Raw genomic sequence first — 72,089 nt, forward strand, 5'->3', positions numbered from 1 at the left:
TCATTTGATGATTGTTGTATGGACTCATTGTATCATATTCTTATATATAAAGACATTTGGTTTTTGGTTATTATGCTTACTTGTATTGGTGCCAAATAAACTAAGTATAATAACGTCCTTGAGTAGAAGGTTCTTACCTATATTAATCGATTGGTTGAATCAATAGTGAGATGATATAGGGAACACTACTCTTAATCATTCCTAGTCGAGTATTAACATTCAGGGACAATGTTAATGCAATAAGACTAGCATGTAGGTCAACTCGATGACTTGATCTCACAAGTCATGGATATAGAGATATCAAGTTGACACATGGGTATGCATTGGAGAATGTATACTGAATGACCCGCCATGAGAAAGTATCATGGATCGTTATATGAGTGTCATATACTTTCTCATGTGGCTATTAGTATGACTACTAGTCCTTGGACCTAAAGTCACCATGGATCCCAACATGAGTTACGTACTTTGGCTTCGTCAAACGTCACCCGTAACTGGGTGGACTATAAAGGCGATTACTAGGTATGTAAGGAATTATGCAGAGGGATGTGAGTGATGTAGATGGGATCTATCCCTCCTATATGACGAGAGCGACATCGATATTCTTGATAGATTGAGACCACGAAGTGCATGGCCATGCCCAAATGAGTCAATATGAGATATTGAGCTCATTTGATTGAGTGAGTCTACTTGGAGTTCAAGATTTAGATTGATTAGAGGATGACATGGTCTATGCCTCACATTGATCAATCTAGATGTCTAGGATAGAAGGACAATGTCATATATTGTGAGGAGTCACAATTAGTAGTCACAAGGTGATGTTGGATCTCAACATTCTTATAACTTGGGTAGTAATGATGTGTTGCTAGATACCGCTCATTACTTATGCTTCTAAATTGGTTTAGGAGCATTGCCAACGTTATAAGAACCTATAGGGTCACACACAAAGGACAATTAGATGGAGATTAGGTTCATATGATGAACCAAGAGGATTAGATTCATGTGATGAATCAAATTGGATTAAGAGTAATCCTAATTGACCTAATTGAGTTGGACTCAATTTGATTCATGTGTTCAATGAGTCTAATTTAGATTATGACTCATTGAATCAATTTAATTAAATGAATTAGATCCATTATATTAAATTGGCTTGAATCAAATTGTTGGATTTGATCAACCATGGGAGTTATAATTGTTGGTTAATCCTAGGAAAACGTACTGGTTTCACTGTACAAAATTTTTGTACAAGTGTCGAACCTTTCCTTAAATAACCTATTGTGTTCTTTAGAAGTTAAATTAGGAATCGCAGACGAAACTTAACATCATTGATTCCAAATTTAACTTATCTGTTCTTAATGGTTTAGATTTGAATCACAAGCGGAACTTAACACTATTGATTCAAATCTACCTAGATTATTAATTCCATAAATATTAATTTCCAAAATTGGCTACCAGGACTGCATGGCGAGGCACATGACCTTCTTGGATATGGGAGCAACCACCACTGCCTAGGCAAAGCCCTTTAAGGAAAGCTAATATTTATTTTCTTAAATAACTCTAGGTTAACCAAAAGGAACAATCGAATCACAAGTTCGAAAAATAAGAAAACACAAACTCGAAAAACTATTTCAAAAAACTAGATCTAATTGCCTCTTGTATTTAGAATTCTTACAAAGAGAAAAACTAGCATGATGCAGAAAATAATTGCTAATTATACCTTCTCTTTGTATGCTAATGACCTCGAGATCTTCTGCTGTATTCCTCGCCTCGCCTTGGATGTCGTGTGGGCGACAATCCTCCAAGATGAACACCACCCAAAAAGCTTCCTCCTTCTTCTTCTAAAATCCGGCCACCACCACCACCAAGGAGAAGAGAGCAAAGGGAGAGGAAGAAGGGAGAGGGCCGGCCACACCAAGAGATCACCCAAGCAAAAGAATAAGAATTGTGTCTCATGAAGCCCCCTCACCCCTTCTTTAATATTACTTGCCCAAGGCAAATAAGGAAAAACCTTTTACAAAAAATAAAATCATCCAAGAGTTTTGTAACGACCCAATTTTCCCTATTTCAAGTTCTAAAAGTCCATAAAAATATTTGGAAATACTTTTAAAATATTCTAGAGATTTTTAAGAATTTTTAGAGTATTTTTACGTGATTTTTGGAGGTCGTTTAGTAGGGTTACAAAAAGAAGGAAGATTTGACCAAAAATGTTGAAGTTGAGATTCGAACCCACGATTCCAAGTATGAGCCAAGCAGTAGCCAACCAACTGAGCTGTAATTTGTTTCGTTAATCATATATGGGGCGGAATTTATTTAAGTAATAGATGGAACCGAAATAATCCAGGTTATTAAAGGAGATAATTTTCTTTTCCCGAAACCTAAAACCAAATCTCTCCTATTCTCCCCACGCACGCGACGTCGTTTTCTTCCCTCGGGCGAAACCGCAGCCAAGGCTAGGGTTCCACCCTTCGGCATCGGCGACGTGCTTTTCCGACCGGTTTTCACCCGTGGGTGACCATTTCGACAAGGAGAACTCGGGAGATACAAGGAACCGGTAGAATCGAAGCTCCACCGAAACCCTAAAGCATTTCCCTTCGGTTGTAAGTCCAAGAACCCGATGTAAGTGCTTCTCACCTGCGGTAGGAGTAGCTCTCGGGATTTTGTTTTGCATTTTTGTTGTGAAATGAACAATAGCAGCGTTCATTCTAGTTTTGGTTTATGAAGAGTGCTTTAATATTGAAAACTTGGAATCTTCTTTGATCCGTATCAACCTTAATGAGCAATGATCAGTTTGTTTTGTTTACTGAGGTGGATACTTCCTTGTTTAACATTTAAGTCATTAATTCCAAGCACGTGTGTGATTTGTATACGGAATAACTCCAAGGGGTCATGCAAAGTCAATAAATATTTGCCTATATTATGAACAAGAGAAGAAGAACATGACTTTCATTTTTTCTTGATTTTGAAACATGTTTTGTTTTACTTCACCAGTAGCTTCCATTGCTATTAGACAAGCATATTTTCTTATTGCGGTTAGACAAGTGGATTTTCTTATTGCTTTGCTTAGTTTTCTGTATATATATGCAATGAAATTGAACAGCATGTGTTCAATATATAGTTTTAGTTTTTATAGATATGCAATGAACATGGATAGCATGTATTTATAGTATTTTAGAATTTTGTTAACAAAGCATGCAGAATTTGTTTAGGATATTATGCAGTTTAGATTTAAGTTTCTTTACTACCTCATTTAGCATGAACAGATCTACTTTTGGATTTAGTTATGATCCTCTACTAAATTACCAAAAGATAAGTAAAAGAAAGTTAAAGAAAATAAAGAAAAAGGCTAAAGCCTTAAGTAAGATTCCGAAGTCAAGACTTTAGGGATTTTGGCACACAAGGTGCTTATTAAAATGCCAAGACATTTTATTATAAGAATTATTTAAAGATAAAAAGTATTTTACTTTTAAAGGGCATGTACCGGACACAAGGTCCAAGGGATGGGCTCCAAGATGCCCCTAGGCACAAGGCCTAGAAGTACCTTAGTAGTTTCGGGATTAGCTACCTCGACTCTTATTAAGGATGCGCGCAAAGTGGTACAATGTCGGGCCCAAGAAGAAGTTTATTATCTATTTTGAAATATATATATATATATATATATATATATATATATAAGCTTTTGGAACAAAAGAAATAAACTTAATTTAAGTTCAGAAATCAGCAAGATAGTTCTTTTTGTTTCAATTTCAGCAAGTTAACTGTCTTAGTTTTATTTCAGCAAGATAGTCATTTCTATCTCTTTAAATTCAGCAAGTTAGTTCTTTTATATTAGCATGCCATTGAGACTTTCTACTGCTATTTATGAGCATGACTAGCTTCACATGTTTAGTATTTCAGTTAGTTATACTTTACTTGCTGTTTTTAGTAAGCATGAGTAGTTCTTATCATGTTTCGAATTTATTTCGTACACATGCTTTTCATATCGAGATTTTGTGAGTTAGATAGCGCTTACTAAGCTTTATGCTTATAGATACTACTTTCCTCCTACTGCAGATAAAGGTAAAGATAAAGGAAAAAACTAAAGTATGAAAGGAAGGCGACAAGGAGCTGATGGAGGTGTGATGTGTGGACTATGGAAGCCTTGGGACTAAGTTTTAGAAATCTATAAAGACTTGTATTTAGACTATTGGAGTTTTTGCCACCATGTGATGATTTGGTTTAACTTCTTAGATGCTTTATGTTTTATATTTATTAGAACTGCGTGGTTGTTTGTTTAATATGATTGTTATATATGTATCCATGATTATAGTCACCGGTACAAGGGAGGTGCTGTCGGAATTTTTGTCTAGCAGAAATCTCTCTCGAGACCTGACAATAGTTTTTTTAAAAAAAAAGTTAGTAGTCAAGTAGGTAGCGTTAACCACGTTAGGGAGTTAGTAGTTAAGTTAGTAACGGTCACCCTTACAGACTAGTAGTAAGAAGGGTGGTCGTTACAGTTGGTATCAGAGCAGTTTCCATTCTCCAGCATCACACACACATTAGCATCATCCTCGCCGTCTCCAAGTAAGAAAGTATTTAAATCTTTTCTTTATTCTGCTTTTCTTATTATTAACTGCAGTATAGAGTACTTATTTGTTTGAGTGCTTAAGTAAGATAAAATATTTAGTTCCCTTTTCTTTATTCATATTTATGTATGATTAGAAGGGTTAAAGTAAGATATCAAGTCTTTACCTTGCATAATTAGATGGCAAGAAGAGGACGCCCCCGTGCTACTCACACTGAGGAACCAGCTCAAGAGAACGAAGTTCCCAGAGCAACTGAGCCCAATCTTTCTGAAGTGGTTGCTTAGCTCCAAAGACAAGTAGCAGAGCAGCAGCAAGTGATTGCCAATCTGATGGCAAACCAGCAAGCAGTTCCTCCCCCTCCTCCAGCTGTCACTGCAGAGAATCCAGTGGTAACTGAGACTCCACCAGCTTCCCTGGGAGCCGTCACAGCACCTCAGAGACCAGAAGCTTACCTTATACAGTGGCTAAAGCTGAAACCAGAGAGCTTCTCAGGCACGACTGAGCCCTGGGATGCCCAGGCTTGGTTTAAAACACTGGAGAGCACTATGGAGCTTCTTGACTGGCCAGAAGTCGAGAAGGTCAAGTGCGCCTCTTTCTGCCTATCTGGAGATGCTCGTATGTGGTGGGAAAGGATAAAGACCAAGAGAGTGGCTGATCAGATGAGTTGGGCTGATTTTCAGTCAGAGTTTTATGAAGAGTTCTTCCACCTGCAGATCACCAACAAGCACTACGAGGAGTTTATAGAGTTCAAGCAAGGTGACTTGTCAGTGGAGGAAGCAGCCAAGAAGTTCAACAGACTAGCTCGTCTCTGCCCAGAGCTAGTAAGTACAGAGAAGGAGCGAGTCAGGCTGATGCTCAGAATGCTGAGACCCCAGATAACACTGAATGTGAGCAGTGGAGCTCATCGGCCCCAGACTGGTGAAGAGTTGATCAGTAGAGCATTAATTGCTGAACACTACCTGAACAACATCAAGGCACAACGAGCGCAACATAAGCCAGTGAAGACAGAGGACAAGACAGCAGGAAGCCAGAAATCACAGTCAAGTAAACAGAACTGGAAGGGCAAAGGTAAAAGGAAGCAGTGGAACACAGGAGGTAGCCAGAAGGGAGGACCAGCAAACAAGCAGACCAAGTTTCCTCCCTGTCCCAAATGTGGGAAAACACATCCAGGAGCCTGTCTTTTGGGTAAGACTGGATGTTACTCCTGTGGTCAGGAAGGACACATGGCTAAAGATTGTCCTAACAAATTCAAAGCACCTCAGCCACAGCCATTGCAATATGGAGGCCAGCCTGCACAGTTGCACCACATGGAAGCAGCATTGGAGGGACCCTATATCAGTCAAGGAAGGTTAGAAGCTCCACCAGTTCCAGCCTTTGATGGTGCCAGAGTATTCTCCCTCACCAAAGAAGAAGCTGCTAGTGCCTCCACGGTCGTAACAGGTCAAGTAGTTATTTTCCAGCACATAGCTACTGTACTATTTGACACTGGGGCGACCCATTCTTTTGTATCGATGCCTTTTGCCAGTAGTTTACAGGTGCCTACAGAGAGTACGAACTCTAAGTTCCTGACGACCCTACCTTCTGGGGAAGTCATGGAATCCAATCAGTGGATCCAAGCCGTACTGGTCAGAATTGCAGACCGAGAGCTATATGTGAATCTGATAGTTCTCGCCATGCAGGATTTCGATATCATTTTTGGTATGGATTTCCTCAGCAAGTATGGTGCTTCGGTGGACTGCCGCAGAAGGAAGGTGATTTTTAGTCCAGAAGGTGAACCAACTTTTGAGTTCACAGGAGTGCCAAGGAAGAAGACCCAGAAACTTCTCTCATCTCTAGCAGCTCACCAGATGTTAGCTAAAGGGTGTGCAGGTTTTCTTGCATACATAGTAAAGGCAGAAGAGAAGAAGGGACTCAAGCAGGAGGAGGTCCGGGTAGTATGCGAGTATCCAGAAGTATTTCCAGAAGAGCTACCTGGATTACCTCCCAACAGAGAGGTGGAGTTTGAGATTGAATTGGTCCCTGGAACCGGTCCAATTTCAAAAACTCCGTATAGCATGTCTCCAGCAGAGCTAAAAGAGTTACAAGAGCAACTTCAGGAGCTACTTGACAAGGGCTTCATTCGCCCTAGTCACTCACCATGGGGAGCTCCTGTGTTGTTTGTTAAGAAGAAGGATGGATCTATGCGGATGTGCATAGATTATAGAGCTCTGAATCAAGTGACCATCAAGAACAAGTATCCACTGCCCAGGATCGATGATTTATTTGATCAATTGAAAGGTGCAACAGTGTTCTCCAAGATAGATCTGCGCTCTGGGTACCATCAGTTGAAAGTTAAGGAGAGTGATATACTCAGAACAGCTTTCAGGACCAGATACGGACACTATGAATTCGTAGTCATGCCTTTTGGTGTGACTAATGCACCTGCAGTCTTCATGGACTTGATGAATAGAGTGTTCAGAGAATACCTTGACAAGTTTGTCATTGTGTTCATCGACGACATTCTAGTCTATTCCAGAACTTCAGAGGAGTATGACACGCACTTGAGAATAGTCCTACAGACCCTTCAGCAAAAGCAGCTCTATGCTAAATTCTCAAAGTGCGAGTTCTGGTTGGAGCAGGTGGCGTTTCTAGGTCACATCGTATCTAAAGAAGGCATTCAAGTGGATTCAGCCAAAGTAGAAGCGGTCAGTAACTGGAAGAGACCCAAGAATGCCAGGGAAATCAGAAGCTTCCTTGGTTTAGCTGGGTACTACAGGAAATTCGTGGAAGACTTTTCCCGAATAGCCTCTCCACTTACAGCCCTCACCAGGAAGAACAAGAAGTTTGAATGGTCAGACAAATGTGAGCAGAGTTTTCAAGAACTCAAGAAGAGACTGACCAGTGCTCCCATTCTGACTGTTCCAGAGAGTGACAGGAGTTTTGACATCTACAGTGATGCTTCCAAGATGGGCTTAGGAGCTGTACTCATGTAGGAAGGAAAAGTTATAGCTTATGCTTCCAGACAACTCAAAGACTACGAGAAGAACTATCTCACTCATGATCTAGAGCTAGCAGCTGTGGTCTTTGCATTGAAACTCTGGCGACACTACTTGTATGGAGTCTAGTGCAGAATCTTCACAGACCATCAAAGTCTTAAGTACTTCTTCACTCAGAAGGACTTAAACATGAGACAGCGTAGGTGGTTAGAGTTGGTCAAAGATTATGACTGTGAAATCCTCTACCATCCAGGTAAAGCTAATAAAGTGACAGATGCACTAAGCAGAAAATCCAGTGCATCCCTGATGTCCTTGTCATCATTAGCCCTGCCACTGCAGAAGGAGTTGTCAGATTTCGGACTTGAGATTATTTATGGCCAACTCTCTGCATTGACTCAAGAGTCAACCCTGCTTGAGGATATACAGAGGAAGCAAATTGAAGATCCAGATATCCAAAAGATTAAGCAAGGGATACAGGAAGAAGAAAATTCCGAATTTCGAGTATCAGACAGTGGAATTCTTTATCAGGGGAGTCGCCTTTGTGTTCCCAATGATGGAGAGCTGAGGAAGAAAATTTTAGAAGAAGCTCACAGTACACCGTACTCCATGCATCCTGGTTCTACCAAGATGTACCAAGACATGAAACATAGGTTCTGGTGGTCTGGACTCAAAAGGGATGTAGCTAAATATGTCAGTACCTGCCTGACATGTCAGAGGGTCAAAGAAGAACACCAGAGACCAGGAGGAGTTCTACAGCCTCTTCCTATACCAGAGTGGAAGTGGGAAGACATCTCTATGGACTTCATAATAGGTCTCCCAAGAACTACGAATGGATATGATGCAATATGGGTAATAGTGGATAGATTGACCAAGTCTGCCCATTTCCTAGCCATCAAGGTGTCCCACTCTATAGAGCAGTTGGCACAGTTATATGTTAAGGAAGTGATCAGACTTCATGGAGTTCCCAAATCTATTGTGTCTGATAGAGATGGGCGCTTCACCTCTCACTTCTGGGAATGTATTCAGACTGCACTAGGCACCAAACTCAAGTTCAGCACAGCTTTCCATCCTCAGACTGATGGACAGACAGAGCAAGTAAACCAGATTCTAGAAGATATGCTCAGAGCTTGTGCACTAGATTTCAAGGGAAGTTAGTGCAAGTACCTGTGCTTAGCTGAATTTGCCTACAACAACAGCTATCAGGCCACCATCAAGATGGCTCCTTACGAGGCGTTGTATGCAGGAAATGCAGATCACCCATTTGCTGGCAAGAAGTAGGTGAAAGGAAAGAAATGGAAGTAGAGCTGGGCATTCAGACAGAGCTGATAGATGAGACTACTCAGGCTATTCAGAAGATCAGACAGAGAATTGAGACTGCCCAGAGTAGACAGAAGAGTTATGCTGACACACGCCGTAGGCCACTGGAATTTTAAGTAGGAGATTCAGTTTTTCTCAAAGTTGCTCCTATGAAGGGAGTGATGAGATTTGGCAAGAAGGGCAAATTAAGTTCTCGCTATGTAGGACCTTACCTGATTACAGATAGGATTGGGAAGGTAGCTTACAAGCTGGAATTACCACAAGACATGTCAGCAATACACAATGTGTTTCATGTCTCCATGTTAAAGAAGTGCCTCCATGACCCTAGCCAAGTGATTGAGCCTCAGTCAGTGCAGATCCAAGAGGATCTTAGTTTTGAGAGTAGACCTACACAGATAGTGGACAGAGCAGTCAAGAGATTAAGAAGCAAAGAAGTACCACTAGTGAAGGTCGTCTGGCAGAACCAGAAGTACGAGGAAGTCACTTGGGAGTGGGAGGACAGTATGAGACAGAAGTATCCAGAGCTATTCTAAGTTCGAGGACGAACTTTTTATAAGGTATGGGGAATTATAACGACCCAATTTTCCCTATTTCAAGTTCTAAAAGTCCATAAAAATATATGGAAATACTTTTAAAATATTCTAGACATTTTTAAGAATTTTTAGAGTATTTTTACGTGATTTTTGGAGGTCGTTTAGTAGGGTTACAAAAAGAAGGAAGATTTGACCAAAAATGTTAAAGTTGAGATTCGAACCCACGATTCCAAGTATGAGCCAAGCAGCAGCCAACCAACTGAGCTGTAATTTGTTTCGTTAATCATATATGGGGCGGAATTTATTTAAGTAATAGATGGAACCGAAATAATCCAGGTTATTAAAGGAGATAATTTTCTTTTCCCGAAACCTAAAACCTAATCTCTCCTATTCTCCCCACGCACGCGACGCCGTTTTCTTCCCTCGGGCGAAACCGCAGCCAAGGCTAGGGTTCCTCCCTCCGGCGTCGGCGACGTGCTTTTCCGGCCGGTTTTCACCCGTGGGTGACCATTCCGACAAGGAGAACTCGGGAGATACAAGGAACCGGTAGAATCGAAGCTCCACCGAAACCCTAAAGCATTTCCCTTCGGTTGTAAGTCCAAGAACCCGATGTAAGTGCTTCTCACCTGCGGTAGGAGTAGCTCTCGGGATTTTGTTTTGCATTTTTGTTGTGAAATGAACAATAGCAGCGTTCATTCTAGTTTTGGTTTATGAAGAGTGCTTTAATATTGAAAACTTGGAATCTTCTTTGATCCGTATCAACCTTAATGAGCAATGATCAGTTTGTTTTGTTTACTGAGGTGGATACTTCCTTGTTTAACATTTAAGTCATTAATTCCAAGCACGTGTGTGATTTGTATACGGAATAAGTCCAAGGGGTCATGCAAAGTCAATCAATATTTGCCTATATTATGAACAAGAGAAGAAGAACATGACTTTCATTTTTGCTTGATTTTGAAACATGTTTTGTTTTACTTCACCAGTAGCTTCCATTGCTATTAGACAAGCATATTTTCTTATTGCGGTTAGACAAGCGGATTTTCTTATTGCTTTGCTTAGTTTTCTGTATATATATGCAATGAACTTGAACAGCATGTGTTCAATATATAGTTTTAGTTTTTATAGATATGCAATGAACATGGATAGCATGTATTTATAGTATTTTAGAATTTTGTTAACAAAGCATGCAGAATTTGTTTAGGATAGTATGCAGTTTAGATTTAAGTTTCTTTACTACCTCATTTAGCATGAACAGATCTACTTTTGGATTTAGTTATGATCCTCTACTAAATTACCAAAAGATAAGTAAAAGAAAGTTAAAGAAAAGAAAGAAAAAGGCTAAAGCCTTAAGTAAGATTCCAAAGTCAAGACTTTAGGGATTTTGGCACACAAGGTGCTTATTAAAATGCCAAGACATTTTATTATAAGAAGTATTTAAAGATAAAAAGTATTTTACTTTTAAAGGGCATGTACCAGACACAAGGTCCAAGGGATGGGCTCCAAGATGCCCCTAGGCACAAGGCCTAGAAGTACCTTAGTAGTTTCGGGATTAGCTACCTCGACTCTTATTAAGGATGCGCGCAAAGTGGTACAATGCCGGACCCAAGAAGAAGTTTATTATATATATTTATATAAATATATATATATAAATATATATATATATATCTATATATATATATATATATATATATATATATATATATATATATAAGCTTTTGGAACAAAAGAAATAAACTTAATTTAAGTTCAGAAATCAGCAAGATAGTTCTTTTTGTTTCAATTTCAGCAAGTTAACTGTCTTAGTTTTATTTCAGCAAGATAGTCATTTCTATCTCTTTAAATTCAGCAAGTTAGTTCTTTTATATTAGCATGCCATTGAGACTTTCTACTGCTATTTATGAGCATGACTAGCTTCACATGTTTAGTATTTCAGTTAGTTATACTTTACTTGCTATTTTTAGTAAGCATGAGTAGTTCTTATCATGTTTCAAATTTATTTCGTACACATGCTTTTCATATCGAGATTTTGTGAGTTAGATAGCGCTTACTAAACTTTATGCTTATAGATACTACTTTCCTCCTACTGCAGATAAAGGTAAAGATAAAGGAAAAGCTAAAGTATGAAAGGAAGGCGACAAGGAGCTGATGGAGGTGTGATGTGTGGACTATGGAAGCCTTGGGACTAAGTTTTAGAAATCTATAAAGACTTGTATTTAGACTATTGGAGTTTTTGCCACCATGTGATGATTTGGTTTAGCTTCTTAGATGTTTTATGTTTTATATTTATTAGAACTGCGTGGTTGTTTGTTTAATATGATTGTTATATATGTATCCATGATTATTGTCACCGGTACAGGGGAGGTGCTGTCGGAATTTTTGTCTAGCAGAAATCTCTCTTGAGGCCTGACAATAGTTTCTTAAAAAAAAAAGTTAGTAGTCAAGTAGGTAGCGTTAACCACGTTAGGGAGTTAGTAGTTAAGTTAGTAACGGTCACCCTTACAGACTAGTAGTAAGAAGGGTGGTCGTTACAAGTTTTTCCTTTTCCCTTTTTATTTTTCCTTTTCTTTCCTCTTGATTGAATTAATCATCAATCAATGGTTGAGATCAATCCTATTTGGTTTAGGATTAAACTTGGCCGGCCCCTTGCTTGGGCACCAAGCAAGGTGGCCGACCACCATGTGAAAGGAATAATAATTTTTTTTTAAAAAAAAATTTACAAGAGAATAACTCTTATAAAATTTTACAAGCTCTCTTTCCTAAAGTAGGAGTTAAAAAAGGAAAGTTTCTAAAAATTAAAACCATGTTTTAAATTAAAAACTTCTTATAAAATTTCCTTTTTTAACATGGTGATAGAAAATTTAAATTTTAAAACTTCTTTTCCTTTTTTTTCTTAAACCATAAGGATGGTCAAAAAAGGAAAGTTTTAAAATCTTTTAAACTCTATTTAAACATGTGGCATAATTCAAATAAGGAAAGTTTTAAAAATTAAAATCTCTCTTTTAAAACTTATAGTTTTCTACAAAGAGAAGATTTTAAAAAATTCAAAACAACCCTCCCCTTTTGAATTATTATGGTCGGCCCCTACAAGCTTGGTCACCAAGCTATAGGGTCGGCCCCTATAAGAGGATGTGGCCGGCCATTGCTTGGTCACCAAGCAATGGTCTGGCCCCCTTCTTGGACACCATGAAGAGCCTTACATTTGGATGGACTTGAGGATATAATGAGGCTACGATAGAGACCTATAGGAGAAATTGGTTTTGGCCTTCCAATGAGCTTGAGTATCCCGTGTTCGCCCCGAACACACAACTCAAGTTCATCGATAATAACTCATTCCACTAGAGAGTTATTACCGCACTACCGCACCAATCCCAAATTACATTATGGGCTCCTTCTTATCATGAGTGTGTTAGTCTCCCTGTGTTTAAGATTACGAATGTCCACTAATTAAGTAAGTTACTGACAACTCACTTAATTAATATCTAGCTCCAAGAGTAGTACCACTCAACTTTATTGTCATGTCGGACTAGGTCCACCTGCAAGGTTTAACATGACAATCCTTATGAGCTAGTCTTGGGGACATTATCAACCTAGATTACTAGGACACAATTTCCTTCTATAATCAACAACACACACTATAAGTAATATCATTTCCCAACTTATCGGGCATATTGATTTATCGAGCTAAACCTCACCCTTTGATAAGTCAAAGAAATAAATATTAAATATATGTACTTGTTATTATATTAGGATTAAGAGCACACACTTCCATAATACCTAAGGTCTAGTTCTTTTATTAAGTCAGTACAAAAATAACTCACCTAAATGATCCTACTCAATACACTTAAAGTGTATCAGTGTAATTTATTAATCAAGATAAACTAATACTTAATTACACTACGACTATTCTGATGGTTTCTTCCTTTCCATTTTAGTCATGAGCAACTGTTTATAATTAATAGAGAACTGACAACATGATCTTCTGAGTGTGACACCACACTCCATGTTATCTACTATATAAATTAATTGAACAATTACATTTAACAAATAAATGCATATATTGACCAATGTGATTCTTTTATTTCAACAAATAAATGTTTACAAAAGCTAGGCTTTTAGTATACACTCTAACAATAATGTCAAGTTTGACTTGACTTGAGAGGAAGATGAAAAGTCAAGTTTGACTTGACTATATGCCACCTCATTTCTGAGTTGGTATTAAGTGGCCTAATTATGATATGTCACATCATCATGTTTAGCACATGTGTGTGCCACCTCATGGAGGTTACAAATCTCCTCTTTAATGGCCACATTAAATGAGAATGGAGGTTACAACCCCAATAGTGGCCGGCCACTTATGGTGTGGATGAAAATTTGATTTTCATTCAAGGCATTCATTCCTCCTTCTTCCTCTCTTCTTGCTCTCCCTCTCCTCCTCCTTGGCCGAACCATCTAAGGTGCTAGCACACCTTTGTTTGGTCTTCTCCACCTAGTTTGTTCGTGTGGATACTTCTAGAGGATCGTACACTTGACGATCTCGAAATCCGGCGAACCGTTGGACGAGCGGGATTGCGAAGGGCATCACATTGAGGGTAAATTCCTTCTCCTTGTAGATCTAGTTTAGAACTAGCATAAGAAACTCGTAGTCGTAATATTTTTGAAAATTTTATCTTCGCACGGATCCGGTGGCTTAGGGTTCGGGGTTTCCGCAACGCAAAAAGACGGTTTTTGCGGCCCGAAATTCCCAACAGTGGTATCAGAGTCACGTGCGAAGTCTTGTACAAGTTTAATTTGTATTTTTAAGAAAAAATATCAGTTCTATAACTTTATGTAATTTTATGATTTTTATGGTTTTTATGGGTATTTTTATCGTAGAAGCGAAGCACAAGTGTTTCAACACTTGTAGGCTTCGACTACCGAGAAGATTTTTCTGAAACGGCAAGGTTTCACCCCAAAACGTTTTGGGGCAGCGGGCTAAGGCACTGTAGGATTGCTAAGGAACACTCGCGATGGTTATATCATGGGTAGGGGTACTACCCCTGGCCTCGCAAGGGGATTCGTTCCGCGATTGCGCCCGAAAACCCGCTAAACGGAACCGTTGGGAATTTTACTCATAAAAATTATAAAAATTGTAGTAAAAATTACAGAAAATTATAGAAAATACATAATTTAGAATTATGTATTATTTTTTGATAGTCATTGCCCAAAAGACCCAAATTGGATTTGAAAAATTGTGTTGTAATTCATATTACGGCCTGTGCGCCGTCATTTGTGTTATGTGTGCTGTATACTTGATACGCGAACTGCGCGTCGTGCCTCTCTTTTTATTCTTGTTGTAAATTAGTTTAGACTCGAATGTAACTCGAGTTTCAAAATTGTAATGTACAAAATTAGAGCGGTGGAAGGTCCACTCGAGACGGAGCTACGAGGAGGGCGCGAGCAACACAAGGTGGTCAAAGGGAGGAGCTTGGAGAAGCTGTTGACCCTAGGTTGACCATCCGATCTTCTCATTGGCTTGAGAAGATCATAGTAGGGTCCTGACTAATCACAAATAGTATAATTAATTGCTTGTGTGTGTGTATTTGATGCATGCTACTAAAGTAGTTAATTAGCGCCTTAATGATTAGATTAGATCTAAATCATGTACAAGATGCACCCTACGATTAGATTAGATCTCAATCGCGTCAACTCTAAAATGCCTACCATGTCGTGATACCTATCACTACCTCGATCACATGTGTTGTTGAATCTGCCAAAGCAGAGCAACACATATTATCTTGGTAGGGTACGGAGGGACAATCTTGGTCCCGCCTATCAACGCATGGGTGAGTACAATTCAATTAGATTGAGTAACTAGTTAACTCGGTTGGATCGAGTAAAACTATAGGCATATTTCCAACGATTGGAATATAGGACATAATCACACTTATATTAATTCTTGGGGGTATTAGCCAAAGCTAACTCAAGTTTTAATATAACTACGGATAATGATTCTATAAACAAGAGTTGCATAGAGATGTAATTGGTAAATCGTTACCTACCGATCATACTAAGTCTTGGGCGATTTAGCCAAAGCTAACTCAAGGGTTAGTATGATGTGGATCTTGTCCCACATGAGTTATAGAATTCAGTGGGAGCATCATTTAATTAAAGGCCTAATTAAATGATAAAAAGAATATGATATTTACTTTCTGCTTTAATTTCTGTTGTAGATAACCATGACGTCAAACACGAACACCTTCTCTCTGCGTTCTGTCCTTGACAAGGACAAGCTCAACGGAGTAAATTTCCTGGACTGGTACAGGAATCTGAGAATAGTTCTCACCCAAGAACGTAAATTGTACGTTCTGGAGCAGCCCATTCCGGAGGCTCCTCCTGCCAATGCCACGCGAGCTGACAAAGATGCTTATAAGAAGCATCAAGATGACGCATTAGATGTGTCATGTCTTATGCTCGCGACCATGAACTCTGAGCTTCAGAAGCAACATGAGTTAATGGGTGCTTATAATATGGTTGAACATCTTCGTCAACTATATCAAGGACAAGCGCGACACGAGAGATTTGAGATCTCAAGGGAACTATTTCAGTGCAAGATATCAGATGGGGCTCCCGTAGGCCCATATGTACTCAAAATGATTGGGTACATAGAAAACCTACCTAGGTTGGGAATCCCGCTTGGCCAAGAGCTGGCCACTAACCTGATCTTGCAATCCTAGCCAGATAGCTATAGTCAATTCGTTCTAAACTACAACATGAACGAAATTGACAAGTCACTGCCCGAGCTGCTTAGCATGTTAAGAACTACTGAGCTCAACCTTAAGAAGGTTAAGCCCAACTCGGTTCTGATGGTTCAGAAACATAAGGGCAAGGGCAAGCCCAAAGGCAAGGAAAAGTACCAAGCCAAGGGCAAAGGCAAGGCACTGAAGCCTAAATGAGGGGTCGCCAAGGATGCTACCTGCTTCCACTGTGGTCAGACCGGGCATTGGAAGAGGAACTACAAGGTGTACCTACAAGATCTTAAGAAGAAGCGAAGTGAGACTTCCACTTCAGGTATATATGTTATAGAAGTCAATCTATCTATTTCTTCATCATGGGTATTAGATACCGAATGTGCTTCTCACATTTGTACTAATGTGCAGGCGCTGAGAAATAGCAGGGCATTGACAAAGGGCGAGGTGGACCTACACGTAGGCAATGGAGCACGGGTTGCTGCTGTTGCTGTAGGGACTTATTTTCTATCTCTGCCCTCTGGGCTTGTACTAGAATTAGATAAATGTTGTTATGTGCCTACTTTAACTAAGAACATGATTTCAGTTTCTTGTTTGGACAAGAAATGTTTCTCTTTTATAATAAAGGACAAATGTTGTTCAGTTTATTTAAAAGATATGTTCTATTGTAGTGCACCTCTGATGAACGGACTCTACATTCTAGACCTTGAAAGCTCTATCTATAACATAAGTACCAAGAGGTTCAAGTCAAATGACATGAACCAAACCTATCTCTGGCACTGTCGCTTAGGTCATATAAATGACAAGCGCTTATCCCAGCTCCATAAAGATGGTTTGCTGGACTCATTTGATTTTGAATCATATGAGACATGCGAGTCATGCCTACTAGGCAAGATGACCAAGACTCCCTTTAGTGGGCACAGTGAAAGAGCGACTGATTTGTTAGGATTTATACATAATGATGTATGTGGCCCTTTCAATGTCGCTGCTAGAGGTGGTTATAGGTACTTCATCACAATTACTGATGACTTCAGTAGATATGGTTATGTGTACTTGATGACACATAAGTCAGAATCCTTTGAAAAGTTCAAAGAATTCAAGAATGAAGTACAAAACCAGCTTGGCAAGAGTATTAAGATACTTCGATCAGATCGAGGTGGAGAATACCTTAGCCATGAGTTTCGTGACTATCTAGCTGAGTGTGGGATTCTATCCCAACTCACTCCTCCTGGAACACCACAGTGGAATGGTGTATCCGAAAGGAGGAATCGTACCCTATTAGATATGGTACAGTCTATGATGAGTCACACAGATCTTCCTACATTTCTTTGGGGCTATGCTCTAGATACGCCAGCTTTTATACTCAACCGAGTTCCATCCAAGGCCGTGATAAAGACACCATATAGGATATGGACTGGGAGAGATGCCCAGGTGTCTTTTATGAGGATTTGGGGTTGTGAGGCTTACGTTCGACGTCAAGTCTCAGACAAATTAGGACTCAAATCTGACAAGTACTACTTTATTGGATATCCTAAGGAAACTAAGGGATATTACTTCTACATTTCCAGTCAGCACAAGGTAGTTGTGGCAAAGACTGGGGTCTTTCTAGAAAGGGACTTTGTTTCTAGAAAGACTAGTGGGAGTACGTTCAATCTTGAAGAAGTTCAAGATGTGGACCATAGCACTGAAGCCTCGATGGAAGTTGAACTGGAACCACAAAGTGTTGTGGATGATGTTGTTCCACAAAGAGTTGAGAAACAACAACCAGTTCAAGTAGACATACCTCTTCGCAGGTCTGATAGGGTACGTCGTCAGCCTGAGAGATACTCATTTCTCTTGTCTGACCATGATGACCTTGTGCTCATAGAGGATGAGCCTACCACCTATCAGGAAGCTGTGATGAGACCAGATTCCGAGAAATGGTTAGAGGCCATGAGATCCGAGATGGAATCCATGTACACCAACCAAGTATGGACTTTGGTTGATCCACCTGAAGGGGTAAAACCCATTGGGTGTAAGTGGGTCTTTAAGAGAAAGACTGACATGGATGGACTTATCTATAAGGGTCGCTTGGTAGCTAAAGATTTCAAGCAAATTCATGGTATTGACTATGATGAAACTTTTTCTCCAGTAGCGATGTTTAAGTCCATTCGAATCATGCTTGCTATTGCAGCATACCACGATTATAAGATCTAGCAGATGGATGTCAAAACCGTGTTTCTGAATAGAAACCTACTCGAGGATGTGTACATGACACAACCTGAGGGTTTTGTAGATCCACAGCATACTGGCAGAGTATGCAAGCTGCATAGGTCCATTTATGGACTAAAGTAAGCTTCTCGAAGCTGTAATCTTCAATTCGATGATGCAATCAAACAGTTTAGTTTTATCAAGAATGAAGATGAGCCTTGTGTCTACAAGAAGGTTGTAGGGAACACAGTTGTCTTCCTTATATTGTATGTGGATGACATACTACTCATTGGGGGTGACATCCCTTTGCTGCAGTCTGTCAAGACTTGGCTAGGGAGTTGTTTCTCAATGAAGGACTTAGGTGAAGCATCTCGCATTCTAGGCATACAGATCTATAGAGATAGATCTAGGAGATTGCTTGGCCTAAGTCAGAGTACATATATTGACAAGGTACTCCTACGGTTTGCCATGCAGAACTCCAAGAAGGGATTTCTGCCGATGTCACATGGCGTGAGTCTTTCGAAGACTCAAGGTCCCTCTTCTAGAGAGGAGAGAGACCGCATGGATCAGATCCCTTATGCCTCAGCCACAGGATCTATCATGTACGCCATGCTATGTACTCATCCTGATGTCTCGTATGCTTTGAGCATGACTAGTAGATACCAGTCAGATCCAGGTGAGAGTCACTGGATAGCAGTCAAGAATATTCTTAAGTACTTGAGAAGGACTAAAGAATATTTCTTGATATATGGAGACGATGACGAGCTAGCTATAAAGGGTTACAATGATGCTAGCTTCCAGACCGACCAGGATGATTATCGATCGTAGTCAGGGTTCGTGTTTTGCATAAATGGTGGTGCTGTGAGCTGGAAGAGTTTAAAGCAGGACACAGTTGCTGATTCTACAACAGAGGTCGAGTACATTGCTACATCAGAGGCAGCAAAGGAGGCAGTTTGGATCCACAAGTTCATCACTGAACTTGGGGTGGTTCCTAGTATCGCCGACCCTATTGAGCTCTATTGTGACAACAATGGAGCTATAGCACAGGCTAAGGAACCTCGCTCACACCAGCGGACCAAACACATACTACGGCGCTTCCATCTCATTCGAGAGATTATCGAGAGAGGAGTTGTGAAGATTTGCAAAGTACCCACAGAGGCTAACATCGCAGATACCTTGACCAAGGCTTTGGCACAGAGGAAGCATGATGGTCACACTAGGTCATTGGGGCTTAGAGCCTACACTGATTGGCACTAGTGCTAGTGGGAGATTGTTAGTTAGAGCCCAAGAGCCAATCATTTGATGATTGTTGTATGGACTCATTGTATCATATTCTTATATATAAAGACATTTGGTTTTTGGTTATTATGCTTACTTGTATTTGTGTCAAATAAACCAAGTATAATAACGTCCTTGAGTAGAAGGTTCTTACCTATATCAATCGATTGGTTGAATCAATAGTGAGATGATATAGGGAACACTACTCTTAATCATTCATAGTCGAGTATTAACATTCTGGGATAATGTTAATGCAATAAGACTAGCATGTAGGTCAACTCGATGACTTGATCTCACAAGTCATGGATATAAAGATATCAAGTTGACACATGGGTATGCATTGGAGAATGTATACTGAATGACCCGCCATGAGAAAGTATCATGGATCGTTATATGAGTGTCATATACTTTCTCATGTGGCTATTAGTATGACTACTAGTCCTTGGACCTAAAGTCACCATGGATCCCAACATTACTTTGGCTTCGTCAAACGTCACCCGTAACTGGGTGGACTATAAAGGCGATTACTAGGTATGTAACGAATTATGCAGAGGGATGTGAGTGATGTAGATGGGATCTATCCCTCCTATATGACGAGAGCGACATCGATATTCTTGATAGATTGAGACCATGAAGTGCATGACCATGCCCAAATGAGTCAATATGAGATAGTGAGCTCATTTGATTGAGTGAGTCTACTTGGAGTTCAAGATTTAGATTGATTAGAGGATGACATGGTCTATGCCTCACATTGATCAATCTAGATGTCTAGGATAGAAGGACAATGTCATATATTGTGAGGAGTCACAATTAGTAGTCACAAGGTGATGTTGGATCTCAACATTCTTATAACTTGGGTAGTAATGATGTGTTGCTAGATACCGCTCATTACTTATGCTTCTAAATTGGTTTAGGAGCATTGTCAACGTTATAAGAACCTATAGGGTCACACACAAAGGACAATTAGATGGAGATTAGGTTCATATGATGAACCAAGAGGATTAGATTCATGTGATGAATCAAATTGGATTAAGTGTAATCCTAATTGAACTAATTGAGTTGGACTCAATTTGATTCATGTGTTCAATGAGTCTAATTTAGATTATGACTCATTGAATCAATTTAATTAAATGATTTAGATTCATTATATTAAATTGGCTTGAATCAAATGGTTGGATTTGATCAACCATGGGAGTTATAATGTCTAGTTTGACTTGACTTGAGGGGAAGATGAAAAGTCAAGTTTGACTTGACTATATGCCACCTCATTTGTGAGTTGGCATTAAGTGGCCTAATGATGATATGCCACATCATCATAGCACATGTGTGTGTCACCTCATGGAGGTTACAAATCTCCTCTTTAATGGCCACATTAAACGAGAATGGAGGTTACAACTCCAATAGTGGCCGGCCACTTATGGTGTGGATGAAAATTTGATTTTCATTCAAGGCATTCATTCCTCCTTCTTCCTCTCTTTCATTCCTCCTTCTTCCTCTCTTCTTGCTCTCCCTCTCCTCCTCCTTGGCCGAACCATCTAAGGTGCTAGCACACCTTTGTTTGGTCTTCTCCACCTAGTTTGTTCGTGTGGATACTTCTAGAGGATCGTACACTTGACGATCTCGAGATCCAGCAAACCGTTAGACGAGCGGGATTGCGAAGGGCATCGCATCGAGGGTAAATTCCTTCTCCTTATAGATCTAGTTTAGAACTAGCATAAGAAACTCGTACTCATAATGTTTTTCAAAAATTTTATCTTCGCACGGATCCGGTGGTTTGGGGTCGCGGTTTCCACAACGCAAAAAGGCGGTTTTTGCGGCCCGAAATTCCCAACACATATTGCACTTTCTTTTCCTACTTGTAGTTTTTCATCGTGTTTATTTTGAAAAAAAATGAAAAAATAGCTTTGAGGCATATTTGAGAGCATCAAATATTCTACTTCTTCTGTTGACTTGTCCGATAGCAAAATGACTAGCATGTGTATTTTCTTAGTTCATGTGATGTAGAGATAGTGTTAGTATGTTTGGTGTATCTCCTTCCTCTATCTATAGTAGCATGAAATAAGCTAAGTATTATACGGAGTTTAGTATAAGTCTTGGTCTAACCTTAAGGATCTTACTTTCACTTCTCTTAAGCTTGAATAGTGGAAATATTTTGAAATAGTTATGATTCATCTAATTTGTTTAGTACTTGGGTTCCCATGGGAATTCCATAGTTACATTTTGGTTACTGGATGAACTCGGATCATGGAAGCTTATTCAAAAAAATCTAAATCCCAACATTTGCATCGTGCATTTGCGATTAGTGCTACACTTCTATGGCGCTTAAAAAAAAAAGTTGAATAAGGGATAAAAAATAGTTGTCGTGAGTGGAATAACAATTTACCCTTTTGAGACCGAGTTAGGTTATTGGGGAAATAAATGTTATGTTTCTTTTGATTCCGAGTAGTATCCTTTGAGACCTTGTGTAATTTAAGGAAAACGAACCAAGTGTGTGGCAAGTAAGTGTCTATTGTTGGTGCAATCGACCTAGGTTTTGATCGGTACTATCATAGTTTTGATGTGTGTGTCAAAGAGTTTAAGTTAGGTTCATCCTTGTATTTGATATGTGTATTTGAGTTGTGCAGGTTCGCAAGATACACATGCGACTCAGGTTGATGGCTTCGGGTCCGGTGAAGGATGAAGCAACCGAGGGACCGTGGACAAGGCAGCGAGGACAAGGGCCGAGGGAAGCAATTTCGAGGCATACGCGAAGGATGACATTGGGGACGAGCCGCAGGCTTGAATGCATCCGAGGGATGAGAGCCAAAGAAATTATGCTTGAAGGTTCTGTTAAAGCTGCAAAGGAAGCGTCAAAAGAGTCGTAAGGGTGAGGGTACGAGTGCACGAGAGATTGTACTCGGAGTAAAAACATAAATTCTAGGGTTTACTGTAGCAGTACTATAGCAGTACTGTAGCAGTCGACTGCATGTTTTAGCTGTCGACTGGTGCCGAGATGAGTTGATATGATGATCAACTCTCTCCTCTTATTTATAGGAAGCTTTGGGGCTTGAAGGAGGTTACTGATTATTGTTGAATCACTCCTTGTCATTGCCCAAAGCTTCCAAGCCTACTCTCTTCCTCCTAAACGTAAGTTCATCATTGTAAAGAGGAAGAAATCCTTTGTGAGAGGTTTGCTCCACCGAGAAGGAGAAAGCTCTAGCCGGAGATTGCCGGGGACTGATCCACCGAAGGATCAAGGGCTCGTTCACCTCAAGGACACGCCGTGGAGTAGGAGCAAGCAATCTCCGAATCACGTAAAAGAATCGTGTTAGCGTTTGTGTTCTTACTCATTGCTTTCTTGTTTTAGTTTTATTTCCGCTTGCGCAAACTAACCGTGTAGAGAAGAAATCGAAGTTGGGGGTGACCTAGCTATCCAAGCCCCCTTCTAGCCGGCCACCGATCCCTTACAAGTGGTATCAGAGCAAGGACGCCCTTCAACGGACTAATCGCCAAGAAGAGCATTTCATCAAAATGGCCGGCTCAAACATTCATCCACCCAAATTCGAAGGGGACTTCTCTTGGTGGAAGAAGAGGATGGAGGTATTCTTCGAAACCGATTTTGATATTATGCTAATCATGGAAAATGGTTTCGAAGTGCCTAGGGATCAAGACAATAAGATACTTGAGAAAACAAGGTGGAGCAAGAAGCAAAGAGAAGAACATTTAGCGAATTCAAAAGTCATCCATCATCTACTAAATGTTCTTCCCCAACAAGAAGTAACAAGGGTGGGAACCTACTCAAGCGCCAAGGAGTTATGGGAAAAGCTAGTGGAGCTTCATGAAGGCACATCGAAGGCTAAGTTGGCAAGAAGAGATCTTCTCCTAACTCAACTCAATAATGTAAAGCTTGAGAAGGGAGATAAGGTATCTACACTTCATGCTAAAATTAAAGAAATTTTAAGTGGACTAACAAGTGTAGGCGAGAAGCTCTCCAACCGAGACATCATAATGAAAGCCATCAATGCCTTCCCAAGAAACTCGACATGGAGCTCCATTGTAGATTCATTCTACATTTCAAAGGATCTAGAGAAGAGCTCTCTAGATGAATTCTTCTCAACAATGGAGCTTCACGAAACAAGGGTTGAAGGATTAGAAGGAGAAGCAAATAGATCAAGAGGAGTAGCCCTTGTGGCAAACAAGGGAAAGGGTAAGAAGAAGAAGTCTTCATCCCCACCATCATCCGACTCCGAAGAATCAAGTGCCTCAATGGATAGTGATCAAGAGGCATATATGGTAAGAAAAATGAGAAAAGCATTTAAATCTTTTTCTTCTAACAAAACACATGCTAGGAGAAGTTCAAGGGGCAAGAGTAGAAGAAGAAAGATCAAATGCTACAATTGTCAAGGAGAGGGACATATGAGAGATGATTGCCCTCTCTTGAAGAAGAAGGAAGGGAAGAAGAAGGAGGAGAAGAAGACAAAAGAAAAGGGGAAGAAGGCTCAAAACCTAAAAGCAACATGGGATGATCCTTCATCATCATCGGAGGAAGAAGAGCACCATGTAGTAAATTTTGCTTTAATGGGAATTGATGATGTAGCCTCCACCTCATCCGAGCAAGAAGAAGGAAGGAGCTCAAGTGAAGATGAAGAGGGGAGCTCAAGTGAAGGGGGAGGTCAAACTTCGGATTCGGACTTCTCGGTAAGTGAGGTACATAATCTTCCTCCCCATATTTTAATTAAAATTATTTCAAGCACAAATGATGATTTGTTTAAGGCAAAAAGAAAGAACAAATCTTTGAGAAATGACATTTGCATGCTTAAAGAAAAATTAGAATCCATGCCTATTAGGGATGATGATTTGCATGCTTCCTCTACAAGTTCAAATGATTCATGTTTAGAAGAGGAAAATAGGAAATTAAGGGAAAATGTAGAATACCTCACCATAGCCCTTAGAAAATTTGAAATTGGCTCAAATACCTTAAACATGATTATTGGGAGCCAAAGGGCAAGTTTTAAGAAAAATGGGCTAGGATACAATGAACCCAATAATGAAAAGACTTATCATTGTCTACTTGCTAGGGGGAAATCAAAGACAAAGACCATAGATAGGAAATGGATCCCTAAGGAGTACTTGGTCAACCCAATTAGAGAGAACTTCTATTGGGTGCCAAAATCAATCCTCAAGGGTTAGAGGATTTTAGGTCAAGTCAACCATAGAAATCATAATTCCAATTTTTTGGTTGACTTGAGACCTTAAGGGGGAGCACTTAGCCTTGATAGAAATTCATGATAAAAAGGGCTAAGTGGAGATTACCTTTATCTCACAATGACTTGCATTATTTTCTAACAATAAATGTGAGATACTAGGATGATACAAATAATTCACATATGCTTATAGCATTTTGATGATTTATGAAATGTATCAATTTTTAGTGATCATAGGTCAACTATGGGGAAAGCAAATGTTTAATTAATAGACATCTTGCCCATAGATCATAGTTGGACATTTCAAATGTTTTGAAAACAATTCTATGTTTTATTTACTGTGGTTTAGCTATTTTGAAACATATGATTGCAAAATAAGGTTTCAAATTGATACAAACTTGATTGATTTTTAAAGTGTTTGAGTTTTTATCAAAACTTCAAAAATATGATGAGTTTTCATGGAAACATATTTTTCCTTGTTAAAGAACATTATAATAAATATGTGATCAAAATTTCATGATTTTTCGAATTTTCTAGAATTTTTTATGCATTTCTGAAGTTGGCTTCAGAATGCTGAAATTTGGTTTTGGTATGTGCCAGTCGACTGCGACAGTTAGCAGTCGACTGGTAGTTGTTTCCCAGCACATTCAAGAGCTGGTTTTTGATATTTTTAAGTCCACATTGATACCATAGTATGTATACATGTTTGGTACAATTTTTGATGGTGTCAAAGGGGGAGAAATGCAAAGGTTTAAGTTAAAAAACCTAACTATGTGCAAAACTTGAAAATTATGGTTGAGAGCATATGTTAAGGGGGAGCTTGGGTATTATGCTTTGCTTCTAATTTTCATGTTGATATTTATGCCTAACTTAAACATATTATCACACATCAAAAAGGGGGAGATTGTTGGTGCAATCGACCTAGGTTTTGATCGGTACGATCATAGTTTTGATGTGTGTGTCAAAGAGTTTAAGTTAGGTTCATCCTTGTATTTGATATGTGTATTTGAGTTGTGCAGGTTCGCAAGATACACATGCGACTCAGGTTGATGGCTTCGGGTCCGGTGAAGGATGAAGCAACCGAGGGACCGTGGACAAGGCAGCGAGGACAAGGGCCGAGGGAAGCAATTTCGAGGCATACGCGAAGGATGGCATTGGTGACGAGCCGCAGGCTTGAATACATCCGAGGGACGAGAGCCAAAGAAAGTATGCTTGAAGGTTCTGTTAAAGCTGCAAAGGAAGCGTCAAAAGAGTCGTAAGGGTGAGGGTACGAGTGCACGAGAGATTGTACTCGGAGTAAAAACATAAATTCTAGGGTTTACTGTAGCAGTACCGTAGCGTTACTGTAGCAGTACTGTAGCAGTCGACTGGGCACGAACAGAATGGTTCTGTTCGTTCGGTCGGTGTAGATCAGTCGACTGCAAGTTTTAGCAGTCGACTGCAAGTTTTAGCAGTCGACTGCACCAGTCGACTGCTAGTTTTAGCAGTCGACTGGTAAATGACCGTTGGTGCTGGAAAGTAGCCGTTGGCTACCTCCAACGGTAACACCAGTCGACTGCATGTTTTAGCAGTCGACTGGTGCCGAGATGAGTTGATATGATGATCAACTCTCTCCTCTTATTTATAGGAAGCTTTGGGGCTTGAAGGAGGTTACTGATTATTGTTGAATCACTCCTTGTCATTGCCCAAAGCTTCCAAGCCTACTCTCTTCCTCCTAAACCTAAGTTCATCATTGTAAAGAGGAAGAGATCCTTTGTGAGAGGTTTGCTCCACCGAGAAGGAGAAAGCTCTAGCCGGAGATTGCCGGGGACTGATCCACCGAAGGATCAAGGGCTCGTCCACCTCAAGGACACGCCGTGGAGTAGGAGCAAGCAATCTCCGAACCACGTAAAAGAATCGTGTTAGCGTTTGTGTTCTTACTCATTGCTTTCTTGTTTTAGTTTTATTTCCGCTTGCGCAAACTAACCGTGTAGAGAAGAAATTGAAGTTGGGGGTGACCTAGCTATCCAACCCCCCTTCTAGCCGGCCACCGATCCCTTACATCTATTACTGGGAACATTAGGAACTTAATTGTATAACGACTTGACTGAGACAGAAAATTGAAACTTGAAGAATTTGAGTCACTTATTGCACCGAGCATAAAGAACTTATTCTTAGGCCATACTTGGGTTACTCTACAATCATGTTTATCAATGAGACTAATTGATAGAGTTAGGCGAATGCACTAGAGATTATGATACACTCTAGGAACTCATGGACATAGATTGTAGCATTTTACTTGAGGACAAGCAAAGGTTCAAGTCTGGGGGTGTGATGTGAGTAGATATTATGATCGTTTATGCATGTTTTAACGTACATTCACTTGCTTAATTTGCATATATTCTTTACACGATCATCTCTCCTATTGTTTATTCTGCATTAATTACTCTTTTATCAGAGATCTGCTCTTTGTTTAGTTTTGTGTTAACAGGGATAACTTTTGGAGCGAATATAGCGATTGTCGACGCATCGGAGCAAAGCAGGGAGCCACTTGACATTGGTCGTGCAACCCTGCACAACCGTGTGGCCATTCCTGAGAGAGAGCAGCACACGGTCGTGCAACCTCGCATGAACGTGCCTCACAACCAGTAGCCAAGAAGCACACGGCCGTGTGAACCTCACGCGTCCGTGCAATGCAGACCCGAGCTGAAGGAAGACACAGCCATGCGGATCTCGCACGGTCGTGCCACTCAACCCGAAGGGAAGAGGAAGTTTGCCATACGGATCTCGCACGGCGGTGCCACTCCACCCAAAGAGAGGGAGGATCTGGCCATGCGGATCTCGCATGGCCGTGGCACGGGTCATGTGGCGCCCATGCCCTAGCCTATAAAAAGGGCATTTAACCCTTCTCCATAGAGGAGGCGAGCCGTTAGAGAGAGATATACCTTGGTGTCGTTCCACGCCGTCCCGGACCTCCGTTCGACGATCCGAGATCACCTCCATCACCGCATTAACTCCAAAAGCAAAGGATTGGATCCGAAGATCACTAGATGACATTGAATAAGCATCTATTTTCCCTCTCTCTTCTTGTTTGAGATTATATGTCTAATTATACTATGTCTTCGGGTTTTTCTCCCGCGTCTATGGAGTAGATTCTTTGTTCTTAGATCAGGGAGTAGTTGTAGATAGGTACTGATGTAAGACTCATGTTTATGCCTTTTTCTCATTGAATGATTTCACTTGTCTTATTTCTATTTGATATGCAAGAAACTTGCCATGTCGTATTAATTGATTGTGTAGGAATTACTAATTTTGTAAAAATAGGATCTTAGATCGTATACCCGAGGGGCCCTAGTGACAGGGGTAACCCATTCACGGACATCTAGGATACTCCCTTGAAAGGAGAGGCAATTCCACACAAGGAAGTAGGAAACCAAACCAAACCCCTATCTCTATCCTTAATAATACCGATCAGATTCACATTCTTGTGATCTACTGAGGCGCCCTAGTGACAGAGGTTAACCGTAATAGGATTTCACAAGAATCTTCTCTATTTAGTGCTTAAGGGTAGTAACTTGAACTTTCGATGAGTACATGTTGATTGACAATGAGGAAAGGATAGAACCTGATACATCAACTACCACCACAACGAAACCGAACTCCTAGAGCTCTTCCCAAGCCAAGTAAAACTCTCTCTCTCTCTCTCTCACTAGTTCTCACATCTACTTCCCAAGTTCTTTTCTTCTTAAGAAATAGTTCACCTACAACCATCGGTAGTTTAGCTAATTCTACATGAATAATCGCTAGTGCTTATAACTAGTCCTCGTGGGATTGATAATCTTTTATTACTGACGACGTATCCGTACACTTGCGGAAGCGTAACAGATCTTCATATCATTAATGCCATTTAATGTTCGGTTAACTAATCACCTTGATCGGTTAACCGATCCTTGAGATTTCCTTCTTCTCTATGATCCAAATCTGCCACCGTGTATACTAAAATAGGTTCGGTCAACTGATCCCTGGGTTCGGTCAATCGATCAACTTGAATTCCATCTTTGCTCTCCGAATCCAAACCTTGCTACATTAGTTGGTTCAATTAACTAAACCTCCTATTTAGTTGATCAATCCCTTTAGTTTCTATAAAATAAAGTTAGTTCCACAGTATAAAAATATCCTTGCAATATAAAGTTAGTACAGTAGTATAATGTTGCATGAGTAAGAAACAAAAGTAAGATCTGTCTTGATCTCAACTTGGAAACCTCCGAGTTTTTTAAGTTGGATTAGCGACCTAGGGTTTATCCCTTCCTAGAACATGACCTCCCCGTCGCTACACTCCAGTTGCTTACTTCAACTTATCTACCAAATATCAGATCCTCCAAACCTATTTGGACTTTGGATTAGCATTGGATCGGCTCACCATGACTTCCCCTCGATATCAGATCCTCCAGACCTATTGAGTCCATCTGCCAAGTGTCATGTCCTCAACCCACCTAGACTTTCCTATCTGGCTTCCATGATATGCTAATACTTCCCTGCCTACCCATGACTAAGTCTTTCCTAGTTGAGTGAATAGTCTGCACACTTAGTCAATTCATCAAATCGCAACAAGACTTAATTTGAACCTTTGACAACATCAAAACTCATATTCGATTCCGGTGCACCTTACACCAACATGTAGCATTTAAGGCTTGGATACGGCACAAGCAACAACTTCTTATTGTATACTTGTTATTTATTTTAATTTCATTATTATTTTTGTATTCCATCACTACTTATAAATACAGGAATATATAATAGGTTTCTCCACCTTCTGAATGTTTCTAAAAATAAAAAAGTATGATAGACCTCGGTGAGACATAGACCATGGAGTAGAGACTTGAAGGTTTCAAACCATGTAAAATTTTGGTGTGTTATTATTTGCTTTTGTTTATTATTTTTTTGTTGTGTACTAATAAGTTGTAGACAAGCACAATTTACAAAACAAAGTTAAATTGTTATTCAACGGTACGATAACTACAATGACCAATTCAAATGCAGCAGAAGATGGAAGCTTCAATTGTAGGATTTAGTTAGATACAATAGTTGATGAACATTCGATTGATGATCTCCACATCAACCAAATGATAGGATTCTAGGAGAAGGTTATAAAAGGCACTCAATGGGTTGCAAGAGGCATAATCTATCTATTGCAAACAATGCCCACACTCTATTTCTTTTTGAGCTATATTGTAAAACTCTATTTCTTGTTTTATAACCTATATTAATAAGCTTCTTCACTTATGGTGCTACCTAGAAGGAGAAAAGATAGAAATTTTTAAGAGTGATTCACTTGACTAAACATTGATGGTAGAGTAAGAAGCTGAGGGTTATCGAACCATTTTAAATATTTGTATCCTCTTATTTGCCATTTCATTTTTTCTTTAATTTTCACTATTTATTTTATCCTATAGAACATAACATTGTAGAAAATGATATTTATCCTCTCTACTAAATCGATCACAACACCAGCATAATCAAACATGACCAAGCTCATAAAAAATTAACATAATACTGCATTAACATTTTAATCAGTGGTTGAGAAAAATTTAACGGTATAATATTAAAATGAATTATAAACATTATGCTCTTGTAAAAATTGTGTTATCTTATTACTCTATGATGGGTTTGGTATTAGACCTAACAACGGGTCGGGGCTAGGGTAGGATATGTAACTAGGTCAATGGAATGGTTACTCGTTGACCCAATTAAATAGGCTAGAATTGGAACTAACTCATCTAGGGTTAGGTGGGTGATGGTTCCAACCTAGACAGTGACATTTCTGGCCCCAATTAACTGTGAAGATTGGTGGTTAATTATTTTTGTTGGATTAAGACGCATATGAGAGATAGGGGGAATCACGTAGTTTTGAAAATCTTGTAATTTTCAATTTTCAAATCAACATACGAACGTAACAGAATAAGAAAATAGACAAACGAAAAAATAGTACGAACACAAGCGGTTTACTTGGTTTAGAACTTTTGATGACTCCTACTCCAAGACATAGATCCTGCAGACCTATCGATGGGTAATTGTAACACCTGAAAATTCTCAAATCAATTTTAGAAATATCTTATTATTTTTCTAGAATTTTAGAATATTTTTATATAATTTTTGGAGTAGCAGAAGTAGTAAAATTAAATAAAAAACGTAAAACAACCTAAGCGGGAATTGAACTCGCAACCTATGGACTCTATGACTTATAGGGTGACTCTAGTAACCAAGGGGCCCCAGCAGGGGTATGCTGAAAGAAAAGGAGAGGAATTATATTTGTGATTGAGTTGGGTCGAATTAATTACTTAATATAAATAGGAAATTTAAGTGGGGAATTCTTATTTTTGATCGACAATTTCTCTATCCCTCAAACCCTCACTGTCGCCCCTCCCTCTTCCTCATCCTCTCGGCGCACAAGCCCAAGGAAAAACCTAGGGTTCCATCCCTTGGGTCGTAGGAGCACCTTTCGGCGATCTCCGATACGAGGACGCTCCTCTCCGCGAGAAGAACACGTGGGCGTAAGAAGATCGTCGAAGAGATCTTCTTCTCCAGAAAACCTACGAACGGATTGTAAGAAAACTTAGCACAGGATGTAAGTAACCCCTCACCTACAGTATAAGTAGTTAATCGTGCGTTTTTATGCTTTTAGTTCAGCCACATGCATGATTAGTAAGTTGAGGAGAGTTTGAGCACACCAAGTGCTCGATAAAATGACTTGTGCAGCTATACGATACAGTAGGCATTTTATAGCTCAGTTGATTGCCATAGAAGCAGTTTAAATAGCAAGCTTGATCTTGATTCAGTTATATGGGACTACGGTCCAATGGGTGGGCTCCCATAGTCGCCTCTAGGTTCAGATAACCTAGCTCTAGGTTCAGATAACCTAGTCAGAAGAAGATAAGATAAATTAGCTTATAAATCAGTATTTTACTTTATTAGTGGCACTGTACTAGAGTCTTAGTTTTCCTTGGGTTGGGCTCCCATAGTCGTCCCTAGGTTTAGATAACCTAGTAAACCCTACTAGATTCGGGACTAACTACCTCGGGTCGAGTTAGGGATGTGCGCATAGCAAGTACAGTTGTCGGGCCCAACAGCAGCATGATTAGTATTTTTATCTATGTATGAAAATAGTTTTCAAACTTCACAAACCAGATATGTGAATACAACTCAGCTTCAGTTTAGTTTTCTTATTGAAATAACAAATAGCTTTATGTTCAGTCTTTGACTGCTATGACTTGTATGTCCATATGCCATGTTTTAGCATTTTCAGCATGATCATCAACATGTATTTCAAATAGTATCCTTTGAAAGCATGATTTCTTCGAATGCATGTTTTGTGAGGTAGATGGTTCTTACTAAGCTCCCAAGCTTATAGTTTCATTTTCCTTATACTGCAGATAAAGGTAAAGGGAAGATGGTTTAGCGGTGGCTTGAGGGCAATGCGACAAGATGTGTATGAGAAGGAACTTGGAATAAAGACCTTGAAGACCAACAAGTTAAAGGATTAGAACTCCTTATAGTTGATTTCCTACACCTTTTGAATGTCTAAATGTTATGAATTGTGAAAGTATACACTAGGTTATGCCTGGACTTCTAGCTACCTTAATGTTAGTCGCTAAGTTATGAATCATGTCATGCTTAGTGATATTACAATGGTCATTGGTTGATACACTCGTGTTATACACGAAGTTACTGAAATACAGCAGAAATCAGAGCTCCAATCGATCAGCCGATCGATTGGGAAGTGATCTGCCGCGTACAGAGAGCTGATGAATCGATCAGCTGATCGATCGGCCATGGATCGATCAGCCGATTGATCGGGAAGTTAATTTCCACGAACAGAGAGCCTCTGAATCGATTATCGGATCGATTGGCCAGGCTAGATCGATCAGCCGATCGATTCAGAATTGACCTCCGTGCACAGTATCACATTGAATCGATCAGTGGATCGATCAAATAACTCCAATCGATCAGCCGATCGATTGAAGAGTCTGACTTCAGCTAGAAGTGTCTGATTTTAGCTTTTTGATTAAATGGAAAGTTTAGGTTCCCTTCTTTAGCATATGTACAACTTCAGAGGTGTATTTTGAATATAGATTACAGATTTTACAGCAAATCACAGAGAGTTTTAATTAGTTTAGCTTTTCCGCACCTTAATATTCAGTGGTATCCCAAGAATAGTTTAGCATAATGTAACATCCGGCCTTACAGCCTAGTCAGTAGAAGGCGTGTCGTTACAGAGTGGTATCAGAGTAAAGTTCCATACTTCCTCCACACACACATCAACATTGAACCTGCAGCTTCCAAGTAAGAATATCTCTCACTTTATTTATGTTTCTTTCTTTCATGTTTATAGATAACTAAAACATGTTCGTATATGATAGAATCTAACAGGGTAATAGTAGTTATGTAAACATGATTGTATTAGTTATGTATATCCTCTGTTTTCCCTAGAAAATGGTACGAGGACGCCCAGCAAAAAGGGCACCAGCTACTGAGCCCCAGCATGAGGCAGACAGCTCAGTGACTCCCCCAGACCCTACAGCAGTAGTGGCTCAGTTACAGAAGCAACTAGCTGAACAGCAACAGGAGATAGCCGCCCTAAGGGCTAATCAGTAGAGCACTCCCACCGTCACTCAAGAACCTAACTTAGCAACCCCAGTAGTGATAGAGGTTCCACCAGTCCAACCTACAGCTCCAGTAGCCCCAGCAGCAAGGGCAAGGAGAGAAGCCTATCTGATTCAGTGGCAGAAAATCAAGCAAGAGAACTTCTCAGGCACCAGTGAACCATGGGATGTCCAAGCCTGGTTCAAAACACTGGAGAGTACGATGGAGCTTCTAGACTGGCCAGAGTATGAAAAGGTGAAATGCTCCTCCTTCTTCTTGACAGGAGACGCACGTATGTGATGGGAGAGGATTAGAGCGAAGCGCCCAATGAACCAGATGACATGAGCTTACTTCGAGAGAGAATTCTTTGAGGAGTTCTTTCACATGCGGGTCACAAACCGCCACTACGATGAGTTCACCGAATTTCATCAGGGCAACCTTTCAGTTGAGGAGGCCGTAAAGAAATTCAACAGACTGACTCGTATATGCCCTGAACTAGTCAGCACTGAAAGAGAATGAGTCTGGTTGATGCTCAAAATGCTTAGGTCGGAAATAGCACTGAACGTGGCCAGCGACGTCCATAGGCCGCAAACCACTGAAAAACTAGTAAGTAGTGCTCTGATCACCGAGCATTACCAGAACAGCATCAAGCAGCAGAAGCAAGCCTTCTCAGAGTCCAAAGGCCAAGGAGGCTCAGGCACTCAGAAACACCAGGGCCACAACTCTAACTGGAAAGGGAACTCCGGTAACAAATGTAAATCAGGGAGTTACCCAAAAGGAGGACCAGCTATTAAGCAGCCTAGTTATCTCAAGTGTTCTACTTGTGGAAAATTCCACCCTGGAGTTTGTCGTAAGGGCACACGAGGATGCTTCGAATGTGGCCAAGAAGGGCATATGGCTAATCAATGCCCGAACAAGACCAGTTTTCCCTCACCACAGCCGATTCAGTACGGAGGCAAGCCAGCACAGTCACACCAGATGCAGGATGCTTTAAATGGTCCACGCATCAGCCAAGGCAGACTAGAAGCCCCCTCAGCCACAACGAACGCGAGGATCTACTCACTCACCAGAGAGGACGTAGCAAATGCCTCGACAGTTGTTACAAGTCATATTAGTATTTTACAGTAAAGTGCAACTGTCTTATTCGATACTGGGGCAACCCATTCTTTTATATCCAGGGCATTCGCCGAAAAGTTAACAATACCTCCAGATGTACTCAGTGGTCAGTTTTTGACAACACTACCTTCAGGAGAAATTATGGCATCCATGCACTGGCTCTGAGCAGTGCCAGTTATTATAGCAGACAGGGAGCTTTTTGGTGATTTGATAGTGCTAGATATGGCCGACTATGATGTCATCTTGGGAATGGACTTTCTGATCAAGTACGGTGCCTCCATAGAGTGTCGTAAACAAAAAGTTGTATTCCAACCCGAAGTAGGAGTGCAGTTTGGGTACATCGGAGAACCAAAGAGAAAGGCCAAGAAGTTTCTCTCGGCTTTGAAAGCACAGAAACTATTGGAGTCAGGATGTACGGGGTTCCTAGCACATGTAGTCAATACCAGTCAGGACAAGGACCAAAAGATAGAAGAGGTTCGAGTTGTATGTGACTACCCAGCAGTCTTCCCTGGAGTTACTAGGCCTAGCACCGGACAGAGAGATTGAATTTGAGATAGAACTCATCCCCGATATGAATCTCATCTCCAAAGCACCCTACCGTATGGCTCCAACAGAACTGAAGGAACTTCAGGAGCAACTATAGGAGCTGCTCGACAAGGGCTTCATACGCCCTAGTCACTCGCCATGGGGAGCGCCTGTATTGTTCGTGAAGAAGAAGGACGGGAGCATGCGCCTGTGTATAGACTACCGGGCACTAAACCAAGTCACGATTAAGAATAGGTATCCTCTTCCCAGGATAGATGACCTATTTGATTAGCTAAAGGGAGCAGCAGTGTTCTCTAAAATAGACCTCAGATCGGGATATCACCAGGTGAAAGTTAAAGAAGGTGACATACCCAAGACAGCTTTCAGGACCAGATACGGGCATATGAGTTCGTAGTCATGTCCTTTAGCGTGATGAATGCTCCAGCTACTTTCATGGACCTCATGAACAGAGTATTCAGAGAATACTTAGATAAGTTTGTTATCGTGTTCATCGACGACATTCTTATCTATTCCAGGACTCAGGAAGAACACGCAGAGCACCTGAACATAGTATTGCAGACCCTTCTGCAGAACCAGCTGTATGCCAAGTTCATGAAATGTGAATTCTGGCTCAATCAGGTATCCTTTCTGGGTCACATCATCTCCAAGGATGGTATCATGGTAGACCCCAATAAGATAGAGGTTGTGAGTAACTGGAAAAGACCTAAGAACGCCAGTGAAATCAGAAGTTTTCTGGGACTAGCAGGCTATTATAGAAAATTTGTAGAGGATTTCTCCAGGATAGTCTCCCCACTGACAGCTCTCACCAGGAAGAACAGAAAATTTCAGTGGACAGAGGATTGTGAGAATAGTTTTATCAAGATAAAAAGAAGATTGACCAGTGCTCCCATTCTGACTCTGCCAGAAAATACAGACAGCTTTGATATTTACAGTGACGCCTCTAAATTAGGACTAGGAGCAATACTGATGCAAAATGGCAGGGTGATCGCCTATGCCTCCGGACAACTCAAGGACTATGAGAGGAACTACCCTACTCATGACCTTGAGCTTGCAGCAGTTGTCTTCGCCCTCAAAATTTAGAGACATTACTTGTACGAAGCTCAGTGCAGAGTGTATACAGATCATCAGAGTCTGAAGTACTTATTCACTCAGAAGGATCTGAATATGCGACAGTGCAGATGGCTCGAGCTAGTCAAAGACTATGACATAGACATCCTCTACCACCCAGGAAAGGCCAATAAGGTGGCAGATGCACTTAGCAGGAAGTCCAGTGCCACCTTACTATCCCTAGCAGCCATGTCACCGCCCCTACAAAAGGAGATTACAGATTTTGGTCTCGAACTTATAGTTGGACAACTCTCTCTATGACATTGGTATCTACCCTGCTTGGTGACATCCAGACAGCTCAGGATCAGGACCCTGAAATTCAGAAAATCAAGCAAGGGTTAGCAGAATCAGGAAGTGGAGAGTTCAAAGTATCTGATAGTGGGGTATTACATTTTGGTGACAGACTATGCATTCCGGATCAGGAGGAACTATGGAGGAAGATCCTAGACGAGGCTCACAGGACTCCTTACGCGATGCATCCTGGTTCCACCAAGATGTATCAAGACCTAAAGAGACGATTTTGGTGGCCTGGGATGAAAAGAGATATCGCTAGACATGTCAGTATCTGTCTGACCTGCAAGAGGGTCAAGGCAGAACACCAGAGACCAGGAGGAGTTCTACAACCTATTCAGATTCTAGAATGGAAGTGGGAGGATATCTCTATGGATTTCATAGTGGGACTACCCAAAATCACAAATAGTTTTGATGTCATCTGGGTAATAGTCGACAAATTGACTAAATCAACCCATTTCTTAGCCATCAGGATTTCCTACTCCATGGAATAGCTAACTCAGTTGTATCTCAATGAGATTGTTAGACTGCATGGAGTTCCTCGAACCATCATTTCAGACAGAGACAGTAGATTCACATCACACATCTGGGAGTGTGTGCAGTCGGCATTGGGCACCAGGTTAAAGTTTAGCACAGCTTTTCATCCTCAGACAGATGGTCAGACGGAGCGAGTAAATTAGGTACTCGAAGATATGCTCCGAGCATGTGCCCTAGACTTCAAGGGAAGTTGGTGCAAATACCTGTGTTTAGCAGAATTTGCATACAACAATAGCTATCAGGCCACCATTAGCATGGCACCCTACGAGGCTCTCTACGGGCGGAGGTGTAGATCTCCAATCTGTTGGTATGAAAATGGTGAACAGAAAGAACTAGAACTTCAGACCGATCTAGTAGCAGATACCACAGCAGTCATACAGTAAATCCGCCAAAGGATAGTGACAGCTCAGAGTCGCCAGAAAAGCTATGCTGATACACGGCGTCGACCCTTAGAGTTTTCAGTTGGGGATACGGTATTCCTCCGAGTGGCTCCCATGAAGGGAGTAATACGTTTTGGGAAGAAGGACAAGTTAAGTCCCAGATATGTGGGACCATACCTTATCACTAGAAGAGTTGGCAAGGTAGCATATGAGCTAGAGCTACCACAGGAGATGTCAGCTATCCATAATGTATTTCACGTCTCAATGCAGAAGAAGCATATCCCAGATGCCACCCAGGTGATTGAGCCTCAGTCGGTACAAGTCCGCGAAGACCTCAGCTATGACAGTCGGCCTATTCAGATAGTAGACCGAGCAGTTAAGAAATTACGGAACAAGGAAGTACCATTAGTAAAAGTCATTTGGCAAAATCACACAACAGAAGAGGCAACTTGGGAGACAGAAGCTAGTATGAGACAGAAGTACCCAGAGTTATTCTAAGTTCGAGGACGAACTTTTTATAAGGTATGGGGGATTGTAACGGCCAAAAATTCTCAAATCAATTTTAGAAATATCCTATTATTTTTCTAGAATTTTAGAATATTTTTATAGAATTTTTGGAGTAGCAGAAGTAGCAAAATTAAATAAAAAACGTAAAACAGCCTAAGCGGGAATTGAACCCGCAACCTATGGACTCTATGACGTATAGGGTGACTCTAGTAACCAAGGGGCCCCATGTTGGTTGCTACTCGGAAAACCTAGAGGTTCCACTGTACAAAAATTTTGTACAAAGGTCTGAACCTTTTCCTAGCTACCATGTGTTCTTTTAAATTAAATTTTGGACCGCCTGCGGAGCTTAACACGTTTGATCCAAAACTTAATCTATTTGTTCTTTTAGGTTTTAACTTGGATCTCCTGCGGAACTTTACACGTTTGATCCAAATCACCTAAGTTATTAATTCTATTAAATATTAATTTCCATAATTGGTTCCCAGTACTGACGTGGCGAGGCACATGGCCTTCTTAGATATGGGAGCAACCACCACCGACTAGACAAAACCTTTTATAGAAAGCTAATATTTAATTTCCTAAAATAACTTCAGGTTAACCGAAAGGAACAATCAAATCACAAGGAAAAGAAAAACAAAAGAACACTATATCAAAAACAAATTCGAAAAACTAAAATCGTATGCCTCTTGTATTTGGTATTATTTCCAAAAATAACTAGTATGATGCGGAAAGGAAAAATACTAATTATACCTTTTAGAAAGACCTCTTGATCTTCTACCGTATTCCTCTTCTAACCTCAGACGTTGTGTGGGCAACGATCTTCCGAGATGAGAACCACCAAGCACCTTCTTCTTCCTTATAAGTTTCGGCCATCAAAACTTCTCCTAGGATGAAGAGGTTCGACCACCACCACCATGCTCCAAGGGATGCTAGAAACAAAGCTTTCTTTCTCTCCTTCTTCTTCTTCTTCTCTAGACTTGATCCGGCCACCATATAAATCTCCACAAGAGGATGAGGTTCGGCCATCAAAGAGAAGAGAGGAGGAGAGGATGGCCGGCCATACCAAGGAAGAAAAAGAGAGAGGAAAAATAATAGAGTTCTAATCATGAAGGCACCTCTACCCCCTCTTCTATAATCCTTGGTCTTGGCAAATAAGGAAATTTTAATAAAAACTTCCTTAATTCCTTTGCCATGAAAAATAAATTTAATTGATATAAAATCAATTTCTCTTTTATTAACCAACATGGCCGGCCACAATAATCTAAGCAAAGGAAATTTAATTCAATCAAGAATTAAAACCTTCCTAATTTGTTTCCGGAAATTTTAAAAATAAAATTTCTCTAACAATTTATCCCTTCATGGTGATTTGTAAAAAAGGAAACTTATAAATTAAAATCTCTCTTTAAACATATGGATATTTATAAACAAGGAAAACTTAAAATCTTTCCTTTAAAAATAAATCTCCATGACAAGAAAGATTTTAATTAAAACTTATTCTCCTCTTAATTCCATGTTGACACATCATCAAACTTCTCATGTTGATTTAAATTTGCAAGCAAAACCAAACGTGAACAGAACTTATCACGTTTGACTTAATTGCCAAGCAAAACCGTGAACAAAGCTTTCTCACGTTTTAAGTAATTCATGTTGACTTAATTGCCAAGCATAAAAACGTGAATTGCTTCTCATGTTGATAAGCAACACCAACATAAGTTGATGTTCTGTTCACGTTGATTTCAACAATGTGAAGCTTACTTAGATAGCAACATCAACTACATGAATTAGAAGATGGGCTTAGATAGATACAAGATTTTATATAGAGGTTATGATAGGGACCGAGAGGAGAAATTGGTTTTGGTCTCCCGATAAAATTAAGCATCCCGTGTTCGCCCCGAACACATAACTTAATTTTATCAATGATAATTCATTCCATTAGAGAACTATCATTGAACTACCGCACCAATCCCAAATTACATTTTTGGGCTCCTTCTTATTATGAGTGTGTTAGTCTCCCTGTGTTTAAGATATCGAATGTCCACTAATTAAGCGAGTTACTGACAACTCATTTAATTAATATCTTAGTCCAAGAGTAGTACCACTCAACCTTATCGTCATGTCGGACTAAGTCCACCTGCAGGGTTTAACATGACAATCCTTATGAGCTCCTCTTGGGGACATTATCAACCTAGTATCTCTAGGACACAGTTTCCTTCTATAATCAACAACACACACTATAAGTGATATCATTTCCCAACTTATTAGGCTTATTGATTCATCGAACTAAATCTCACCCATTGATAAATTAAAGAAATAAATATCAATTATATGTGTTTGTTATTATATTAGGATTAAGAGCACATACTTCCATAATAACTGAGGTTTTTGTTCCTTTATAAAGTCAGTATAAAAGGAACAACATCAAATGGTCCTACTCAATACACTCTAAGTGTACTAGTGTAATTATATAGTTAAGATAAACTAATACCTAATTATACTACGACCTTCCAATGGTTTGTTCCTTTCCATCTTGGTCGTGAGCTACTGTTTATAATTTATAAGGAACCGATAACATGATCTTCTGTGTGTGACATCACACACCATGTTATCTACAATATAAATTAATTGAGCAACTACATTTATCATAAATGTAGCTAGACATTTGACCAAAGTGATTCTTATTTCTAGATAAATGTTTATACCAGAAGCTAGACTTTTAGTATACATCCTAACAATCTCCCACTTATACTAAAAGACTAAGCTGCCATACTTGCTACCATACATCTGATTCCCAACCCTTCAACATGCCCATCAAAAGCTCTTGCCTTAAGGACCTTAGTGAAAGGATCTATAGGTCATCACCTGATGCAATCTAGGCGGCAACAACTTCTCCTCGTTTATACGATTTCTCGTATTGGGTGGTACTTGCGCTCTATTGTGTTTACTTGCCTTATAGACTTATGGTTTCTTCGAGTTTGCTACTCCACCAATATTATTACAATAAATTGTAATAATCTTTGGACAAACTAGAAATCATGTCTAAGTCTATCTTGAGGTTATTGAGTCATTCAGCTTTTATGGCTACCTCAGAGGCTTGCCATATACTAAGCTTCTATGGTGGAGTCCAGAAAAACACCTATGCTTATCACTCTTCCATAGTTATGACTTTACCTCCTAAAGTAAACACAAAACCCCGAGGTTGACTTATTATTGTCCTTATCCGATTGGAAGTCAAAATCAATGCAACTCACAGGGACCAAAATAGCTGCCTTGTAAACCAGCATATAATCTCTAGTGCCTCTAAGATACTTCAATATATGCTTTACTGCAGACTAATGTCCTTGTCAAGGGTTACTTTGATATCTGCTAACCGTGTCCACGGTAAAACAGATATCCTGTCTCGTACACAACATTGCATACATTAGACTTCCCAGAGCCGAAGCATAAGGAACTGCCTTCATGTCATTTATCTCTTTTAATGTCTTCGGAGACGTCTCTTTAGATTAAGCTACTCCATGCCTAAAAGGTAAGAAAACTTTCTTAGAGTTCTGCATGCTTAAAACGAGCAAGGATTTTTCCGATATATGAAGCTTGGGATAAGTAAAAATATTCTTTTCTTGCGATCCCTTATTACTTTGATCTCAAGAATATATACATTCTTCCAAGTCCTTTATATCAAATTGTTTGGAGTACCATACCCTTACTTCTGACAACATTTTGATATTGTTTCCAACTACCAAAAATGTTATCTACGTATAGTACAAGAAATACCACCACGTTTCCATCACACCTTTTGTATACACAAGACTTATCCGTTTACTCAATAAATCTATAGTTCTGGATTACTTTGATAAACTGGATGTTCCAAGACCTTGAAGCTTTGCATCAGTCCATAGACTGATTGAGCTTGCACACAAGATACTCTTAGCCCTTTGCAATGAACCCTTCTGGTTGCTTTATATGGATGCTTTCTTCAAGACTTCCATTAAGGAATGTTGTCTTGACATCCACTTACCAAATAGATAAAAGTATCCGGATAGACTTAAGCATGGCTACCAGTGAAAAAGTTTCCTTTTTCATCTAGCCTTGCTTTGAAAGTTTCTACCTTCCTGTCTATCCCTCTTTTCCTATTATAGACCTTTTTATACCCAAAGACTTTTACACCATTTGGAGGTTCTACAAGCTTCCAGATTTTATTAGAATACATATATTCTAATTCTGTTATTCATTACTCTTTGCCAAGATATTGCATCTTTATCTTGGAGTGCTTCGTCATATGTCCGGGGATCAGGTTCATATCTTCCAGGGATCGAGTCCAAAAACTCTCCCAAAACATAAATCTTTTTAGGTTGCCTAACAACCCTCCCACTACGACAAGGCATTTTCTGTAATTGTGTATCATTTGTGATACGTGTTGCAGTTTCCTTGTGGTATCTCATCTTGTACAATTGGTACTAGATTAGACATGTCTTTTATTATTTCCTTAAGAACAAATTTTCTTATGGGCACATGGTTTATTACATAGTCCTTTTATAAAAATCGGTCATTGATGACCTTCTAATTTTTAAGACTATAAACCTACTTTCATTTCTCTAGGATAACCCACAAACAAGTGAATTCCTGTCCAACTTATCATTGTCTCTCTTCTGCATATGTGCTGGACTACCCGAATCCGAATATGCTTCGAAATAGGCTTACGCCTATTCAGCAATTCTATATGAGTAGAGAGTTCTAACTTGGAAGGTACTATGTTCACTTTCGTTTTCAGAATTTATCCTTAAAACAAATTTGGTAATTTTCTGAATAACTCATCATCTATCTAATTATTTCATAAGAGTCCTTTACCTTCTTTCTACTACACTATTCTGTTGGGGTGTACCAGGTGCAGTTAGTTGGGATTGAATCCCTACTTCTGATAAGTGACTCCTATATTCTCCCAAGAGGTACTTGCCACTACAATCTTACCGTAGTGTCTTGATACTTTTACTTTGACGTTTCTCCACATCAGCCTTGTACTCTTTGAACTAATCAAAGTACTTAGTCTTGCGGTACATTAAGTAAATTTATTTGTATCTTGAATAGTTGTCTATAAAATAGACGAAATATTCAATACTACCTCTTGTCTGGATAGTCATAGGATCACACAAATCAGAATGAACCGATTTCAACATATCTTTGACTCCATACCCCTTGGACTTAAAAGCTTCTTGGTTATTTTTTCTTCCAAGTAAGACTCACAGGTTGGAAAGATTTCCACTACCAATGAACCCAAAAGTTCATCAGCTACCAATGAATCCTACTCAAGTTAATATAACCTAGCCTTAGATGCCAAAGATATTAATGGTTTATTTCCGAAGGTTGCTTTCTCTTAAAATTAGAAGATGTGTTACTAATTTCCATTTGTTGCATCGTGGGAGTTATTGGATTTATAAATTGCCAACCAACGTACCAGAACAGATAACTTCCCTCTTTTTCTTAATAACAACTTTGTTATTAAAAGAGGCAGAATATCAAGTTCTTTGAATAGTTTAGAAACTGAAAACTAGTTCTTTCTAAACTTGGTGCGTAAAGACAATTACTCAAAAATCCATGTTTTATTCTTATCAAAAGATAAACATCTCCCACTGCAACAGCTACCATTTTTACAGTAGTGCCCATGTGGACGGTGTTTTAATTTTCATTTAGTTGCCGGATTTCCTGGAACCCTGCAATGAATTGCGGACATGATTGATGGCATCTGTATCTACACTCCAGGTTCTGGTAGATAACACCACTAAACATGTTTCAACTAATGAATTAAATACACCTATATTGTTCTTAGTTCTAAGAAGACAGTCTACCTTAATGTTCAAGTCCTATTTCCAATCATTACAATTGGGACTACTAAGTCTTTTCTATATTATAACAACTAGAGGATTGACAAACATTTTAAATCCTAAGAATCACAAAAATATTTGGTCAAGATCAATTCTTTAAAATCCCCATGAATTTTGTATGCCACGATAGTGTGGACGTATACAAAATTAAAGAGGAGATTTCATCCATTAATTTTATTATCTCGTCAACTTTACTTTATGACGAATAAAATTAATAGTTGATCTGTCTTTGATCAAATATTTGGTCAAAACTTTTTGAATTTAAAATAAAATATTGATTCCTCAAACAATATTATTTAAATTCACCAACACCTCAAACACCGTGAATTTTGCATGCCACGTTAGTGTGGACGTATACAAATTCAACATTTGTAAAAGGAGGGTTTTACCCATTAACTATCTTGTCAACGTATCTTTATGACAAATAAAATTATCTCAAACACCGTTAATTTTGTATGCCACGTTAGTGTGGACGTATACAAAATCAATCATTTGTAAGAGGGGTTTTAACCCTTTAATTTTATTATCTTGTCAACCTAGTTTTATGACAAATTAATAGTTGGTTTCATTTGGTCACACAAATAATAGCAGTGACTCCGATGGGGAGGATACTATTAGATGTGTCTAAGTGTATACCATTACTTAACACTAAGTCCATTAATAAGATTATGCCTCTTCCGTTGGGGAAGATCACACGCTCTTAATTAACTTCCTATAGTCATCCAAAAATGGAAGTTTGTTCTAGTGATCCACAAACAAGCTCATCCGTTATGGAGGAAGGCACTCAGAGCCAACGCGCAAGCTTGTTTGCATCACTTACAAACCAGTAATGGAGACCATGGGATTTATTTAAAATCCCTCTCCCACTTAGTTATTTATAAACGAGGAATTTTAACTATGCTAGCCTACTAGTCATGTATACTAACATGCACACACAGCACAATATAAAAGCAATAAATAGAAAATCTAATTTTCAACTATTATGGCTTTTATCTCTAGTTGTCCTCCGTGTGTTGTCATCCCAAGCAGCTGCCATATTTGGCCACCGCCACCGGGTCTAGCTGTCGCATCCATCTTGCTCCTAGTTCCGCTGCGCCTCTGGTCCTTAGAAGGTTCCACGCTTTGCAAGATTCGATCCGCGACATAAATAGAATTTTACATTTTGATCCTATATTCCATAAAAGGAATGTATATGTATCTAGATCAAAAATAAAATCCTAATAAAACTAAATACAGCTCCTGCTGTATTTTAATACAATCATGCACACACAGATAAATGCCCTTGACATGTCCAAGGGTCCAATTACACACATAATAACTAAAAGCCATAATAGTTGGATCCTGCATCCACAAAGTTAGCACATCCTACTATTAACCTGCCTAAATTATGTATGACATGTGCATAATTAAACTAATACCAAATACACAGAGGCAAAACCCTAGCTCTGATACCAATTGTTGGTTGCTACTCGGAAAACCTAGAGGTTCCACTGTACAAAAATTTTGTACAAAGGTCTGAACCTTTTCCTAGCTACCATGTGTTCTTTTAAATTAAATTTTGGACCGCCTGCGGAGCTTAACACGTTTGATCCAAAACTTAATCTATTTATTCTTTTAGGTTTTGACTTGGATCTCCTGCGGAACTTTACACGTTTGATCCAAATCACCTAAGTTATTAATTCCATTAAATATTAATTTCCATAATTGGTTCCCAGTACTGACGTGGCGAGGCACATGGCCTTCTTGGATATGGGAGCAACCACCACCGACTAGACAAAACCTTTTATAGAAAGCTAATATTTAATTTCCTAAAATAAATTTAGGTTAACCGAAAGGAACAATCAAATCACAAGGAAAAGAAAAACAAAAGAACACTATATCGAAAATAAATTCGAAAAACTAAAATCGTATGCCTCTTGTATTTGGTATTATTTCCAAAAATAACTAGTATGATGCGGAAAGGAAAAATACTAATTATACCTTTTAGAAAGACCTCTTGATATTCTACCGTATTCCTCTTCTAACCTCAGACGTTGTGTGGGCAACGATCTTCCGAGATGAGAACCACCAAGCACCTTCTTCTTCCTTACAAGTTTCGGCCATCAAAACTTCTCCTAGGATGAAGAGGTTCGACCACCACCACCATGCTCCAAGGGATGCTAGAAACAAAGCTTTCTTTCTCTCCTTCTTCTTCTTCTTCTCTAGACTTGATCCGGCCACCATATAAATCTCCACAAGAGGATGAGGTTCGGCCATCAAAGAGAAGAGAGGAGGAGAGGATGGCCGGCCATACCAAGGAAGAAAAAGAGAGAGGAAAAATAATAGAGTTCTAATCATGAAGGCACCTCTACCCCCTCTTCTATAATCCTTGGTCTTGGCAAATAAGGAAATTTTAATAAAAACTTCCTTAATTCCTTTGCCATGAAAAATAAATTTAATTGATATAAAATCAATTTCTCTTTTATTAACCAACATGGCCGGCCACAATAATCTAAGCAAAGGAAATTTAATTCAATCAAGAATTAAAACCTTCCTAATTTGTTTCCGGAAATTTTAAAAATAAAATTTCTCTAACAATTTATCCCTTCATGATGATTTGTAAAAAAGGAAACTTATAAATTAAAATCTCTCTTTAAACATATCGATATTTATAAACAAGGAAAACTTAAAATCTTTCCTTTAAAAATAAATCTCCATGACAAGAAAGATTTTAATTAAAACTTATTCTCCTCTTAATTCCATGTTGACACATCATCAAACTTCTCATGTTGATTTAAATTTGCAAGCAAAACCAAACGTGAACAGAACTTATCACGTTTGACTTAATTGCCAAGCAAAACCGTGAACAAAGCTTTCTCACATTTTAAGTAATTCATGTTGACTTAATTGCCAAGCATAAAAACGTGAATTGCTTCTCATGTTGATAAGCAACACCAACATAAGTTGATGTTCTGTTCACGTTGATTTCAACAATGTGAAGCTTACTTAGATAGCAACATCAACTACATGAATTAGAAGATGGACTTAGATGGATACAAGATTTTATATAGAGGCTATGATAGGGACCGAGAGGAGGAATTGGTTTTGGTCTCCCGATAAAATTAAGCATCCCGTGTTCGCCCCGAACACACAACTTAATTTTATCAATGATAATTCATTCCACTAGAGAACTATCATTGAACTACCGCACTAATTCCAAATTACATTTTTGGGCTCCTTCTTATTATGAGTGTGTTAGTCTCCCTGTGTTTAAGATATCGAATGTCCACTAATTAAGCGAGTTACTGACAACTCATTTAATTAATATCTTAGTCGAAGAGTAGTACCACTCAACCTTATCGTCATGTCGGACTAAGTCCACCTGCAGGGTTTAACATGACAATCCTTATGAGCTCCTCTTGGGGACATTATCAACCTAGTATCTCTAGGACACAGTTTCCTTCTATAATCAACAACACACACTATAAGTGATATCATTTCCCAACTTATCGGGCTTATTGATTCATCGAACTAAATCTCACCCATTGATAAATTAAAGAAATAAATATCAATTATATGTATTTGTTATTATATTAGGATTAAGAGCACATACTTCCATAATAACTGAGGTTTTTGTTCCTTTATAAAGTCAGTATAAAAGGAACAACATCAAATGGTCCTACTCAATACACTCTAAGTGTACTAGTGTAATTATATAGTTAAGATAAACTAATACCTAATTATACTACGACCTTCCAATGGTTTGTTCCTTTCCATCTTGGTCGTGAGCTACTGTTTATAATTTATAAGGAACCGATAACATGATCTTCTATGTGTGACACCACACACCATGTTATCTACAATATAAATTAATTGAGCAACTACATTTATCATAAATGTAGCTAGACATTTGACCAAAGTGATTCTTATTTCTAGATAAATGTTTATACCAGAAGCTAGACTTTTAGTATACATCCTAACACCCCAGCAGGGGTGTGCTGAAAGAAAAGGAGAGGAATTATATTTGTGATTGAGTTGGGTCGAATTAATTACTTAATATAAATAGGAAATTTAAGTGGGGAATTCTTATTTTTGATCTACAATTTCTCTATCCCTCAAACCCTCACCGTCGCCCCTCCCTCTTCCTCATCCTCTCGGCGCACAAGCCCAAGGAAAAACCTAGGGTTCCATCCCTAGGGTCGTAGGAGCACCTTCCGGCGACATCTCCAATACGAGGACGCTCCTCTCCGCGAGAAGAACACGTGGACGTAAGAAGATCGTTGAAGAGATCTTCTTCTCCGTAAAACCTAGCGAACGGATTGTAAGAAAACTTAGCGCAGGATGTAAGTAACCTCTCACCTATAGTATAAGTAGTTAATCATGTATTTTTATGCTTTTAGTTCAGCCACATACATGATTAGTAAGTTGAGGAGAGTTAGAGCACACCAAGTGCTCGATAAAATGACTCGTGCAGCTATACGATCCAGTAGGCATTTTATAGCTCATTTGATTGTCATAGAAGCAGTTTAAATAGCATGCTTGATCTTGTTTCAGTTATATGGGACTACGGTCCAATGGGTAGGCTCCCATAGTCGCCTCTAGGTTCAAATAACCTAGCTCTAGGTTCAGATAACCTAGTCAGAAGTAGATAAGATAAATTAGCTAATAAATCAGTATTTTACTTTATTAGTGGCACTGTACTGGACTCTTAGTTGTCCTTGGGTTGGGCTCCCATAGTCGTCCCTAGGTTTAGATAACCTAGTAAACCCTACTAGATTCGGGACTAGCTACCTCGGGTCGAGTTAGGGATGCGTGCATAACAAGTACAGTTGTCGGGCCCAACAGCAACATGATTAGTATTTTTATCTAAGTATGAAAATAGTTTTCAAACATCACAAACCAGATATGTGAATATAGCTCAGCTTCAGTTTAGTTTTCTTATTGAAATAACAAATAGCTTTATGTTCAGTCTTTGACTGCTATGACATGTATGTCCATATGCCATGTTTTAGCATTTTCAGCATGATCATCAGCATGTATTTCAAATAGCATCCTTTGGAAGCATAATTTCTTCGAATGCATGTTTTGTGAGGTAGATGGTTCTTACTAAGCTCCCAAGCTTATAGTTTCATTTTCCTTATACTGCAGATAAAGGTAAAGGGAAGATGGTTTAGCGGAGGCTGGAGGGCAATGCGACAAGATGTGTGTGAGAAGGAACTTGGAATAAAGACCTTGGAGACTAGCAAGTTAAAGGATTAGAACTCCTTATAGTTGATTTCCTGCACCTTTTGAATGTCTAAATGTTATGAATTGTGAAAGTATGCACTAGGTTATGCCTGGAATTCTAGCTACCTTGATGTTAGTCGGTAAGTTATGAATCATGTCATGCTTAGTGATATTACAATGGTCATTGGTTGATACACTCGTGTTATACACGAAGTTACTGAAATGCAGCAGAAATCAGAGCTCCAATCGATCAGTCGATCGATTGGAGGGCCCCCAATTGATCAGCCGATCGTTTGGGAAGTGATCTGCCGCATACAGAGAGCTGATGAATCGATCAGCTGATCGATCGGCCATGGATCGATCAGCCGATCGATCGGGAAGTTAATTTCCACGAACAAAGAGTCTCTGAATCGATTATCGGATCGATTGTCCAGGCTGGATCGATCAGCCGATCGATTCAGAATTGACCTCCGTGCACAGTAGCACGTTGAATCGATCAATGGATTGATCAAATAACTCCAATCGATCAGCCGATCGATTGAAGAGTCTGACTTCAGCTAGAAGTGTCTGATTTCAGCTTTTTGATTAAATGGAAAGTTTAGGTTCCCTTCTTTAGCATATGTACAACTTCAGAGGTGTATTTTGAATATAGATTAAAGATTTTACAGCAAATCACAGAGAGTTTTAATTAGTTTAGCTTTTCCGCACCTTAATATTCAGTGGTATCCCAAGAATAGTTTAGCATAATGTAACCTCCGGCCTTACAACCTAGTCAGTAGAAGGCGGGTCGTTATAGTAATCCACTAACAAACCTCTTCTAGTACCTCCATAAGAGAAGATCAAGTACAAAGAGATCGGAAAAGTGTAACATACTACACTTTTCATTTGTAGAAATTAAGTAAAAAAAAATTAATTTGTTATCAACACATAGGGATCAAAGTGAGAGCGCACGAGTGTCGATGTCGATCTGCCGGCCATGATCGAAAGTCCTTGGAGTAATTGTTGGGCACAGAAGCTTCACAGCAAAGTCATAGTAGGAAGTCAGAGCAGTCAGAACCTCGAATTGACGCGTAGTAGCTCATATATGAGTTGTTGAATGAAGCTTGATCGAGACTGCCTTAAATAGAGCATGAAAGGCGCATTCCATAGCCATTAAAGGCTCATTCAACGTGGTAAATTTAATCCTGACTTTACTGTGCCTTATCTACGATGGGGTCCAAAATTTATCTCTTGGAAGGCATCTTTAGGTTATTGAAGGCGTCTTCCATGAACAGTGCAAAGGAGCCTTCCAATACTTGAAGGTGCATTCGGGTACTATTCATCCGAAGGCTTTTTTCTCCTTTTGCCCAGACAAGGAACTAGTCAAGGTCTTAGATTAGGGATCCAAAATGGACCTAACCTGAACCGATGCCTACTGTCCCTCAACTGGGATGTGTCCTCACTTAGTCACTCTCCTCCAATCACTACAAGAAAATTGGGATTCTACAACATTTAAACGACAACGCTTTTTATAAAAAACGTTGTCTATTTTTTTTTAATAACGCTTTTAGTGAAAAGCGTTGTCTATTTCATTATTTTCTTATTAATAGACAACGCTTTTCTAAAAACCGTTGTCTATTAGTGATTTTTACGGGTCAAAGACAACGCTTTGTAAAAAGCGTTGTCTATTAGACTGATTTTTAGTGTCTACGACAACACTTTTTAAAAAGTGTTGTCTATGTTTAAAATCTCATCTAAATCTTGATTAATACAAACCGTTGGATCTAAATCTTGATTAATACAAACCGTTGGATCTAGGTAAGGAGTAGAAAACCCAAACCCTTCTCCCAACTTCTATCTTCCGATCATTTTCAAGTCCCGAACCTTTCTCCCAAGTACTCCTCATCTCGCGCGGCCTTCTCCATCCAACTCCTCTCTGGCAAACTCCTCTCCAGCAAACTCCTCTCCTCTCCGGCCCCAGCTGGGCGGAGTCCCCCGTCTCCGCCTACATGTGCTACCTCGAAAGCTCCCTCCTCAGCTCCGACACCTCCCGCCACCCCCGCCCGCCGCTTCCCTCCCCAAGGCTGCTCCCTTCCCCGCGCCCTCCCTTCCCCTTACTCCGTCGTCCGCTTCCCTTCTCCGACCGCGTTTTTGGATCTGCTCTCGCCCAGATCTCCTTACCCCCTGCTTTCGCCGGGGTTCCGCTACCCTACGCCGTTGACTCCCAACTTTGCCCTCTCGTCGTTGCCGCAACCAGGAATTTTGGGGGCTGGGCCGTCACCCCGGCTGCAGCCGCCACCTTCCCCCGGGCTCTGGTTCCCTCAATCGCCGTCAGGGTTCTTGCCCATACTGAGCCCTAGATGGAGGGATATGTTATAAATTAATGATCGTTGTGCGAAGCCCAGACTCTACTCCTGTGTCAAACCTTGCGGATTTTAACATTCTCAAAATTGGTTTCATCTATTGGTCTGACCAAAATCCGAAGCACAATACTGAAGATGATGATGAAGACAACTGCTGGCTTACGGAATTCCTCTGGAGATATTGGTGGTATTGACTCGGGAGTTCAAGATCCAAGTGTGGCTGGCATTAGGTAGGTGAAGTGCAGTATATTTAAGTTTCTTGTTGTTACTATACACTTCTCTTGCAAAATATGGGTGGTATTTGATTTTGAAATGATCCTACTTAGTATACTGCTTTCATTCAAATGAAATGATGTATCTTTGAATCGACTGGTCCAGGAGAGATCCCCAAAGTAGTACCTTGTCAACATGATAACTATCCCCAATTCATTTCCTAACATGTCTGGAGTGTATGTATTGCATACAGGTTAACTTCATTTGACTGCATCGCAACTATTTTGCAGAAATCGATTTCTATTAAGAAAGACTAGCGTGCTTCCTTTAGTTAGTAGAAATGTCAATTACTGCACCACTAACATTCTTCAGCTTGTTGCTTGTAGCTCTCTTCTTTAAGTTGTTGACTGAAGTAGTAAATCCTTAGCTTAGGCACTCTTTCAGATGTTTTTGAAATGCAAATGACAAAAAAGGTAAGTTTGAAAGGCTAAACCAAAGGGCAAGTCATTTGGCAGGCAGACTAAGTGGTGCATCTGTAGATCAACTTGTATTGGTGCCATGTAATATCGGGTAAGTAAGAATTAAAACATCACTTTCAATTGTTGTCTTTTGATAATTTATTGAATTATATGCACTAATTATGTGTTTGTTGCATAGTTTCCATTCGATTCTCACTTTTATTGACCCTTACAATGAAGTTATTTATTTGTTGGATTCTCTAAGGCACCGCATTCATGATGAGGATTGGAAATATATAGTGGAAATGTGAGTTCATATTTCTTTTTTATTAAGCATTTATGTTAATAGAAAACTCATATATAAAAAAATCATTAACGTATGAAGGGCCTTAAGATTGTTTAATTCAAGCAAGGGAAGGAAAGGTATAAAAAAGGCTATGTGGGTAATAGTAAAGGTATGTGTAATTACATATAACATATATTTTAATGTGTATGTTTATCATTAATAATATGTCTCTAATTTTCATAGGCTCCTCGACAACAAGATGTCAAACAATGTGGTTACTATGTGATGCGATTTATGAGACAAATTGTTGAAGAAGTTGAAATTATCGAAAGAGATTCACTACGATCTATAGTAATGTTTACTTGCTTATGTCTCAAATTATTTGAAATAAACTATTTAAAATATGCAAAGTCAATGTTGATTTTTTTTCCTCATTAATGTTCACAGTTCACACAAGCAGAGTATTCTCGAGAAGAAATTGATGAGGTGCGATCGGAGTTGGCAGAATGTATACAAGATCATATTTATGAGTAGGTGTGTTCCCTCACCCCTTCATATTTATGATCGGAGTTGGCTGTTAACTGGAGTTTCTTTTATCTCGTGCTATCCCTCACCCCTTCAACTCTGATATTTCAACTTGTCTAATCACAAAATGTGTTTGTTATCTATAAGTACTGCTATTCTACTGAACATAGTTTCTCTTATTATATCATTTATTAGTTTATTCTGAATAGTAGCATTTTTGTTTTAATTATGAGCTGCTGCTATTTGTGTTATCCCTCTTTTTCCTTGTTCTATTTGATATCTTTGTTCTTCGTTTTCCTTGTTCGATGATCTCGTTCCATCTCCTCACTATGAACTCATCATGATTCATTAGAGGCGATTAGGGTGAATCATTTATGTTCGGCTTGTTTGCTTCCATTGAGATTTAAGGAGCCAAGTGTTTTACATTCTTTTTTGTTTGGTGTATCAGACTGATGCTGCTATTTATGCTATTAGCATGCATTACTTCACAAGACTAATTTTTTGAATAAAGATACTTTTTTTGCCCGTTTAGGGTGATTATTTCAGCTTTCATTGATTTCTCGTTCATCTGGGCGCTTTTACCTTGTTTCTTAATTGATAATCCGCCATTGAGGTTTAAGGAGCAAAGTGTTTTTACATTTCCTTTTTTTTTTTTTTGGTTTATCAGATTGTTGCTGCTAATTAGGCTGTTAACATGCATTGCTTCACAAGACTTTTTTTTTTTTTTTTTGAAAAGATACTTTTTTTATTTTCTGTGATCTTGTGTTGGTTTTGATAAAGCAGGATCTTGAGTTGTGAGATTCACGTTCTTGTAAAGCATGTTAAGGTATGATCTCTCTTTTTTTCTTGCTTTCTTTCTCAAAAGAGAAAAAATATATATATGTTCTTTTAGTGTTCAGTTTCTTTTCATGAATTTGGTGCTTGCTCCACATATTTACAGTCGTATTCCTATTGTGTATGTGTCTTTCATCCGTTCTTTGCACTAGCTATCTATATAGGAGTCCTGGAGGGATGTATGGAAAAAAGATAGTTTCTAAGTTCTGTATGCAGTTGATGTGTTAAATGTAAATAATGATTACTTTTTTCCTTATTCAATTTCTCATTGACCTTTCTAAGTTGTCATTCAATCTTATTCCTCAATTTTCATTCACAGGAGAAATGCTCAAACTACATGGTAGAGATGGCATGGATAGAAAATATGAGTACTGAATGATCACATTCATCCCAATATAAGATTTTATTTAGTAGTATTATAGATAAGTTCTAACATTGTTTGGAATAATTTCACTTATCACTTAAAGTGAAAATAAGTTGATTTGTATACTTTTTCATTCTTGTAATGCTTATTCGTTATGAGTTCTTCGTTTGCAATTTTATTCAGCTTCATCTAGTTTGGAAATAGATATCAATTCTCTGGAATTAGTAAGCTTTAGAATACAATTCACATTGGTCCACACCAACAACCATTAGTGTTGACATGACTATTCCTCGTCCATCAAAATCATAAATAGTAGATAATTCACTGAAAACAAACTGAATGTACAATGCACACTATGATGATTTTCCCATGAATCTTAATGTGCTCACAGGATTAACATAGCTGTCCAGACCTAGACATTCAATGCTTTAGGATATTGTGGTATGAGGAAATGCCATTTTATTCAATGAGACTTCAGCATAAGTCTGAAATTAACTGTTAATTAATTATTTGGAGTACATAATTATTTTCTTTTGCTATTAATTTTGGAATTAGTTAGAACAAAAGGGAAGAAGCCAGTTATGTAGCAATTTCTTAATGCTCTAAAAAAAACTGTTGTGGATGGCATATGGTCACTTTGTTGCGTAGTCCATATTTATTTATTAACTTATTTTGCAGGTTGCATGTTCGAGTTTTAAGAAAATCTATTTCAACTTTTTCTATATGAATACTTAATCCAGTTCCATGGAAAGAGGGAGAAAGAAATGGTTCGGTTTAATAAATCTCGACAAACAATCTATGGAAAAAAGATTGTTAGAATTTCACTCCAGTAAATTTGAAAACGGCGAACAATCTCGGCGAACAAGCTGCATGAGATCAGTTTAATAAAGCAGTCAGATAGCTGCATGCAATTTGAAAACTATTTTACATCAAGGATCTGAAAATCTTCATTAAGATTAATGTAAATTTTGTTTCTTTTGGTAGAAAGTCATGATGATTGTTTTGTTTTTTTTGAGAGCCATCAGTAATGCTCATATATGCTCATCAGTAATGATTGTTTTGTTTTGTTTCTTTTGTAGGTGAATACAGGACAGTCGAGATCAGTACACTAAGGAGCATCTGGATTCAATAATTGATCAGTACACTAAGCGTATGGATTCAGTAACTACTGTACTATTTTGAGTAAACAGATTATTGGCTACTTCAGTATTCAGTATTCAGTATTCAGTAAACAGATTGTTGGCTAAACAGATTGTAGATGTTCAAAACAGATTTTTTGTGCTCTTTTGTTTTATATGTGAATATCACTATATACTTTGAAACAGAATTAATGTAAATTTTGATATTTACTAGCTTTTCATGTAATTAATTATTAATATTACTTCAACATCAGATTTCTATTATTTTTATGAGTTTGAAATCATTAACCGAGTTGATTATATGTAAAATTCGAATCTAGACATGGTAAAAGAAAAATAATAGTTTCGTAAATATAAAAATAATGATTTTTAAATAATTTTTTTTAATTTTTTTTCTTTAAAACGACAACGCTTTTAAAGCATTGCAAGAAGTGTTGTCTTTGTAAAAAACAACAACGCTTTTAAAGCGTTGTAATAGTGTTGTCTTTGCAAAATATAACTACGCTTTTAAAGCGTTGCAAAAGCGTTGTCTTTTCTACTAAAAACAACGCTTTAAAAGCGTTGTAAAACGTTGCCTCTGCATAAAACGACAACGCTTTTAAAGCGTTGTCTTTGGTACAAACGATAACGCTTTAAAAGCGTTGTCGTTGAGCAGACTTTTTATAACAGTGCCTTTAACAACGCTTTTTCAGGCAAAAAGACAATGCTTTAAAAGTGTTGTCTATTAGCTTTTTTCTTGTAGTGAGTGACTTACCTTTACTTACCAATTTGTTGTTAGTTGACTAGCCTCTTAACCCACCAGGTCTTCATGCAGCTATCTGGTCCATAGATCCAACTAGACTTCTGCTGGTTATCCAGTCCTGCGGACCTAGCGATCTTCCTACCAGATATTCAATCGGTTGGTTGACCTATCTGGACTTTTCATTAGTTATCCAATCCCGTGGACCTAGCTGGATTTTATCCTGGTGCCCGGTCCTTTGGACTTATCAATTCCTGCACACTTGGTAAAGCAATTATATCACAAAACACCTAACTAAACTCCCCTGTCATTCATCAAAATATGAGTTAGACCATTAGTATAATTTGCACCAATAATCTCTCCTTTTTAATCAATGACAATTAGGGTTAAGTTAGGAAAAAAATATATGAAAAATAAAAAAATGATTTTAAGAGAAGCAACAAATGAGATAGTTAGTTTTGTTCTCTTGAACATTTTTAGAGTTAAATCATTCTGATTTCTATTTATTTTCTAACTTAAACCCTTCCCCTTTGATATTTATGAAAAAAAACATGAGTAAAATGAGTCAACAAATGCTAAAAAATTTATGAAGTAAAGAAATCATGGAGGTAAAAAAATTTTGACAGTATTATTTTCAGAATTATTATAGGAAGGAGTTTAGAGAAATTTTTAACTTTGACAAAAGGTTTTCTCAATCTTTTCAAAGTTTGAAAACATCTGTGAAAGTATTTAAAGTAGTTTACAAAGCACTTGAAAAAACATTTAATTCCTCAAAACATTTATTTTGAATGAATTTCATGTTAGAGTGTATACTAAAAGTCTAGCTTTTATAAACATTTATTTTGAAATAAAGAATCACATTGGTTAAAAAATTATCTACATTTATACTAAGTGTAGTTGTTCAATTAATTAAGGAACAAACCATTGGAATAGTCGTAGTGTAATTAGGTATTAGTTTATCTTGACTAATAGAATACACTGGTATACTCTGAGTGTATTGAGCAAGACCATTTAATGTAAGTTCTTTTTATACTGACTTAATAAAAGAACAAGACCTTAGTTATTATAGAAGTGTGTGCTCTTAATCCTAATATAATAATAAGAACATATATTTAGTATTTATTTCTTTGACTTATCAAAGGGTGAGATTTAGCTTGATAAATCAATAGGCCTGATAAGTTGGGAAATGATATTACTTATAGTGTGTGTTGTTGATTATAGAAGGAAATTGTGTCCTAGTAATCTAGGTTGATAATGTCCCCAAGAGGAGCTCATAAGGATTGTCATGTTAAACCCTGCAGGTGGACTTAGTCCGACATGACGATAAGGTTGAGTGGTACTACTCTTGGACTAGATGTTAATTAAATGAGTTGTCAGTAACTCATTAAAATTAATGGGCATTCGATATCTTAAACACAGAGAGACTAACACACTCATGATAAGAAGGAGCCCATAATGTAATTTGGGATTGGTGCGTCAGTGCAATAATAACTCTCTAGTGGAATGAGTTATTGTTGATGAACTTGAGTTGTGTGTTCAGGGCGAACACGGGATACTCGACCTCATCGGGAGGCCAAAACCAATTTCTCCTCTAGGTCCCTGTCGTAGCCTCATTAAATGCCTTAAATCCACTCATAGGTAAGCCCATCTTGGTGTCCAAGAAGGAGGCCAGCCCAAGGCTTGGTGACCAAGCCAAGGGCTGGCCACCATCTCCTCAAGAGGGCCGGCCCTTTGCTTGGTTCCCAAGCAAAGAGGGGCCCGACCACCATAATCTAAATAAGGAGGGGTGTTTTGAATTTTTAAAATCTTCTCTTTGCATATAACTACAAGTTTAAAAGAAGGATTTTAAATTTACAAAACTTCCCTTATTTGAATTAGGCCACATGGTTTAAAAGAAAGTTTAAAAGTTTTAAAACTTTCCTTTTTTAACCATCCTCATGGTTTTTAGAAAAAAGGAAGAGAAGTTTTAAATTTGAAAATTTCTATTTTTGTAACCATGTTAAAAAAGGAAATTTTAGAAGAGAAGTTTAAAATTTTAAAACTTGGTTTTAATTTTTAAAAACTTTCCATTTTTAACATCCTCAATAGGAAATTAAAAGAGAGCTTGTAAAATTTTATAAGAACTTTCCTTCTTTGCTTATAAAATTTTTACAAAATATTTTTTCCCTCTTTAAAGGGGTCGGCCACCCTTGCTTGGTGCCCAAGCAAGGGGTCGGCCAATCAATGATTGATCCAATCAATGATTGAATCAATCAATAGGAAGGAAAAGGAAAAATAAAAGGGGAAAAGAAAAAACAAGAGGAAGATTTTAATTTTGGTAAAAATGTTTTCCTTATTTACCTTGGGTAAGTATTATAAAAAATGGGAGAAGAGGCCTCATGGATCAATCTAATCTATGCTATTATTTTCTCTCTTCTCTCTAGTCTTCTACTAAGGGCCGGCCCCTGCTTCTCTTCATGCTAGGGCCGGCCACCTCTTGTGGTTCCTTGGTGTGGCCGGATACAAAGAGAAGGAGAAGAAGAGGAGAAGTAGGGTATGCATCTATTCTTATTCTATTGCTTGTGCTCTCCCTTGTGGCCGGATCTCTCCCCTTCCCTTTCCCTTTGCTCTCTTTATTCCTTGGTGGTGGTGGTGCCCGAATATTAGAGAAGGAGGAGGAGCTTTTGGGTGGTGTTCATCTTAGAGGATCGTCGCCCACACGACATCCAAGAGGAGGTGAGGAATACGGCAGAAGATCTCGAGGTTATTAGCATACAAAGAAGAGGTATAACTAGTATTTATTTTCCGCATCATGCTAGTTTTTCTTTGTATGAATTCCAAACACAAGAAGCATATCATTTTAGAGTTTCGGATTTGTTTTGAATTTGTGTTTCTTTTGTTTGTTTTTCGAATTTGTGATTCGATTGTTCTTTTTGGTTAAACCTAATATTATTTTAGGAAATTAAATATTTAATTTCGTTAAGAGGTTTTATCAAGGCAGTGGTGGATGCTCCCATACCCAAGAAGGTCATGTACCTCGCCATGTTTGACCTGGGAACCGATTTTCGAAATAGATATTTAATTGAATTTGTAACATAGGTTGATTTGGATCAATAGTGTTAAGTTCCGCTTGCGATCCAAATCTAAACCATTAAGAATAGATAAGTTAAATTTGGAATCAATAATGTAAAGTTCCGTTTGCGATTCCTAATTTAACTTCTAAAGAACACAATAGGTTGTTTAGGAAAGGTTCGACACTTGTACAAAATTTTTGTACAGTGGAACCAGTACGATCTTCTTAGGACCAACCAACAATTGGTATCAGAGCTAGGGTTTGTCTCTGTCTGTTTGGTTTTTAACTTAATTATGCACATGTAATACATAATTTAGGCAGGATAATAGTAGGATATGCTAACTCTTTGGTTGCAGGCTCCAACTATTATGACTTATAAATGTTGTGTGTGATTGGACCCTTGGATATGTCAAGGGCATTATTTTGTGTGTGCATGATTGTATGTATCAAATATAGCAGGAGTTGTATTAGTTTTAGAATTTTACTTTTTGTTCGATCTAGATTACATGTATATTCCTTCGTGGAATATAGGATCGATACATGTAAAATTCTAATTTTGTCGTGGATCAGATGCTTGCGAGGCGTGGTACCTTTTGTGGACCAGAGTCGCAGCGGAATAAGAAGCAAGATAGATGCGACAACTAGACCCGGTGGCGGTGGCTAAAGATGGCAGCAGCTAGGGTTGGAGCACACGGAGAACAGTGATGGAAAAGGCCATAATAGTTGGAAAATTAATTTCTAAATTTATTGCTTTTATTTACTATGATGTGTGTATGTGCATTTGATGTATGCTTGCATAGGTTAAAATTTCTCACCTTAAATAACTAAGTGGGAGAGGGATTATTTTTTAAAATAAATTCCACGGTCTCCATTACTGGTTTGTAAGTGATGCAAACAAACTTGCGCGTTGGCTCTGAGTGCCTTCCTCCATATCAGATGAGTTTGTTTGCGGATCACTAGATCAAACTTCCTTTTGGATGGTTATAGGAAATTAACTAAGAGTGTGTGATCTTCCCCATCAAAAGGGGCACAATCTTATTTAATGGACTAAGTATCAAGTAATGGTATACACTTAGGCACATCTAATAGTATCCTCCCCATCGGAGTCACTGCTATTATTTGTGTGACCGAAGGAAAACCAACTATTAATTTGTCATAAAGATAGGTTGACAAGATAATAAAATTAAAACCCCCTCTTACAAATGTTGAGATTTTGTATACGTCCACACTATCGTGGCATACAAAATTCACGGTGTTTGAGGTAATTTTATTTGTCATAAAGATTTATTGACAAGATAATTAATGGGTAAAACCCTCCTCTTACAAATGTTTGAATTTGTATACGTCCACACTATCGTGGCATGCATAATTCCCGGTGTTTGAGGTATTGATGAATTTAAATAATATTGTTTTAAGGAATCAATATTATTTTAAATTCAAAGTTTTGAACAAATATTTGATCAAAGGTAGATCAACTACTAATTTTATTTATCTTAAAGTTAGGATGGCGAGATAATAAAATTAATGGATAAAATCTCTTTTTTGAATTTGTATATGTCCACACTATCGTGGCATACAAAATTCACAGGGATTTTATGGCGTTGGTCTTGACCAAATATTTTTGTGATTCTTAGGATTTCAAATGTTTGTCAATCCCCTAACTGTTATATTATAGAATAGATTTAATAGTCCCAATTAAGATTGGAAACAAAAACTTAGACTCTAAGATGGACTGGCCTCTCAGAACCAAGAACAATATAGGGGTATTTTATTCATTAGTTGTTGAAACATGTTTAGTGGTGTTATCTACCTGTACCTGGTGTGTAGATACGGGAGCCACTGATCATGTCTGCAATTCATTGCAGGGGTTCCAGGAAATCCGACAACTATATGAAGAGAAAATCACCATGGGCACTATTGCGAAAGTAGCAGCTATTGCAGTGGGAGATGTTTATCCTTCGATAGGAATAAAACATGGATTTTTGAGAAATTGTCTTTACGTACCAAGTTTAGAAAGAACTAGTTTTCAGTTTCTAAACTATTCAAAGAACTTAATATTCTGCCTCTTTTAATAACAAAGTTGTTATCAAGAAAAAGAGAGAAGTTATCTATTCTGGTACGTTGGTTGGTAATTTAAAAAATCCAATAACTCCCACGATGCAACAAATGGAAATTAATAACATATCTTCTAACTCTAATAAGAGAAAGCAACCTTCAAAAATGAACCAATCATATCTTTGGCATCTAAGGCTAGGTTATATTAACTTGAGTAGGATTCAAAGGATAATAGCCGATGAACTTTAGGGTTTATTGGTAGTGGAAATCTTTCCAACCTGTGAGTCTTACTCGGAAGGAAAAATAACCAAGAAGCTTTTTAAGTCTAAGGGGTATAGAACCAAAGATGTGTTGGAATTAGTTCATTATGATTTGTGTGGATCTATGAATATCCAGGCGAGAGGTAGTTTCAAATATTTTGTCTATTTTATAGACAACTATTCAAGATACGGGTACATTTACTTGATGCGCCACAAGTCTAAGTGCTTTGATAAGTTCAAAGAGTACTAGGCTGATGTGGAGTAACGTCAAGGTAAAAGTATCAAGATACTACGGTGAGATCGTAGTGGCAAGAACCTCTTAGGAGAGTTTAGGAGTCACTTATCAGAAGTCGGGTTTCAATCCCAACTAACTTCACCTGGTACACCCTAACAGAATGGTGTAGTAGAAAGAAGGTATAGGACTCTTATAGAAATGATTAGATCGATGATGAGTTATTCAGAAAATTACCAAATTCATTTTAAGGATATACTCTGAAAACGGAAGTGAACATAGTACATCCTAAGTTAGAACCCTCTACTCCCATAGAATTGCAGAATAGGCGTAAGCCTAATATGAAGCATATTCAGATGCGGGGTAGTCCAGCACATGTGTTGAAGGGAGACACTGATAAGTTGGATAGAAGTTCACTTGTTTGTGGGTTATCCTAGAGAAATGAAAGGAAGTTTATAGTCCTAAAAATCAGAAGGTCATTGTACCAATGCCTGATTTTTAGAAGAGGACTATGAAATGAACCACAAGCCCATAAGTAAATTTATTCTTAAGGAAATAATAAAGGACACGTCTAATCTAGTACTAACTGTACAAGATGAAATATCACAAGAAACTACAACACGTATCACAAATGATACACAATTGCAGAAAGTACCTCGTCGTAGTGGGAGGGTTGTGAGGCAACCTAAAAGATTCATATTTTGGGAGAGTCTTTGGACTTAATCCCTGGTGAACATGAACCTGATCCCCGGATATATGATGAAGCACTCTAACATAAAGATGCAGCATCTTGGCAAAAGTACAATGAACTCTGAAATAGAATCTACGTATTCTAATAAAGTCTGGGAGCTTGTAGAACCACCAAATGGTGTAAAAGCCATTGGGTGTAAATAGGTCTATAATAGGAAAAGAGGGATAGACGGGAAGGTGGAAACTTTTAAAGAAATGCTTATTGAAAAAGGAAGCTTTTTCATCGGTAGTCATGCTCAAGTCTATCCAAATTCTTTTGATGCTCATATGGATTATGAGATTTGGCAAGTGAATGTTAAGATAGCTTTCCTTAATGGAAGTCTTGAAGAAAGCATCCATATAAAGCAAGCAGAGGGGTTCATTACAAAGGGCAAAGAGCATCTAGTATGTAAGCTCAATCGGTCTTCTTACGGACTAAGGCAAAGCTTCAAAGGTCTTGGACATCTGGTCTAATGAATTAATACAGACCTATGGATTTATTCAGTGACCCGATGAGTCTTGTGTATACAAGAAGTGTGATAGAAATATGATGGTATTTCTTGTACTATACGTAGATGACATTTTTGGTAGTTGGAAACAATATCAAAGTGTTGTCGGAAGTAAGGGTATGGTTGTCCAAGCAATTCGATATGAAAGACTTGGGAGAATACACACATATTCTCGGGATCAAAGTGATCACAAGAAAAGATTTTTGTGCTTATCCCAAGCTTCATACTATTCTAGCTCGTTTAGCATGTAAAACTCTAAGAAAGGTTTCTTACCTTTTCTGCATGGAGTAGCTTTATCTAAAGAGATGTCTCCGAAGACATCAAAGGAGATAGAGGACATGAAGGCAGTTCCTTATGTTTTGGCTGTAGGAAGCTTAATGTATGCAATGCTGTGTACGAGACCGGATATCAGTTTTGCCCAGGGCATAGTTAGCAGATATCAAAGTAACCCAGGACCGGGACAATAGACTGTCGTAAAGCATATATTAAAGTACCTTAGAGGCACTAGAGATTATATGCTAGTTTACTAGGCAAATGATTTGATCCCTGTAGGTTACACGGATTTTGACTTCCAATCAGATAGGGACAATAGTAAGACGACCTCGGGGTTTTATGTTTACTTTAGGAGGTGAAGCCATAACTATGGAGGAGTATTAAGCATAGGTGTTTTTCCAGACTCCACCATAGAAGCCGAGTATGTGGCAGCCTCTGAGGCAGTCATAGAAGTTATATGGCTCAGAGACTTCATGATGGACTTAGACATGATTTCTGGTTTGTCCAAAAATTATTACAATTTTTGTAATAATAGTGGTGTAGTAGCAAACTCGAAGAAACCATAAGTCCGTAAGGCAAGTAAACACAATAGAGCGCAAGTACCACCCAATATGAGATATCGTATAAATGAGGAGAAGTTGTTGCCGCCTAGATTGCATTAAGTGATAACCTGGAAGATCCTTTCACTAAGGCCCTTAAGGCAAGAGCTTTTGATGGGCATGTTGAAGGGTAGGGAATCAGATGTATGGCAGGAAATATGGCAGCATAGTCTTTTAGTATAAGTGGGAGATTGTTAGAGTGTATACTAAAAGTCTAGCTTTTGTAAACATTTATTTTGAAATAAAGAATCACATTGGTTAAAAAATTATCTACATTTATGCTAAGTGTAGTTGTTCAATTAATTTATATTGTAGATAATATGGTGTGTGGTGTTACACACAGAAGATCATGTTATCGGTTCTTTATAAATTATAAACAGCAGCTCGCGACTAAGATGGAAAGGAACACACCATTGGAATAGTCATAGTGTAATTAGGTATTAGTTTATCTTGACTAATAGATTACACTGGTACACTCTGAGTGTATTGAGCAAGACCATTTAATGTAAGTTCTTTTTATACTAACTTAATAAAAGAACATGACCTTAGTTATTATGGAAGTGTGTGCTCTTAATCCTAATATAATAACAAGCCCATATATTTAGTATTTATTTCTTTGACTTATCAAAGGGTGAGATTTAGCTCGATAAATCAATAGGCCCGATAAGTTGGGAAATGATATTACTTATAATGTGTGTTGTTGATTATAGAAGGAAACTGTGTCCTAGTAATCTAGGTTGATAATGTCCCCAAGAGGAGCTCATAAGGATTGTCATGTTAAACCCTGCAGGTTGACTTAGTCCGACATGATGATAAGGTTGAGTGGTACTACTCTTGGACTAGATGTTAATTAAATGAGTTGTCAGTAACTCATTAAAATTAATAGGCATTCGATATCTTAAACACAGGGAGACTAACACACTCATGATAAGAAGGAGCACATAATGTAATTTGGGATTGGTGTGGTAGTGCAATAATAACTGTCTAGTGGAATGAGTTATTGTTGATGAACTTGAGTTGTGTGTTCGGGGCGAACACGGGATACTCGAGCTCATCAGGAGGCCAAAACTAATTTCTCCTCTAGGTCCATGTCGTAGCATCATTAAATGCCTTAAATCCACTCATAGGCAAGCCCATCTTGGTGTCCAAGAAGGGGGTCGGCCCAAGGCTTGGTGACCAAGCCAAGGGTCGGCCACCATCTCCTCAAGAGGGTCGGCCCTTTGCTTGGTGCCCAAGCAAAGAGGGCCCGGCCACCATCATCTAAATAAGGAGGAGTGTTTTGAATTTTTAAAATCTTCTCTTTGTAGATAACTACAAGTTTAAAAGAAGGATTTTAAATTTACAAAACTTTCCTTATTTGAATTAGGCCACATGGTTTAAAAGAAAGTTTAAAATTTTTAAAACTTTCCTTTTTTAACCATTCTTATGGTTTTTAGAAAAAAGGAAGAGAAGTTTTAAATTTGAAACTTTCTATTTTTGTAACCATATTAAAAAAGGAAATTTTAGAAGAGAAGTTTTAAATTTTAAAACTTGATTTTAATTTTTAAAAACTTTCCTTTTTTAACATCCACAATAGGAAATTAAAAGAGGCTTGTAAAATTTTATAAGAACTTTCCTTCTTTGCTTATAAAATTTCTACAAAATATTTTTTCCCTCTTTAAAGGGGTCGGCCACCCTTGCTTGGTGCCCAAGCAAGGGGTCGGCCAATCAATGATTGATCTAATCAATGATTGAATCAATCAAGAGGAAGGAAAAGGAAAAATAAAAGGGGAAAAGGAAAAACAAGAGGAAGATTTTAATTTTTACAAAAATCTTTTCCTTATTTGCCTTGGCCAAGTATTATAAAAGAATGGGAGAAGAGGCCTCATGGAGCAATCTAATCTATGCTATTATTTTCTCTCTTCTCTCTAGTCTTCTCCTAAGGGTCGGCCCTTGCTTCTCTTCATGCTAGGGCCGGCCACCTCTTGTGGTTCCTTGGTGTGGCCAGATACAAAGAGAAGGAGAAGAAGAGGAGAAGTAGGGTATGCATCTATTCTTATTCTATTGTTTGTGCTCTCCCTTGTAGTCGGATCTCTCCCCTTCCCTTTCACTTTGCTCTCTTTGTTCCTTGGTGGTGGTGGTGGCCGAATATTAGAGAAGGAGGAGGAGCTTTTGGGTGGTGTTCATCTTGAAGGAACATCGCCCACACGACGTCCAAGAGGAAGCGAGGAATACGGCAGGAGATCTCGAGGTTATTAGCATATAAAGAAGAGGTATAACTAGTATTTATTTTCCACATCATGCTAGTTTTTCTTTATATAAATTCCAAACACAAGAGACATATGATTCTAAAGTTTTAGATTTGTTTCGAATTTGTGTTTCTTTTGTTTGTTTTTCAAATTTGTGATTCAATTGTTCTTTTTGGTTAAACCTAATGTTATTTTAGGAAATTAAATATTTAATTTCGTTAAGAGGTTTTGTCGAGGCAGTGGTGGATGCTCCCATACCCAAGAAGGTCATGTGCCTCGTCATGTTTGACCTAGGAACCGATTTCCGAAATAGATATTTAATTGAATTTGTAACATAGGTTGATTTGGATCAATAGTGTTAAGTTCCGCTTGTGATCCAAATCTAAACCATTAAGAATAGATAAATTAAATTTAGAATCAATAATGTAAAGTTCCTTTTGCGATTCCTAATTTAACTTCTAAAGAACACAATAGGTTGTTTAGGAAATGTTCGACACTTGTACAAAATTTTTGTACAGTGGAACCAGTACGATCTTCCTAGGACCAACCAACATTTCAAAATTTTTGCAAGGAAGATTTTGAAAGAGTACACTCGATTTTAAAAGTTAGCTTTTGCAAAAGTAACTTTTAAAGTCCAGGATAATTTTAAGGTAAGTTTTTAACTATGCTAAAACCATTATTAAAGTGTTATAAAAAATATCTTTCAAGTATGTTTAAATCAATTTTTAAAACATTTGTATTTATTTTTTACAAGGGAATGTTTGAAAAGTACTTTGGAAAATAACACTTTTTAGGTAAACAATTTTTAAAGTAAGCTTTTTCAAGAATTTCAGTATAAGGAATTTCAAACTATTTTAGATAAGAATTTTGAGATATTTTCAAAATACTTCAAACAAGAGTTTTGAACTTTGTAACGGCCCACCTCCTACTGACTAAGCTGCGAGGCCGATCGTTACGTAATGCTGTGCTAAGTTACTATTACGAAAAAAGCTGGATTGATTAAAATTTTTACTAAACTAATTACTGTAAACTGAACTTAATATTCTAGGTGTACCTAGGAGTCGTACACATACTAGGGGAGATATTCTATGCCTTTCGGATGTCCTGCTAGCTGTAATCAGGCATTTCAATCGATCCATGGATCGATTGGGGCTGTCGAATCGATCCAGTGATCGATCCAGCTTGACACTGGCACGGAAAAGACTATGGATCGGTCGGCTGACCGATCAGCAAGCCATCTCGCTGCTGTGTGCGGCTGGATCGGTCCACCGACCGATCCAGGAGTGCACTGATCGGTCGGTAGACCGATCGGTGAGTTGCTGCACCCTCTGTTCGCATTTGGATCGGTCGGTGACCGATCCTTAAACTCTCTGTTCGGATCCAGTGGCACAACTCAACTCTGATCGATCCGTGGATCGATCGGAGTTTCTGATTTCGCACTGAAACTTTGATTTCAGCACTTGTTCATGCCAAAATCTCACATTTCACTTATACAATCCATAGAATATATTCTAATGACATACAGCTAACATTCTAAACTGGATATAAAGCATGGTTTACTAGTTCTTACCATTTAACAATTAAAAGTGCGTGAAAATAGAAATACTAAAGGTTCAATTGTTTAAAACTTGCTAGATCCCCTAAGGATCTTTTATTCCAGTTCCTGCCACACACACCATCTTTGCATTGAACTCCAGCTTCCTCTGCTAGTCCATTTTCCCTTTACCTTTATCTGTAGTATAAGGAAAGTAGAATCTGTAAGCTTAAAGCTTAGTAAGAAACCAACTACCTCACTAAAACATGCAACAATGCAAACATGCTTTTAAAGAATGCTATTTGAAAACATGTATTGGCATGGCATACTATGGTTGCAAGCATAAACTGAAATAACTGAACATGTAAGCTGAAGCATGGCATAGCAGGCTAATCACATAGAATAATAATAGAGAACTAAGCTAACTGAAGCTAACCTGAAGCTGGAATCAAACTCAACTAACATAATTGATTTTATGAGTTTTGAAAACTAATAGCATAGTAGATCAAAATAATAATCATGTGTTGTTGGGCCCGGCAACTGTACCTGCTGTGCGCGCATCCTTAACTAGACCCGGGGTTGCAAATCCCGAATTTAGTAAGGTTTACTAGGTTATCTGAACCTAGGGACTGACTATGGGAGCCTAGCCCAGTGGATATCTAATCCTATACAGTGCCACTGAAAATAAAATACTAAACATAACTACTAATTGCTTATTTTGCTATTTCTAGGTTATCTGAACCTAGAGCTAGGTTATCTAAACCTAGAGGTGACTGTGGGAGGCCACCCATTGGACCGTAGTCCCATGTAGGATGTAGTAAGGCTAACTAAGCTATTTTAAATGCTTCTATTGCATCTACTGAGCTATTAAAAATACCTAAGTTGCATTTTACTGAGCTAATCATTTAATCGAACATCTAGTGTGCTTAAACTCTCCCCTCTATTAGGGAGACTACCTCTAGGCACCCGACAACATCTAAAACCTCCAACTGAAGGGGGAAAGACGTGTCTGGCCCATCCAAAGGTACTCACTAAATCCCTAAACCTGCGAGGAGGGTTAAATACACCCTATGTGTCCGAAAAAATCTGCATATAACTAAACTAATGCATAGAAAACCAAACGGAGCTACTTATACTGCAGGTGAGGGGTTTCTTACCTCGTACGCTAATTTCCTTACAATTCTATTCGCTAGAATTCCGGTGGAGACGACTTCTCGACGATCTTCTCGCGTCTAAGCATTCCCCTCGCGAAGGAGAGCGTCCTCGTGCCGGAGTTATAGCCGGAAGATGTCCTTGGGCCCTAGGGAGAGAACCCTAGGTTTGCTTGGGTGTTGGCGCCGAGAGAAGGAAGGAGAAGAGGGGATCGGCGGAATTAGGGTGAGGGAGGAGAAGTTGCCGAACCAAAATAACCCTTCACCTAATTAATTCCCTATTTATATTAAGTGGGTATTTCGGCCCAACTTAAACTCAAATATAAATGTTTCCCTTTCCTTTCAGCACGGCCCTGCTGGGTTCAACTGGTTACTAGAATTATCCGTAAACCGTAGGTCTCGGGTTCAATTCCCGCCTAAGCTATTTTACGGTACTAATTATTTTTGCTGCTTCCGCTAATCGGAAAATTCCGGAAAAATTTCTAAAAATCCCAGAAAAATCATAGAATATTTATAATGCAGTTTCGAGAATTTTTCGGGCGTTACAATCCCCCATACCTTATAAAAAGTTCGTCCTCTAACTTAGAATAATTCTGGGTACTTCTGTCTCATGCTAGCTTCTGTCTCCCATGTTGCCTCCTCTGCTGTGTGACTGTGCCAAATGACTTTGACTAATGGTACTTCCTTGTTCCGCAATTTCTTAACTGCTCGGTCTATTATCTGAATAGGCCGACTGTCATAGCTGAGGTCTTCGCGGATCTGTACCGACTGGGGCTCAATCACCTGAGTGGCATCTGGGGTATGCTTCTTCAGCATAGAGACATGAAATACGTTGTGGACAGCTGACATTTCCTGGGGTAGCTCTAGCTCATATGCTACCTTGCCCACTCTTCTGCTGATAAGGTATGGTCCCACATATCTGGGACTTAGCTTGCCCTTTTTCCCAAAACGCATTACTCCCTTCATGGGAGCTACTCTGAGGAATACTGAATCCCCGACTGAAAACTCTAAGGGTCTGCGTCGTATATCAGCATAGCTCTTCTGGCGGCTCTGAGCTGTCTCTATCCTCTGGCGGATCTGCTGTACAGCTACTGTGGTATCTGCTACTAGATCTGTCTGAAGCTCTAGTTCTTTCTGTTCACCACTCTCATACCAGCAGATTGGAGATCTACACCTCCGCCCGTAGAGAGCCTCGTAAGGTGTCATACCGATAGTGGCCTGATAGCTGTTGTTGTATGCAAACTCTGCTAAGCTCAGATATTTGCACCAACTTCCCTTGAAGTCTAGGGCACATGCTCGGAGCATATCTTCGAGTACCTGATTTACTCGCTCCGTCTGACCATCTGTCTAAGGATGGAAGGTTGTGCTGAATTTTAGCTTCGTGCCCAAAGCTGACTGTACACACTCCCAAAAGTATGATGTGAACCTACTGTCTCTGTCTGAAATAATGGTTCGTGGGACTCCATGCAGCCTGACGATCTCCTTGAGATACAACTGAGCTAACTGCTCCATGGAATAGGATATTCTGATAGCTAGGAAGTGGGCTGATTTAGTCAACCTGTCAACTATTACCCAGATGGTGTCGAAACCATTCGTGGTTCTGGGTAGTCCCACTATAAAATCCATAGATATGTCTTCCCACTTCCATTCTGGAATCTGAATGGGCTGCAAAACTCCTCCTGGTCTCTGATGTTCTGCCTTAACCCTCTGATAGGTTAGGCAGGTGCTGACATATCGAGCGATGTTCCTCTTCATCCCAGGCCACCAAAAACGTTTCTTCATGTCCTGGTACATTTTGGTGGAGCCAGGATGCATCGCATAGGGAGTCTTGTGAGCCTCATCTAAAATCTTCCTTCTGAGTTCCTCCTGATCTGGAACGCACAATCTGTCGCCAAAATACAACACCCCGCTATCTGACATTCTGAACTCTCCACCTTCTGATTCTGTTAAACCTTGCTTGATTCTCTGAATTTCAGGATCCTGCTCCTGAGCTGTCTGAATGTCACCGAGCAAGGTAGACTCTAATGTCATAGTAGAGAGCTGTCCGACTATGAGTTCGAGACCGAAATCTGTGATCTCTTTCTGTAGGGGCAGTGACATGGCTGCTAAAGATAATAGGATAACGCTGGACTTTCTGCTGAGGGTGTCTGCTACCCTATTTGCTTTTCCTGGGTGGTAGAGGATATCTATGTCATAGTCTTTGACCAGTTCTAGCCATCTGCGCTGTGGCATATTCAGATCCTTCTAAGTGAAGAAATACTTCAGACTCTGATGATCTGTATACACCCTGCACTGAGCTCCATACAAGTAATGTCTCCAAATCTTGAGAGCGAACACTACTGCTGCAAGCTCAAGGTCATGGGTAGGATAATTCCTCTCATAATCCTTGAGTTGTCTGGAGGCATAGGCGATCACCTTGCCATCTTGCATCAGCACTGCTCCTAGTCCCAACTTCGAGGCATCACTATATATGTCAAAGCTATCTGCGTTCTCTGGCAGAGTCAGAATAGGTGCACTGGTCAATCTCCTTTTCAGCTCGCTGAAGCTGTTCTCGCAGTCCTCTGTCCACTGAAATTTTCTGGGGAGGCTATCCTGGAGAAGTCCTCTACGAATTTCCTGTAGTAACCTGCTAATCCCAGAAAGCTTCTGATCTCACTGGCGTTCTTGGGTCTTTTCCAGTTGCTCACAGCTTCTATCTTACTGGGGTCTACCATGATACCATCCCTTGAGATGATGTGACCCAGGAAGGACACCTGATCTAGCCAAAATTTACATTTCATGAACTTGGCGTACAGCTGATTCTGCTAAAGGGTCTGCAATACTGTCCTTAGGTGCTCTGCATATTCTTCCTGAGTTATGGAATAGATAAGGATGTCGTCGATGAACACGATAACAAACTTATCTAAATATTCCCTGAATACCCTGTTCATGAGGTCCATGAAAGTAGCTGGAGCATTTGTCACGCCAAAGGGCATGACTACGAACTCATAATGTTCGTATCTGGTCCTGAATGCTGTCTTGGGTATATCCCCTTCTTTAACCTTCACCTGATGATAACCTGATCTGAGGTCTATTTTAGAGAACACTGCTGCTCCCTTTAGCTGATCGAACAGGTCATCTATTCTGGGAAGAGGATACCTGTTCTTAATTGTGACCTGGTTCAATGCCCGGTAATCTATACACAGGCGCATGCTTCCGTCCTTCTTCTTCACGAACAATACAAGCGCTCCCCATGGTGAGTGACTAGGGCGTTTGAAGCCTTTGTCAAGCAGCTCCCGTAATTGCTCATGAAGTTCCTTCAGTTCGGCTGGAGCCATGCGGTAGGGTGCTTTGGAAATAGGGTTGGTACCAGGAATGAGCTCTATCTCAAATTCAATCTCCCTGTCTGGTGCTAATCCTGGTAACTCTTCAGGGAAGACTGCTAGGTAGTCACTTACGACTCGGACCTCTGCTAGCTATTGGTCCTTGTCCTGACTGGTACTGACTACGTGTGCTAAAAATCCCGTACACCATGAATCCATTAATCTCTGTGCCTTCATAGCTGAGAGAAACCTCTTGGCCTTTCTCCTTGGTTCCCCGATGTATTCAAACTGTGCTTCTGCTTCAGGTTGGAATATGACTTT

The 72,089-nt window shown here is 38.9% G+C and overlaps 2 long non-coding RNA genes across 2 annotated transcripts; both read left to right on the forward strand.

The window, feature by feature from the left end:
* The first annotated feature begins 9,815 nt into the window (after nt 1-9,815).
* Nucleotides 9,816-11,734, forward strand: LOC121969340. Its single transcript, XR_006108553.1, has 2 exons — nt 9,816-9,998; nt 11,477-11,734. It is a non-coding gene; the product is annotated as an uncharacterized LOC121969340 (long non-coding RNA).
* A 40,760-nt stretch (nt 11,735-52,494) lies between these two features.
* LOC121969386 lies at nt 52,495-53,969 on the forward strand. Its single transcript, XR_006108558.1, has 3 exons — nt 52,495-52,594; nt 52,691-52,777; nt 53,922-53,969. It is a non-coding gene; the product is annotated as an uncharacterized LOC121969386 (long non-coding RNA).
* The last annotated feature ends 18,120 nt before the right edge of the window (nt 53,970-72,089 follow it).

This window comes from Zingiber officinale, chromosome 1B, assembly GCF_018446385.1.
Source record: "Zingiber officinale cultivar Zhangliang chromosome 1B, Zo_v1.1, whole genome shotgun sequence".
NCBI lineage: Eukaryota > Viridiplantae > Streptophyta > Magnoliopsida > Zingiberales > Zingiberaceae > Zingiber > Zingiber officinale.